General features: G+C 31.9%; 1 protein-coding gene and 1 long non-coding RNA gene across 2 annotated transcripts; both read left to right on the forward strand.

The window, feature by feature from the left end:
- Positions 1–1,099: 1,099 nt before the first annotated feature.
- Positions 1,100–38,229, forward strand: LOC143053991 (glutamate--cysteine ligase catalytic subunit-like). Its single transcript, XM_076226827.1, has 16 exons — positions 1,100–1,388; positions 6,552–6,661; positions 10,622–10,741; positions 11,582–11,647; positions 13,912–14,025; positions 14,434–14,492; positions 15,062–15,279; positions 15,684–15,800; positions 16,571–16,709; positions 17,537–17,649; positions 18,425–18,517; positions 18,914–19,018; positions 35,672–35,753; positions 36,254–36,372; positions 36,833–36,950; positions 37,634–38,229. Exons 1-16 carry the CDS (start codon positions 1,239–1,241, stop codon positions 37,897–37,899), a joined length of 1,989 nt encoding a protein of 662 aa, XP_076082942.1. The 5' UTR covers positions 1,100–1,238; the 3' UTR covers positions 37,900–38,229.
- A 25,252-nt stretch (positions 38,230–63,481) lies between these two features.
- LOC143055384 (uncharacterized) lies at positions 63,482–68,671 on the forward strand. Its single transcript, XR_012972012.1, has 2 exons — positions 63,482–63,612; positions 67,280–68,671. It is a non-coding gene; the product is annotated as an uncharacterized LOC143055384 (long non-coding RNA).
- Positions 68,672–72,089: the final 3,418 nt, after the last annotated feature.

Genomic DNA, 72,089 nt, shown 5'->3' on the forward strand with positions numbered 1-72,089 from the left:
TATCTTTAAATACAGATAATAATTGTTTGCATAAAAATTGCTTCTAGGATCAAGCATTACTGGTGAGTCTTAAAGTAAGGAAATCGAAGGAAAACGGCGGGTAATTTTTAGCCACTGATTTATTGAGAAAAAATCCGCGGTCACAATGTATTTAATGTTAATAATTATAGGTCAAAGTACGGCCTTCAAGACGGAGCCTTGGCTCACCCAAACAGCACTGTGATCTCTGCTTGTTTTTGCATAAAAATTGCTTCATGCAGGTATAAGCAATACTGATGTTTCTTTAAGTGAGGAAATCGAAGATAAACCGGTTATTTTTTGCCATTTTTTGAGAGATCGGCGACCCCGAAACCCCTGCCTCCCCTGAATTCGAACCCTAGTTACGGCCCTGCTTTTTCTATAAATATTCAAGAAATTCTTTAACCGAATAACAAAATATTGCACCATTCATCTTGTTCATAAAACCGCAGTGTTTGTTTTAATTTGCTTATAAAGAGAGTGTTTTCACTAGTATCATATATAAGTAACTTTATTTCAATTTTTAAATTATATCAAAATTCGATATTTCATTTTCTAAAAGGATCCATATTGACACGTATTATCGTATAATAGTATACTTATATCGGACCGCGGATTTTAAAGTTTGGTATATAACTATTATGCTCAAAATCTATAATAACTCTCTATATTCTCTATTGATGATTCTTTATTTTTTGTCTGTTTTCTCATATAGACTATATTAACTAGTTAGATCAAGGATTTGTATATCTCACTATACAAATCCTTGGTTAGATATATACTATTCCCAGGTTTTCTCTATTCATTATTACCGGATATTGTTGACAATATACCCGTATCTTTCCCCAGACCAATAAGGCCCCATAATTTCTGATATTTTGCGACTATTTCAAACTTTACTTCAGGACACACTTAAAGTAGACTAACAACGATTGTTAAGAGAAAGATTTTTGCATTTCCGAATTTTCTAGCTACTTCTAATGACTTGCGATTTTCAGATTGTTCTGACAACGTCCTAAATATTCACTTATTTGCCGAAGTACGCATGCGTGATTGACATTCTGAATGTAAACATATATATATATATATATATAAGAAATGTGTTGGTAAATCGAAAATATATATGTTCTGCAATTTTGACATTTAAAAAACTCAAAACCATTTAAGCGTTAATTCTCCATTTAAAAGACGAGCCATTGGACTAGGTTCCATACTCAAAAATGGGATTACTATCAGAAGGATCGCCTCTCAGTTGGGAAGAAACGAAAAAACATGGGGACCACGTTAGGAAACATGGAATCCAACAGTTCATTAATCAGTACAAAAAGTTAAAGAGCAGAAGCCGTGATATACTGTACTGGGGAGATGAGGTAAACTTTTATAGCAGACTCGTTTGAAATAAATGTTAATAAGTATATGTATTCAGAACATGTTGACATGCAGGTCAATGTTCCAGTTACTCAACTGTTTAACAGATTCCAACAATCACAATAGTTAAAAGGGAAATTATAGGTCTAAATGGACATTTCCAATGTATTAGCAAAGTTTCTTTCTCATTTGCATGCATGTGTGTAGGTATAAAAGCTTTAAGTGGGAATGGAAAAAGGGGGGGGGGGGTGATTTCTACTGTTTGTCAGATAGTGTTTGTGTAGAGACTTGGGCAAAAGATTTGATAATTTCTCCAGACAAACATAATTTCTTTCAACCGGATACCAAATGACATCTTGTTTAGTCATAAAAACTACTTCTACTAAGAAAGAAGTACAGAAGTGCTTATGGTCAAATATTTATTCTTTCAAAGGCTCATTATGGATCAGAATCAACTGCCCACACAACTAACAACATCAACCATAGTTAATGGATACTGTGCAGTCTTGAAGGCATGCACTGAAACAAACTAAAAAATAAGGTCATTTACATACTAGTAGTTTTAATTGTATGTTGAATGATTTGTATTCAGGATTGCATAGCTAGAAGAAGAGAAAGTACATGTATTTCCATGTACATTGTACCTTCTCGTGAACAGTTCTGCTTAAAAATTTAAAAGCTCTCCTTCCAACACAATTTCAATCTCATGATTTTTTCTCTCACTTGAAATCAACATGTGTTGAACAGGAGCATATTAAAATAGATGTTTCAATTTTTTTGAAAAAGGTTGAAGGTGAGAGCTAGGAACAGTATAACTCTGTTTCTGTATCGTATCTTTATTAACTATGACCCGACGATAAAATCGACTACAATTAGGTAGTGTCAAGTCCCGCCAATATATATGTTCTTAGTGAGAGTAACATGGTTTTTTTTTTCTAATTAAAGATCCTTTAAAGCAATGATTGATGATGTAGTGTCCCCAATCACCTGTGTTCCCACTGGGCACTTTATTTTGAAAAATGCATGAAGTTTTTCTGTCTTATTCTGATAAAAAAAACAGAGCTGTTTGTTGCACATTAAGTAAGATACATGTATAAGATACATTTGTAATTGTAAAGTTCTGGTCCTGAATTAGTAGAAGCATCTGTTTCATTTACACCTGAGTGACTAGTATTTGTTCACCATTACAGAACATCACAGACACATGACAGATTGTAAAATTGATATAAATTTCTGTAAAACTTGGTGCGACATAAAAAAAAATCTCAAATAGATAAAAGGAGATGTACAAAAAAAAACTACAAATGTAGCTTAGGGTGACAGTGTACTCAGTTTAGTGAGACATCAACCATGACAACACACATTTCATAAAAATGTTTCAAATTGATTGTTGTATTATGACAGTAGGTCAATAAAGTAAAGTCATGTACAATGATGTAATTATAGCAGAACAGGTCTGTACATGCATGTTAAGCATGACAAAAAAAAAAATAACACTGAATACAGTATATATATAAATGTGTATGTATCATGTTTTAATAAAATTAACGGTACCAATTTTTTTGCACCAGATGCGCATTTCGACAATACATGTCTCTTCAGTGATGCTCGTGGCCAAAATATTTGAAATCCAAAGCATAAATAAAAGATGAAGAGCTATAATCCAAAAGGTCCAAAAAGTATAGCCAAATCCGTGAAAGGAATCAGAGCTTTGCATGAGGGAGATACATTCCTTAATTTATAATAATTTCTATTATTTTGTAACAGTAAATTTTAATAACACAAAAAATCCGTATTTTCATGCATATGATGTACATGTACATCACACTGTAATTTAAGAATTTTTGCAACTGGAGGTCAAACATGCAACAATTCAATCAATCATGTAATTGGGGCTAACTGCATTTTTTTTACCATAATTTAGTGTTCTTGTACATGTTGTACATTTAAAATTTTCATGGTGGGATTCTAAAATAGGCATAATAAACTGACTACTAAAAAAAGACTAGACAACCAAAAAGAAAAGGCAAGCCTTACGATCATACAGATTTAAAGCATGATTATCATACTCTTTAATACCCAGAATTCAACCAATCAAAATACTGGATTTGGTGTTTCGAGTCAGTATTTGTGCTTTGAGTACTAAGTAAAGTTTTATGACTGCTGAGAGCCCAGGTAAAATGGTCTGTACACAGACAAAACAAGGATTCTTCTATGGTGTGCCCATTATTTGGAGGAAGGAATTAGTGGTACCACAAAAAATTCATGTACAATTAAGTTGTGCATCTATTTTCACCATTGACCAATGCTTATGATTAGGCTTAGTAATGAATTATTGTGTTACATCATGTTTTGTTTATGACACCTTAGATTACCTCTTTATCATCTCAGCTTAAAAACGTTGGTACAATCAAAAACAGGATCTATCATTTCACTTTTATGAGAAAAATTGCCTTTATTGTACTCACTTATATCTCTTACATGTATGTAACTTAGAGTTGTTTGTTTCCTGATGACCTCCTTAAATAATGTGAAACATATACTTACAATGACTTACATGTGAAAGTATAATGAATTGGAAAAAAATCTCTTTTACTTTATATTTGAATATATATAACTAATTAGATTTTCTTGAGAAAAAAACAATTTTGTAAGTAACCATGGAAGGAGCCATGAAAGGAGTTGGACTGTACATGTGTGCCATACAGGCCATTTAAACTAAAATCGGCTATAACGGGAGCTTTTGGTGAATGTTGACACAATCTTCTTGGTATTTTCAACATTTAGGCCAAACAAAACATATAGTGCGATAGGTTATTAATATTTGTTTTAACCAACATAATGTTATAAGTTTTTTTTGTTACTAAATGTACATGTACATTGTATTATTCATTTAACTCATAATTTTATTTTTATCCTTATTGGTGGAAAATTGGAATTTTTCATTGTTTTTATGTAATACAAAGAGCTCTGACAAATTGTTGATGTAATAATTCAATTTCAACACCCTGAAACGTCAAACCAATGGAAATCCAGGTTATTTTTTCATTTAGTTTTAGTTTGAGCAAGCTCCTGTTAATCCTTTTCAAATAGAATGCCTTGTTTATATAATGATATATATTAAAGTTACATATTATTTAAGTTGTTATTTTTAGTTCTGTCAAATTTACTAGAACAATAAAACTTATACTTTTGTGTCAATTTTAGTATCATTCATGCAATATTTAAACCTCATTCATGGTTAATTGTTCCAACATATGAATTATATTTAATAATGGACACATTTATATCTGAAATTCATGCCCTTTGTCATAAATCATTGAAAAAAATAATGACACCCTTAAAATTAGTTCAAGTTTAAGTTGAAAACAGTTACCAAAAAAAAAAACCAATCATATTTTAGTACTAATGTTAACCAATTTCAGAAAAATAACTATAAACGTGAGCAAAATGGTGCCAAAAAGAATTTTTACACAACCATATACATGATATATATTTAAAATGTTGAATTAATTTAAAAATGTTGAATAAATTAGAAAATATGTTGAATAAATTAAAAAAAATGTTGAATAAATTAAAAAAAATGTTGAATAAATTTAAAATTTATTGCATTTCGCTCAAAATATCAAATAAATTCATTGATTGTAAATGTTTTAAGTTTAGCCTGTATGTCATACATGTACATTCATTTATCATGCTCATTAATAAATGAACTTGACAGCACATCTAATGTATTGTCATGTTTAAAACTGTCACTAAATGAACATAAACAACGACTGGCCCTTGCACTTGTGATCATTTCTCCAAAACCACAAATTTGGTTTAACTCCTCAATACACAAATTGCTTATTCAGGAGATATACCACTTCGGAGTCTATGGTTTCACCAGCCTGGCTTTAGTGTTTGAAAACAAGTCTAATACCTTAGAAGTTCCAAACTGTGACTTGGCTCTCTTATTTAGTTACCATGTCACCTACATGTATGAAATAATCAATATATTAAGTGAATCACCCTCCTGCCTCAGCATTTGTTTAAAAATTCATTTCCAAGTGTGAACTCTGCACTTCCCATAATGAGGTGGATAAATATAACATGTATAAAGTATTGGTTTTGCTCTATGTTGAAGGCTGCACAATTACTTATAGTTGTTCACATCCTCTTTATTAGTTCTCCAACTCTGTGGTGGAAAGGAGCTTCATTTGCAATTTTAGCAAGGTCTCCTTATTTTTAAACAAGCAAACTTTGTTCTTTAAAACTTTTACTATTTAAATTTTGTTTAGCCAGGTCTTGAGGAACGTTAAACCTGCAGACTTTAGATAAACCTATTTTTATTTCGCTCTGATTTTGGATGGCCATGGCATTACATTTGTGTAGTTAAGTCATATTAGTGATATATTTAAATACCAGAATTTAATTGATTAAAATGTGTATGGTACATATAATTAAACGTTTAAATTGGAACATCACAGTAATTCATAGAAAGTGCTTTATCATTCAAAAATGTAAACAAGATCTTGAAAAATGTAAGTTGCAAAAACTAAATTTAGATTTGTCTTAGTCATGATCAGGATTTTCTAGTTAGCCTCTAGATGTTATATAAGTATATTCTGCTTAATCATTTTAAAAGTTAACAAAATCTTCATACAAGTATAAATAAATTGAGAAAAAAGGAGGATTGATTGGTGATTGATTTATGTTGCATCAGCACAAATAGGCTATATCACAGGGAAAAGAAAGTGATGATTATTTCTTTGTTCATTTATAGCTTCATTAAAATGTGTATGTATTTTGCATGAGCTAATTATTGCTCCAAGGCTTACGACTTTAGACCTAGGGTAATGAACCACTTAGACGCTGACCCCTAGCGTGGTTTATGGGGGCTTATACATGTACATCTAGATAGAAAAAAGTATAAAAATTACACTTTATTCCAATATTTCTCCTAGATGAAATGCAGCATTGAAAAAGTTAGAAATTTATGTCATTGTTCATGTGTTTCATGTATTGTTGAAATGTGCATCTGGTGCAGAAAAATTGGTATTGTTAATGTTATAATATTATATATCAAAAAATTATTGATGTATTTATAAACACACCAATGAACCTACATCTTGCTTTTAAACTTTAAATTGAAATAAAATATCATTGTTGTTTTATTTTTTCAGGTGGAATACATGCTTGTTAAGTTTGATGATGAAAAGAAAACTGCCAAGCTGAGTCTAAATGCTGGAGAGGTGTTAGACAATTTACAGCAGTGTGAGAAGTTATGTCCTCAGTAGGTATTATATGACAACTGAAAAATAAACAATAAATCATTATCTGATTAAGAAAAATAGTCCTCAATGGCAAGACTTCCTTTTGATCCCCTTCTTGCATGTCAATGCTTTAATATTCTGTGAATAAAGGGGGGGGAGTCTTTTTGTCTATTTACCAAGTAACAAGATAGACAAGGTGATACAAAAAAAGCTTTAATAACAGTGCCTGATGATGATAAAGCATAACCAATTTTGGTCCTTTAATCATGGACCTTCTTCAGAGGGTGATTCAGTGGGTACATGTTGGTCCATAATTGCCAGATTTGTAAATCAAAGTGTGATCACTTTCATTCACTAGCAATCATCAGGTTCACATATAAGTAGTGCACATAAACATTTGTATATGTGAATTCATTTATTTGTACCTTCTTTTCATGAATTTTATTTTTAAAGACCTGTTTCGTTAGATAAAAGGCCATTTGAGTCTTGTTTTGTTTAGTTAATTAATTCAATAATGCAGGATAAATAGTAGAGAAGATGACATACTTATCTGATTTTAAAATAATTAATTTTATACACTGATTTTTATACGACCGCAAAATTTGAAAAAATTTTCGTCGTATATTGCTATCACGTTGGCGTCGTCGTCGTCGTCGTCGTCGTCCGAATACTTTTAGTTTTCGCACTCTAACTTTAGTAAAAGTGAATAGAAATCTATGAAATTTTAACACAAGGTTTATGACCACAAAAGGAAGGTTGGGATTGATTTTGGGAGTTTTAGTCCCAACATTTTAGGAATAAGGGGCCAAAAAGGGCCCAAATAAGCATTTTCTTGGTTTTCGCACTATAACTTTAGTTTAAGTAAATAGAAATCTATGAAATTTTGACATAAGGTTTATGACCACAAAAGAAAGGTTGGGATTGATTTTGGGAGTTTTGGTTCCAACAGTTTAGGAATTAGGGGCCAAAAAAGGGCCCAAATAAGCATTATTCTTGGTTTTCGCACAATAACTTTAGTTTAAGTAAATAGAAATCAATGAAATTTTAACACAAGGTTTATGACCACAAAAGGAAGGTTGGGATTGATTTTTGGAGTTGAGGTCTCAACAGTTTATGAACTAGGGGCCAAAAAGGGGCCCAAATAAGCATTATTTTTGGTTTTTGCACCATAACTTTAGTATAAGTAAATAGAAATCTATGAAATTTAAACACAAGGTTTATGACCATAAAAGGAAGGTTGGGTTTGATTTTGGGAGTTTTGGTCCTTACAGTTTAGGAATAAGGGGCCCAAACGGTCCAAAATTGAACTTTGTGTGATTTCATCAAAAAATGAATAATTGGGGTTCTTTGATATGCCGAATCTAACTATGTATGTAGATTCTTAAATTTTGGTCCCTTTTTCAAATTGGTCTACATTTAGATCCAAAGGGTCCAAAATTAAACTTAGTTTGATTTTAACAAAAATTGAATCCTTGGGGTTCTTTGATATGCTGAATTTAAAAATGTACTTAGATTTTTAATTATTGGCCTAGTTTTCAAGTTGGTCCAAATGGGGGTCCAAAATTAAACTTTGTTTGATTTCATCAAAAATTGAATAAATGGGTTCTTTGATATGCCAAATCTAACTGTGTATGTAGATTCTTAATTTTTGGTCCAGTTTTCAAATTGGTCTACATTAAGGTCCAAAGGGTCCAAAATTAAACTAAGTTTGATTTTAACAAAAATTAAATTCTTGGGCTTATTTGATATGCTTTATCTAAATATGTACTTTGATTTTTGATTATGGGCCCAGTTTTCAAGTTGGTCCAAATCAGGATTCCATATCAAGTATTATGCAATAGCAAGAAATTTTCAATTGCACAGTATTGCACAATAGCAAGAAATATCTAATTGCACAATATTGTGCAATAGCAATTAATTTTCAATTGGAGTTATCTTTCTTTGTATAGAATAGTAGTTGATAATATATGTTGGAAATTTGCCAGACATGACTATGATGTCATTTTCTATTTTTATTTGCCAATAACTTTATGTAAATAACTTCATTGGAAATTTGCCAATATAAAATGTTGCTGATGAAGCTGTTTTTCCTTATCTTATCTAAAATGTTTTTAGATAATGTATGTTGGACATTTGCCAGACATGACTATGATGTCATTTTCTATTTTTATTTGCCAATAACTTTATGTAAATAACTTCATTGGAAATTTGCCAATATAAAATGTTGCTGATGAAGTTTTTTTTATTGTTTTATACAATAAACAATGTATATTCACTTTTACTACCAACCAATCTTTACCATTCAGTGATAACAAGCACTTTATTTTACATTTTAATATTTTATGATGTATTTAAAAGAGTAGTTATTGTTGCAAACTCCAATAGAAATTTGACTTGATATCAGTTTTGGAAAAAAGGGAAACGGGGATGTGAAAAAAGGGGGTGGGGGTAAATTTTCTCATTTCAGATTTCATAAATAAAAAGAAAATTTCTTCAAACATTTTTTTGAGAGGATTAATATTCAACAGCATAGTGAATTGCTAAAAGGCAAAAACAAACTTTTAAGTTCATTAGACCACATTCATTCTGTGTCAGAAACCTATGCTGTGTCAACTATTTAATTTTAGATTTAAAAAGTTTGAAGAAGAAATCTTTAATTGTAAAATTTGTAAAATCTTGACATTTGTTTTGTGTGAAAAAACACCATGTAATGTCAAAAATTTGATCACAATCCAAATTCAGACCTGTATCACGCTTGAATGTTTTGTCCATACTTGCCCCAACTGTTCAGGGTTCGACCTCTGCGGTCGTATAAAGCTGCGCCCTGCGGAGCACCGGGTTACCTATAGATCTATTTCATTGGTCAGTTAAAAATAAAATTTGACTAGCAGATAAAAGATGAGTAGGTGTTAGATATAATTAGATATAATTTGTAAAAGTGAATGAAGAAATTTTTCATATAGATTTATATCTGTAAAAGTCCATTAAAATTTTTGCTATTATCTGAATAAGTTTAAAGTTTTATACATAATGTAGAATTTTGAATAATGATTTTAGTCTTGGTTTTGGGTGTAGGTTTTGATCATTTATAACAATGCATGTTAAAACCCTACAATAACAATACCCATTTTGACAGAAAATTATACTAGAAAAAAAGACATGGCCTATAATGGTTTACTTTTACAAATTGTGACTTGGATGGAGAGTTGTCTCATTGGCACTCATACCACATCTTCTTATATCTATAATAAAATTTTTGAAATATAATAGTTACATAATATAATAATACATGGTATTTGAAAAGGATATAAATAAAATGTATATATGTTTCTTTATAAATAAATTTTTGAAGTAAACTTAGCAGAACCTAGCATTTTATATACAGTGCAATTTTTAAAATGTAGATAGGTTCGAAATGATAATAGACTAAATTTATAACAAATTGGTCACTTTTGTATTTATCAAATATACTAACATCCATGTTGCCTTTATAGCCATATGGCCTTCAACAATGAGGTAAAAACATAAAGAAAGCTATAAAAAAAAATATGAAACAATTCAATTAGGAAAACCAACAGCAAATTGTGACAATTTACAAAATTCACATGTAAAAAATATAAAAATCACAGATATCTTAATTTTTCTTGTTTCATAAATTTTCAGCAATAATATTTTGATATTTTTGATGCCTGACTATTAAAAAAGAAAGGCATGTAACAACAAACAATATAAATTGTAAATCTAGTACATTGGTACAAGCACAACATATGGTGGCAATAACCAATTGTATATGACCACAAACCTTCCACTACACTACATGTATAATATTTAAAGTTTAAACCACATGCATATATGTAATAAATGAAAAACACATTAAAAAAACAACTCCTGAACAGTCCAGTTAGCAACAGGATAACCACTAACTTGATCAAGTAAATGTTTCAATCATTACTTTGTTTAAAAGTACTGTATATTTTCAGGGACCATCCTTCTACATGGAGACCAGAGTATGCAGGGTACATGGTGGAAGGGACTCCAGGAAAACCTTATGGGGGTTTGTTGGCCCACTTCAATGTAGTAGAATCAAATATGAGGCTTAGGTAAGGGACCAATTGCAACAGGTGTATTTTTTCTATATTTTTTTAAGGGTTTATATACAGGTATAAATTGATCAAAGTAAACTGTTTGTAGTCTGAAGTGCAAACTGGGTTGAAATGTGGCATGCTGGGATATTTTGCTAGGAAAAGAGCGTTTATTATTTATTGAGAAATCCATTCCACTCGCAATTCTCAATCAAAGAATCCTTCTGTCTTTCTTAAATGTTTCATATATACACTAAAGATGTGCACCTGACCTTTTGATACACTTATATACATTAAAGATGTGCACCTGACCTTTTGATACTCATTTGGAGATGTTATCTACTACTGTACTCAGTAGTCACATTTTCAAATAATTTTGCATACTATTCAGATGGTGAAACTAACACAATTTTCAGACACATTCTGAATAGATTTACCATCTTTTTTCTATATAACGACCAACAGTTTTAAACCCAGAACCTTCAAACTAGAGTGTTTCTTTATCAAATGAAAATATCACCTGAACTTTTTTTCCCTATTTGGAGACACTTTTCAGATTTTCTAGACTAAGTAAATATCTACCACTATTTTGAATGTCCATTTATTGTCTGTTTTAGCTAATATATACATGTAGGACTGTAGTGGTCTTTAGCCTACCTTATTTTTAAAATATTTTTTTTATTGTACCATGCATATGTAACTTGTCATTGACCCACTTTTAAAGTTTTAGTTTATTTACTTTTGTTCTTAATATTTGAAGATCATATCAACACAAATATTAGAAAAAACTATTTCAAACCAAGGACCTTGTGAAAATCTAAAATGTTTGTTTACTTTATTTATTTAATTTTTTAACAGGAGAAAAGAAATCCAACAAGCTTTAGGACCAAATGAAGTGCCACTTAGTCTAACATCATACCCAAGGTAAGAACACAGGAAACAAGAATGTGTCCCAAGTACACGGATCCACACAATCATTTTCTGTGTTCGGTGGACTGTGAAAATGGGGCAAAATTTCTAATTTGGCATTTAAATTAGAAATATCATATCTTAGGGAACATGTTTGATAAGTTTCATGTTGATTGGACTTCAACTTCATAAAAAACTACCTTGACCAATAACTAACCTGAATGGGGACAGACGGACGAACCGACAGAAGGATGAACAGACAGACGAACAAACGGACCCACAGACCAGAGAACATAATATCCATAAATGTATGGGGCATAAAAATATTGGTGCACATACAGGAATTTAAAAAAAAATAGTTGATAAGATTGTGTATTTAATACTGTCAATTTCTTAATTTTCAGTGGTAATGAAGAAAGCATGAAGCTATTTATAATCTCTTTCTTGGTTCAATATGTGGTGAAGTTGTCTTGTACAATATCTCCTTACTTATAAACCATGACCATTTTCCCTGAACTAGTACATATTTTTATTTTTGGGGCCAGCTGAGGCCCAGCTGTGGGTGTGGGAATTTCTTGCTTCGTTGAAGACCCTTTTGGTGGCCTTCGGCTGTTATCTGCTTTTTGGTAGAGTTGTTGTGTCTTTGACATATTCCCCATTTCCATTCTCAATTTTACCTGATATTCCATCTTGATTTCCACGAATTTAATGAAATTGCACAATTCATTTCATTGTCTATTTGAAAGATCTGTATTTATAAATCTCAATTATAAATGCTTGCACATTGAAGATTGGAAATACATGAATAAAGGAAGAACTCATTCTTTAACTTGAAATAATGTTTCTTAGTTTATTATTTTATTTCAACATACGGTAGTTTCCTTAAATTGCATGTGATTTCTTAATGAGAGAAAATTAAGTATGATAACTGATATATAGTATTATATATCTTTAATACTCTCTATCTCATTTTTTCTCTTAATCTCTCTCTCCCACTTCTCTGCAAAAGTTAAAGAAAAAATCTTCTTTTTAAACTTTGTGTTTGTACACTTAAGATGCAGGTCGATCCTGGTTTATTAGAGTACAATATAGTAAAATTTGTTGGGGAGGTATTATTTTTCATGTTGATGTTTTTAAAGATTAAAATAGAAATTTATTTCAAAGGCAACATGCCATTAAAAGGAGATTAATAGTATTTTTATACAACATTTTGTTAGTACTATCTAATGTAAAAGTTTTAATCCTGGTGGAAATGAAATTGTACTAATATCATTATGTTTATGTTTGCTTTAAAGATCTAAATATACAGTCATATATATATATATATATATAACATTTTTAATTGTATGAAGCAACATTTGATAATAATGGATACACATTAGTTTGATATCAGTAAATACACGTAATTATGTTATGTGGGCTGGTTTTGTTTTTCTTTTATCATGTTTATAAGAGTTTAAAATTTAAAAATAGTAGTAATTTTAAAAGTTGTAAAGGTATATATGAAAACAGATAGAGACGAACCCATATAAGACCTATTTTATATCTTATATATTTTAGAAATGTAAAGTGCAAAAATATTTTGAGATTTATCTTTTAATTCTGATGCAACTTGTTAGAAACAATAATTTTCATTTGACGCTTGACACATATCTTGAGGGTATGATTAAGCGTTCTACCAGTCTCTAACTAGGGAAAGCTACCATTTTGAATTATGATATTTATTGGTAATATTTCAAAAAAATAAATGAAAAAGTCACAATTTGTGCTGTAAAATTTTCTTTTTTGATTCAATATTTAAACCTCTCAAAAGTGAATGAAAAGTGTAAATATGTTTAGAGTTTATGTTTGACATGGGGAGTATGCATATGAGATAACAGTCATGTTGAGATGCCAAAGACAATGCAACAGTTTGGTGGACCTTTTCATTTGAGGAATTTTAAGCCAAAATATTTCCTAAAAATTTGCCTATGAACACAACCTTAGGGTTGTAAACATAGTTGTAAGGTATGAGCACTTTTCTGATTTGTCAGACACCCACTCCTGATTGCCAATTCCTTTTTCAATAATAAATGAATACATTTTTCAATATGTTTAATGAATTGCAATATTTTGTCACACTATTCTTAGAAATGCGTAGAAGAATGGCTTTATATTTAGTCTGCAGCTTGCTATTAATGTCAACAACAAGAAATCATGAAAGTAAAGCAAGCAAGACATTTCAGTGTGTGCTCTCTTGTTATAAGATTAAAAATCATACTCTTATGAATATTTTTCAGGTTGGGTGTAGGAAATTTTTCAGACCCAGAGACAAAGACAACACCAGAAACAGGAGCCTCAAAGTCAATCTTTTTTCCTGATGAAGTCATTTTTCAAGGCCATCCTAGATTTAGGTCAGTAGGTCAAAAATACATAGGAATCTCAAAATTTTTTTTTAACTATTGCATATGTACATATTGAATGACAGAGTATATTAGTTCATTGATTATAATTATCAGAAAGACAGAAACAAAGAAAAATTCCAGCTAATTTAAGAAGCTTTTAATTAAAACTAAACCATGACATATATCACAGCCAGACAATTGAAAACATTGAACCAAAATCAGTTTAGAAGAATTAAGAGGAGTCATTTTTTGTTTGTTTATCTTAGCTGCAGTAATAGTAGCTTTTTGGCCTTATGATGATTGGATCAGATATTACCAAAAAAAAAAAGCCAAGAACCATTAAATGTACTGGTTAATAGGTTTTTATAACCCCAGGTTCATGGACTTTTTTGTCTAATGTTTTGTTTTATATTGCAGGACTTTATCTAGAAACATTAGACAAAGAAAGGGTGGTAAAGTAGAAATCCAAATACCAAGTAAGTCAAACCAAATAGAATAAATTTTACATTATTATATTCCTGTCACCTGAATTAGGAGGTAAAGATAAACTCATTATAGATACAAGGATTGAAATTTTGTATTTGTGTCAGACGCACATTTTGTCTACAAAAGACTCATCAGTGAACTCAAATAAAAAAAAAAGTTAAAACGGCCAAATAATAGAGTGAGTATTCTTTATTGTTGGATGATTTTTACAAAAAAATGCTTAGAATTTAGAAAACTTGTAGATTTCAATTGCTCTGAAACTATACCACAATGGTTAAAACCACAAGTAGAAGGTTTGAATTCATTTTAGGGGTTATGGGGCCAAAGTTTAGAAATTAAGGGCCAAAAAGGGGCCAAAAACAAGCATTTTTCTAGTTTCAGCCAATAACTTGTGTGTAATTTTATGGATCTCTCTTAAATTGTACCACAATGTACCATATATCAAAGGGGAGGCTGGGATTAAGTTTTGGGTTATAAGTATAAATAAAAGTAAACTATTTTAAGATTGAACTAGTATATCTTACTGTAAATGATTATTGATATTTATTCTTAATTCCAGTATTCAAAGATAAGAAGACTCCATCCCCATTTATCGAGGACTTCAGTGCCCTTGGTGATGATGGGGAGGCAGCTAGAACAGCCAAACCAGACCATATATACATGGATTGTATGGGCTTTGGAATGGGGTGTAGTTGTCTGCAGGTCACATTCCAAGCTTGTAATATAGATGAATCCAGGCTTTTATATGATCAATTGGCACCCCTCTGTCCAATCATGGTATGAACTTTGTAAACATTTGACTATTGTTAACCTAAATTTCATGTACTGCGGACTTATTAATCTAATTAAAACCAATTTTTTAGAATTTTGTGGATAAAGTAAAATTGGCAAAATGAAATGTTCACCAAATTATATTTTGTTGATAAAAATGTATGCAAGCTTTTTCAAATCCAAAAAGTCAAATACCCCTGTAAATAATTTTTTTCTTTAATCCACACAAATAAATGAATCATACCTAATCGTAAGCAAGCTTGTCTATAAATTATCCCTCTTGTAAATGGACTGTGGTGAATTTTCTACTTTCATACTACTACTATATAATATCATATCTTGTTTATAAAAATTCAGTTCTGATCTTCGTATGACCCTTTGACTTTTGACAATGTATTGTCTACTTATAGTTAGCTTTAAGTGCTGCTTCACCTGTCTATAGAGGATACCTGTCTGACATAGATGCTCGATGGACCGTGATTTCACAATCAGTAGACGATAGAACAGATGAGGAAAGAGGCAAAAAGGTAAGGATCTCTCAAACATTGTATTATCACTGATATCTTTAAAATCCTTCAAAAAAGTAGTTGCTTTTAACCTACTTTTAAAAAAAATGCTGTTAGTTTAAACAATTACAGATGGCTGACCAATAAAGATGGGATGGAAGAATTCTAATAGAAGTATTTTCTTTTTATTACTTAAATGTGGTATAAGTGCCAATGAGACAACTCTCCATCTGAGACACAATGTGTAAAAAGTTCACAATTATAGGTCAAAATATGGCCTCCAACACTGAGCCTTGACTCACATTGAACTAGGACAGTGGTGTAACAGCACAACAGAAGAACAAACTAAACAAAGCAAAAAAAGAATAACAAACATGATATACAGCAAAAAAAGACCACTGAATTAAAGGCTGCCAACTTGGGACAGATATCTATATAATGAAGCAGGGTTAAATATCTTTGTGGGCTCCTAACCCTCTCCTAACCTGGGATAGTTGTAAATCAGAACAACTTAAGAACAAACGATAATTATCGGTAGAAAATGATATTAAAACGATACAAAACCAAAAAACAACTAACAACAACAGAAAAGACGCAAAGTCATTGAAAGCTAGTTCAAAGCCAAAATCATCTTAAAAAAGATCATGTATATGAGACCAAAATACCAATGAATACACATCCAATGGATCAAGTGTAAAGATGTCATAAACATTCTGTTCAGTAAGAGCGAAAGATTTTAAAAAAGTTTCAATACAGCAAAATATTGTATTATTACTGTTTGTCTATTTCAGGAATTAAAGAATGATAGATTTCAAATTCACAAGTCCAGATACGATTCTATAGACAGTTATTTATCACCAATCTATAAATGTTACAATGATATAGAGCTTGTATTGGACCAAGATCTGTGTGATGAATTACAAAAGGGAGGTAAGTAAGCTTTGATTCTAAAGACAGTTATTTATCACCAATCTATAAATGTTACAATGATATAGAGCTTGTATTGGACCAAGATCTGTGTGATGAATTACAAAAGGGAGGTAAGTAAGCTTTGATTCTATAGACGGTTATTTATCACCAATCTATAAATGTTACAATGATATAGAGCTTGTATTGGACCAAGATCTGTGTGATGAATTACAAAAGGGAGGTAAGTAGGCTTTGATTCTATAGACAGTTATTTATCACCAATCTATAAATGTTACAATGATATAGAGCTTGTATTGGACCAAGATCTGTGTGATGAATTACAAAAGGGAGGTAAGTAGGCTTTGATTAAGTACAAGATAGGTAAAAATAGATCAGAGTTTTGAATTTTTTCCCCCAGTTCTATATGTTGCTAAGCTTGGAATATTTTGCAGCATTAATAAGAGGATAAACCACTGTAAGCTAACAAAGACAGTTATCATCTAATGTAACATATTACAGCAGTGTTAACTTATGTTAATGATTAAAATTGAATTATACTATAAGTTATCTCCCTTAATCAAAATGGCAATGTAATGTAAATAGTTTTCCTATTAAATCATACCATGAAAATTTTAGTTCTTGGACAAATGGATTAGTTCATAGATGATTTTAATATTAAAAAAATTTCATGTTATCTTTTGTAGCCTGTTATAATTCCCATAAGGCTATATAATTTTGTAAGTGCCCACTAATATTTATCCTTTAACTGTATATATACAATGATAGTTACAAATAGTATGAATATACCATTGAACAATAGAAGTCAAATTATTTTAATTTTATTGTAGGTATAGATGAGACAATGGCTAGACACATAGCACATTTATTTATACGAGACCCGATATCATTATTTAGTGAAAAACTCAATCAGAATGATGAAGAAGATACAGACCATTTTGAGGTATGTCTGTTTTACATCATGTCAAATCATTTACATCTGTTTGTATCCAGTTTAACTGTTTGATTTTGTTTCTGTAGGAATCTGAATCATTATCATGACACATTTGGTCACTTAAAGGGCAGGAATATAAAACTCTTTTTACAAGATATCATACTTTTATTGAAATAAATCTTTAGATATTATACAATCTCAGTCTTTTGATGAGTTAGATATATATGTGGTTTTATTGACTTTTGAAAAACTGATATTCACTGAGGTCAAAACCGAAAGAAAAGACAGTAATTGTTTTGTTCGATTATGGCATATTCTAAGAGAAATGTATGTATTGGCAATTATTTATCAAAACAAATTGTACATCAAACCTTTCAAAAATAATGCATGTAAAAGCATGCAACCCTTTGGCAGTGAACATACTTTTTCAACAGATGAATATTCTTATCTATTTAAATTCCATTTGTATATATAGATTAAGCTACCAAAGTTCTATCAATATAGAATGAAATGTTTAATATAACTTGCAAGTATTATTAACTAAAAAAAGTTCTCACAGAATAAAGGGTATAGAATATTTATTCCAACAGCAATAGACATTATTGCATATGAACTTCTGCTGGGGAACAAATATACGTTGACACTGTAGGATACTACAAAAGTGCATTTTCAAAACAATATGGGATATAATTCTAAGTTCTTTATGACTTTGATATCTTCCCAAGTATTAAAATTCACTTAGGTTCAGATGCCTCTGTAATGTTTATGTTGTTTGTCATTTTAGAACATCCAGTCAACCAACTGGCAGACTATGAGGTTTAAACCACCTCCACCAAACAGTAGTATAGGCTGGAGGGTGGAGTTCAGACCTATGGAGGTATGTGTTATTTGCTTCTTTTCCATGAAGCAATTCTTCTGTTTTGGGAATAAAAAAAACCTGAATTATTGGTAACAGTAAAGTGTTTTTTTTTTTTATTTAATGAAAATAATTGTATATCCAATATCTTGAAGAAAATTGTAGCAGAAACTTCAATACTTTTACAACTACAGTTGAAAATATGATTTACTCCTTAAATAATTTGATGTGAAAGGTAATTATAGGTGATAACTTGCTGTCATATAACTATAAAGAAAATTCACTATCACCACCATTCACAGGAAATTCATTACCTAGGATGATAAATAACTCAATCATTGTATATCTAGATTCTGATTTACATTTAATAAATTAATTCTTTTTCAAAATAGTTACAAATATTTATAATTGTTCTAGGTCCAGTTATCTAGTTTTGAGAATGCTGCCTATGTAACTTTTATAGTGTTGCTAACTCGAGCAGTGCTGTCATATGGACTAAACTTTGTTATTCCTATCTCTAAGGTAGGCCATAGTGTAACATATAAACACAATAAGATTTAAGAATGGATTAGAGTCCTGTATTTCTATGGAATGTTTGCATTTTTTCACTTTCATGACTTCATCAATTTTTAGCTCACCTGGCCTAAAAGGCCATGTGAGCTTTTCTCATCACTTGGCGTCCGTCGTCGTCGTCGTCGTTAACAATTTTTCAAACATCTTCTCCTCTGAAACTACTGAATCGATTTGAATGAAACTTAGCATGATTGTTCCTTAGATTATCCTGCACAAAGTGTGTGCTTCGATTTTTGATCCATCAAAAAACATGGCCGCCGTTACTTAAAATAGAACATAGGGGTCAAATGCAGTTTTTGGCTTATATCTCAAAAACGAAAGCATTTAGAGCAAATCTGACAAGGGGTTAAAATGTTCATTAGGTCAATATTTATCAGCCCTGAAATTGTCAGATGAATCAAACAAAACCATTGTTGGGTTGCTGCCACTTAATTGGTAATTTTAAGGAAGTTTTGCAGTTTTTGGTCATTATCTTGAATATTATTATAGATAAAGATAAACTGTAAACAGCAAAAATGATCAGCAAAGTAAGATCTACAAATAAGTTAATATGACCAAAATTGTCAATTGACCTCTTAAGGGGTTATTGTCCTTTGAATGACAATTTTTCACAATTTGTTCATCATATTTGCTAACTTTAAAAAATCTTCTCCTCTAAAACTACTTAACCAAATTCAACCAAACTTCAACTGAATGATCAGTAGGGTGTATAAAATAAAGTTTGTGCTTTTTTTTTATTTCGTCAAAAAACATGGCCGTCATGGCTAAAAATAGAACACAGGGTAAAATGCAGTTTTTGGCTTATATCTCAAAAACTCCAGCATTTAGAGCAAATAAGACAAGTAGTTAAAGTATTTATTAGGTCAAGGTCTACCTGTCCTGAAATTTTCAGCCGAATTGGGTTACTGGTTTTTCAGGTATAATGCCCCTGAATTGATGATTTTAAAGAAATTTTGCAGTTTTTATACGACCGCAAATTTTGAAAAAATTTTCGTCGTATATTGCTATCACGTTGGCGTCGGCGTCGTTGTCGTCGTCGTCGTCGTCGTCGTCGTCATCGTCGTCGTCGTCCGGCGTCCGAATACTTTTAGTTTTCGCACTCTAACTTTAGTAAAAGTGAATGGAAATCTATGAAATTTTAACACAAGGTTTATGACCACAAAAGGAAGGTTGGTATTGATTTTGGGAGTTTTGGTCCCAACATTTTAGGAATTAGGGGCCAAAAAGGGCCCAAATAAGCATTTTCTTGGTTTTCGCACTATAACTTTAGTTTAAGTTAATAGAAATCTATGAAATTTTGACACAAGGTTTATGACCACAAAAGAACGGTTGGGATTGATTTTGGGAGTTTTGGTCTCAACAGTTTAGGAATTAGGGGCCAAAAAAGGGCCCAAATAAGCATTATTCTTGGTTTTCGCACAATAACATTAGTTTAAGTAAATAGAAATCAATGAAATTTAAACACAATGTTAATGACTACAAAAGGAAGGTTGGTATTGATTTTGGGAGTTTAGGTCCCAACAGTTTAGGAATTAGGGGCCAAAAAGGGACCCAAATAAGCATTTTTCTTGGTTTTCGCACCATAACGTTAGTATAAGTAAATAGAAATCTATGAAATTTAAACACAAGGTTTATGACCATAAAAGAAAGGTTGGGTTTGATTTTGGGAGTTTTGGTCCCAACATAATAAGGGGCCCAAAGGGTCCAAAATTAAACTTTTGTTTGATTTCATCAAAATTGAATAATTGGGGTTCTTTGATATGCTGAATCTAACTGTCATGACTGTGTATGTAGATTCTTAACTTTTGGTCCCGTTTTCAAATTGGTCTACATTAAGGTCCAAAGGGTCCAAAATTAAACTTAGTTTGATTTTGACAAAAAATGAATCAGTTAGGTTCTTTGATATGCTGAATCTAAAAATGTACTTAGATTCTTGATTATTGGCCCAGTTTTCAAGTTGGTCCAAATCGGGGTCCAAAATTAAACTTTGTTTGATTTCATCAAAAATTGAATAAATGGGGTTCTTTGATATACCAAATCTAACTGTGTATGTAGATTCTTCATTTTTAAAGCAATTGCTTTTATGTCGTCGCGTATGGCCATCTTTGTGACCCAGATCAGAGACTCCGCCCAGATCAAGCCATAGTATTTTGTTAAACAGGCTCCTGGTCAGTCATTCTTTAACACCTATGTATGTTTTCTAATGCAATACATAGCTTGAAACTTTAAAAAAAAGTTAGTGGATTTAAGAAGTTTCAGAATATGTTCTTGTAGATGTATTTTTGTATTTAAAGGGTCAACCGTTTGACTATCAAATAACATAGAAGTCCGAGTGAAAAAAAGTACATTTTTAGCTCACCTGGCCCGAAGGGCCAAGTGAGCTTTTCTCATCACTTGGCGTCCGTCGTCCGTCGTCTGTCGTCCGTCGTCCGTCGTCCGTCGTCGTCCGTCGTTAACTTTTACAAAAATCTTCTCCTCTGAAACTACTGGACCAAATTAAACCAAACTTGGCCACAATCATCATTGGGGTATCTAGTTTAAAAATTGTGTCCGGTGACCCGCCCAACCAACCAAGATGGCCACCATGGCTAAAAATAGAACATAGGGGTAAAATGCAGTTTTTGGCTTATAACTCAAAAACCAAAGCATTTAGAGCAAATCTGACATGGGGTAAAATTGTTTATCAGGTCAAGATCTATCTGCCCTGAACTTTTCGGATGAATCGGACAACCCGTTGATAGGTTGCTGGCCCTGAATTGGTAATTTTGAGAAAATTTTGCTGTTTTTGGTTATTATCTTGAATATTATTATAGATAGAGATAAACTGTGAACAACAAAAATGTTCAACAAAGTAAGATCTACAAATAAGTCAACATGACCAAAATGGACTGTTGACCCCTTTAGAAGTTATTGCCCTTTATAGTCAATTTTTAACCATTTTTCGTAAATCTTAATTATCTTTTACAAAAATCTTCTCCTCTGAAACTACTGGACCAAATTAAACCAAACTTGGCCACAATCATCATTGGGGTATCTAGTTTAAAAATTGTGTCCGGTGATCATGCCAACCAACCAAGATGGCCGCCATGGCTAAAAATAGAACATAGGGGTAAAATGCAGTTTTTGGCTTATCACTCAAAAACCGAAGCATTTAGAGCAAATCTGACATGTAGTAAAATTGTTTATCAGGTCAAGATCTATCTGCCCTGAAATTTTGAGATGAATCGGACAACTCGTTGATAGGTTGCTGCCCCTGAATTGGTAATTTTAAGGAAATTTTGCTGTTTTTGATTATTATCTTGAATATTATTATAGATAGAGATAAACTGTAAACAGCAAAAATGTTCAGCTAAGTAAGATCTACAAATAAGTCAACATGACCAAAATGGTCTGTTGACCCCTTTAGGAGTTATTGCCCTTTATAGTCAATTTTTAACCATTTTTCGTAAATCTTAGTTATCTTTTACAAAAATCTTCTCCTCTGAAACTACTGGACCAAATTAAACCAAACTTGGCCACAATCATCATTGGGGTATCTAGTTTAAAAATTGTGTCCGGTGACCCGGCCAACCAATCAAGATGGCCGCCATGGCTAAAAATAGAACATAGGGGTAAAATGCAGTTTTTGGCTTATCACTCAAAAACCAAAGCATTTAGAGCAAATCTGACGTGGTAGAATTGCTTATCAGGTCAAGATCTATCTGCAGCAACAAAAGAAAGAGAGTTTTTAACGACCTCAGCTGGCTATACAACCCTTGCACAATCAACTGAATTTTGCAGAAATCATTAATAGGATAGATTGCCCTTATATGATAATTTTTTATTACCTTTTTGTTTTTTTTGGCAAAGTGTGGGGGGGGGGGGTTGCACAACAACAAAACTACTTCACAACTTTCTCATTACTTTGCATTTCTTGTTAGATAAATTTTACAAAAATTCTCCCCTGAAACAACTGTTGAATTTAAACAAACTTGGTTTAAATCACCACTAGGATATCCAGGGACCACTGTGTATGATGACCCTGCCTGCCCACATGGCTGAAATTAAACATAGGTTTCAAATGCACTTTTTAGTATTATATCTCTGAAACTAAACGACAGTACAACAGTTGCATTTATCATGCAACAATTGTAAATAAAAATATCAGGTGAGCGACACAGGGTCCTTGGACCCTCTAGTTCATTTTCAAACTTACTATGAGTGTTATCCAGTGGCGAATCCAGAATTTTTCATAAGTGGGGGCCCACTGACTGACATAAGAGGGGGCCCGCTCCAGTCACGCTTCAGTGATTCCCTATTTAAGCAACCAATTTTTTTCCCTAAAAGGGGGGGCCGGGTCCCCTGCCCCCCCCTAAATCCGCCTCTGTTATCAAGTAATGACTTCACCCAAAACATAAACAAATATATGTTCATAATAAATTTACTGGGGTTCCCTCCCCTTTTTTAGCTCACCTGACCTGAAAGGTCAAGTGAGCTTTTCTCATCACTTGGCGTCCGTCATCTTGCGTCCGTCGTACGTAAACTTTTACAAAAATCTTCTCCTCTGAAACTACTGGGCCAAATTTAACCAAACTTGGCCACAATCATCCTTGGGGTATCTAGTTTAAAAAATGTGTCTGATGACCTGGCCATCAAACTAAGATGGCCGCCATGGCTAAAAATAGAACGCAGGGGTAAAATGTATATTTTAGCTTATATCTTTAAAACCAAAGCATTTAGAGCAAATCTGACATTGGGTAAAATTGTTGATCAGGTCAAGATCTATCTGCCCTGAAATTTTCAGACGAATTGGACAACCCTTTGTTGGGTTGCTGCCCCTAAATTGGTAATTTTAAGGAAATGTTGCAGTTTTTGGTTATTATCTTGAATACTAATATAGATAGAAATAAACTGTAAACAGCAATAATGTTCAGCAAAGTAAGATCTACAAATAAGTCAACATGACCAAAATTGTCAGAGAACTCCTTAAGGAGTTATTGTCGTTTACAGTCAATATTGAACAACTTTTTTTCATTTTTGTAACTTGTACAAAAATCTTCTTTTCTAAAACTATGGACCAAATTTAACCAAACTTGGCCACAATCATTACTAGGGTATCTATTTTAAAAAAGTGTCTAATGACCCGCCTATCAACCAAGATGGCCGACATCAGTAACTACAGTAACAGGTGAGTGACACAGGCTCTTGAGAGCCTCTAGTTATAAATGCGATTCCGTTTTCCGCCGTTCGTACGATGTTTCAACAAAATATGGATTCATTTCAGTTGTTGATTTAGTATTGAAAATTTAACTGAATTATCTCCTAATAAATACGGTTTTATATGTTTAATTTGTGTTTCTTTAAGAGGTCAGGTGCTCTTATTCATTCATAAAATTATCGTTCATTCATACATTTATCGTAAAATCAAAATCACTACACAGGTTAATGCGTAGTGTCAAATTATTACCTGTAATCTAAAAATAGACAAACTTTATTTGCGCAAATAATTTAGCGGAACGAAACCCTTGTTGAAAACACATAACAATAAGTTCGTTTTCCTTTTCTGTCAAAACTCCGTAATATTTATCGATCACCTTACTAATGAAATGGACCCGTCCAAACGTAGTAGATGCCAAGTCGGTCCAGATGAAGAGATATTTACAATTTGGAATTTTCTAGTTTATTAATACATAGATTGAAAAAAGTACGTCTTTTTAAATATCATGATCAAAACTGGGTTTGCATAACAAATGTCAGATGAAACCATTATCCTCGTCTTTTCAGTGAACAAGTCTACTACGTTTGTTGACACTCGACGGTCCACCGTGTTAGCAATTTTATTTCACATGTTTTCGAAATATTGAAGATCATTTTTCGCAATGTTTCCTGAAAATTGATAAATATCAAAGCAACGTAGAGCTGTTTGTTCTTGTTCGTATAATAAAATTGCGAAATGGGGAATGTGTCAAAGAGACAACAACCCGACCATAGAAAAACATACAACAGCAGAATTAATGTCACCAACAGGTCTTCAATGCAGCGAAAAATTCCCGCACCCGGAGGCGTCCTTCAGCTGGCCCTATACAATATATATACTAGTTTAGTGATAACGATTTAATGTCATGTTTGTCTGTGATGACCCCCCTTTTCGGGATTGCATGAGAATTGTAGTTATCTCGTACCCACATGCACTTGTTTCTATCCATAGGAAGGTCGACTATCTTCCTATGGATAGAAACAAGTGCCAGTGCTCGTACCGCATCAGAAGGACACATATCAACTGAGCAATTATGTTTGGAACTTAGTTTTAAAAATGATGACAAAGTAACATTATGAAAATATTTTTATTAAGCTGAAATATACATTTATTCTTTACATGTTTATGTCTTGTAAGATATTTTATTTCTTTCCCGTTTTTTAACATTTGCGTCTGGAAAGTTGAAATGTTTTAACTTAATCATTTGTGTTAATGGTTAAATATAAATTAATAATGAAAATTGTTAAAATTAAATCAATAAAGGAAATTATTGCCCAGTTACAAACACTATCAGGGGATAATCCATGATGATTTCTTTTTGAGTTATATGTTTCAGCACATGTATATTTGACCCCAACCTTAGCCTGGTAAACGTGGTGTCTCCTTGTGAAATATAAAATATATTAAAAATGACTTTCTGCTAAAGTCTTTTATTTATATAAAGTTAAAACCTTCTTACTTCTAACTAGACAACACTCATGTCAGGTTTAATTCTTGTATATATGTGGATGAAAAATAAAAGTCCCCAAACATTAACATGACAGCAATTGCTTTTACAGCCTTTAAGGCTTTGATTGGTCCTGTTTTCAAATTGGTCTACACTAAAGTCCAAAGGGTCCAAAATTAAACTTAGTCTGATTTTAACAAAAATTGAAATCTTGAAGTTCTTTGATATGCTGAATCCAAAAATGTACTTAGATTTTTTATTATGGGCCCAGTTTTCAAGTTGGTCCAAATCAGGATCTAAAATTATTATATTAAGTATTGTGCAATAGCAAGTCTTTTCAATTGCACAGTATTGCGCAATGGCAAGAAATATCTAATTGCACAATATTGTGAAATATCAAATTTTTTTTTAATTAGAGTTATCTTTCTTTGTCCAGAATCAACTTAAATCTTTGTTATATACAATATACAATGTATATTCACTTTTTACTACCAACTGATAAATTAAAATAATCTTTACCATTCAGTGATAACAAGCAGTTTTTTTACATCTTAATATTTTATGATGTATTTAAAAGAGTAGTTATTGTTGCAAACTCCATTAGAAATTTTAATTGAGATTAGTTTTGGAATAAGGGAAAGGGGGATGTGATTAAAAAAATTGGGTTCAATTTTTCTCATTTGAAATTTCATAAATAAAAAAGAAAATTTCTTCAAACATTTTTTTGAGAGGATTAATATTCAACAGCATAGTGAATTGCTCTAAGAGAAACAAAAATTTTAAGTTCATTAGAACACATTCATTCTGTGTCAGAAACCTATGCTGTGTCAACTATTTAATCACAATCCAAATTTAGAGCTGAATCCAGCTTGAATGTTGTGTCCATACTTGCCCTAACCGTTCAGGGTTCAACCTCTGCGGTCGTATAAAGCTACGCCCTGCGGAGCATCTGGTTGGTTATTATCTTGAATATTATTATAGATACAGATAAACTGTTTATAGCAAAAATGTTAAGCAAAGTAAGATCTACAAATAAGTCAATTTGACCAAAATTGTCAATTGACCCCTTAAGGAGTTATTGCCCTTTAAAGACTTTTTTCCCAATTTGTTCATCATGTTGACTTACTTTAAAAAATCTTCTCCTTTGAAACTGCCGTATCAATTTCAGCCAAACTTAGGCTAAATGAGATTCAGAGTATCTAGTATAAATTTTATATTTTATTTCCTTGTATGTCAAGAAACATAGCTCCTATGGCTAAAATAGAACATAGGAGAAAATGATTTTTTTTTTGCTTTTGAAGAAAATAGGACGATTCAAGAACATTTAAATAAATTGAAAAGCCAAAATAATCATTGATGAGAGATTTAACCAAAAAAATTAAGGTGAGCGATTCAGGCTCTTGAGAGCCTCTTGTTGTTAATATCATCACAATTAATTAACACAAGCTTGAAAGAAAAAGAAAATTAAGATACACAAAAAAAATAGATTCTGATATGAACATTTGACATTAACAATCTTTGGTTGGGTTGTTGTCTCTTTGACATACTCCCCATTTCCATTCTCAATTTAAATGTTCCATTTCAACAAGCTAGCTTACAATGTTCATGATAGCTTACAATATTCATGATTTTTAACCGGATTTTTGTGACAAAAATGTCGGTTATTGATTTGGAGATGTACGTCGGGCGGCCGGTCGGGCTGGTGGGCGGGCGGCAATCAAATGTTGTCCGTGCATTAACTCATGAACTGTTCAACCAAAGCTTTTAAAATTTTAATATGTTGTTACTGACAACTAAATGAAGGTCAAGTTCAATAATGGCGATTTTGACTTTTACCGTTCAGGAGTTATGGTTCTTGAAAGATTGAAAAATGGAGTTTCAAGCCGTGTCCGTGCATTTACGCATGAACTGTTCTACCAAAGCCTCCAAATTTTAATATGTTGTTACTGATGACAAAATGGAGGTCAAGTTCAATAATGACGATTTTGACTTTTACCGTTCAGGAGTTATGGTTCTTGAAAGATTGAAAAATGGAGTTTCCAGTCGTGTCCGTGCTTTTACGCATGAACTGTTCTACCAAAGCTTCCCAAATTTTAATATGTTGTTACTGATGACAAAATAGAGGTCAAGTTCAATAATGACGATTTTGACTTTTACTGTTCAGGAGTTATGGTTCTTGAAAGATTGAAAAATGGTGTTTCCAGTCGTGTCTGTGCATTTTCTCATGAACCATTCAACCAAAGCTTTTGAAATTTTTTTTGTGTTGTTACTGATGGCAAAATAGAGGTCAAGTTCAATAATGACGATTTTGACTTTTACCGTTCAGGAGTTATGGTTCTTGAAAGATTGTAAAATGGCGTTTCCATTCACGTTGTTGCATTTACTCATGAACCATTCAATCTAAGCTTTTCAAATTTTAATATGTTGATACTGATGACAAAATGGAGGTCAAATTTGATATTGACGATTTTCACTTTCACCATTCATCAGTAATGGTTCTTGTGATATTGCCAGGACACAAATAAATATTAATAAATCCGGTTTGCTGTCGTTGTGACAGCCTCTTGTGTTTCTTTTTTTTTTGCTTTGAAAATAAATTTTTCAAATTTCATACACATTATTAACAATACCACAAAGTTTGATTAATTAAGATCTACTATTGTAAATTCATTTATTTTTGTGGGTACCAATTTTCCTGGATTGAGGAAAAAAATCATTTTCATGGATATTTGATATAGTTGATATGTCAAAGTGTTCATACATGCTTGTAGAAAATTTGAAATTTGTTTAACAATTAAATTCATGGTACACCTGTACCCATGAAACCCACAAAAATTGGTATCCCACAAATAAAAATGATTCCAAAGTATAATGAGTTTTGTAAACAATGTTTTAATGGAAACAAGTTCCCTTTTTTTAGGGACTTTTTTCACTTAATATTAACAGTGGACTGTTATTCTCATAAATATCTCAATTTTGCAGTGACCAGTCTATACTGAATTTCTACAAAATTCCTGGCTTGATGAGAAAAGCCTCTTTTGAATTTCTGTGAATAACATGTTTGACTGTCAATTGCAAGAGTCAAATATCTCATTAATAAACGGACTACTGGCGCTTAAAAACAGACAATACAAATTGTAGAAAGAATATAGAATATTTATTACTAATAATACAACAAGTATATGTACAAAATATGTATGTGTGGATATTTGATAGGCCGCAGATAAAATGTTTAACCAGTTCCAGGGAGACAAACAAACCGATAGCCAAAGGATTGAAAAGAGCATATCGGTGACCCTATGATAACATAAGTGTCAAAACATCCCTCCTACGTGCAAGAGTGGACTGGACGGAGAACCCCCCTCTGTTTACACAGACCTCTGAAAACAACAGTCTCTCCGATTTTTTAAATGCAAACAACCTGAATTACGTGTACTGCGGAGATGACACCTCCCTTCTGATACCAGAAGTGGAGGGGATTCCTCTTGATGACAAGAGTGAACCCTAGGAAATTATTTGATACCCTCCACTAAAGAGCCGGTAGGGTAGAGATATGTGCCAGAGGGGGACAGTTCCAAGTCCGTTTATTGTCTCCCTGAACCGCCCCCTAAAGGATCTGCGACATCCAAGATTTTGTATAACCAAAATATAATCTTTGAATTTAAAGTTAGATTCATAAACAAAAATTAAGTGTAAATTTCTACTACGCTAAAGTAATAAGTCAATTATAAACTGATAGTGTCTAATCAACGCAGACAAATTAAAAGTCAATCATACACTGCTTATGTCTTATCAGCATTCAAAGGAATAAAAATGTCTTTTTATCAATTAATCTACACTTTTCTCCATATCTTCTCAGTAAACAAAGTCCATCGAGACATCAACATCTGTCACACAGCGTGAAGCTGAAAAATACAACAAACTGGCACAGCAATATCGTTCAAATAAATGCATTCACTACAAAAAGATATAATAGATAAGTAGTAATTAAAATATTTAAAAATAGATTTATTTGGAGGCGTGGGTGGGATTTTTTGTTATAACAAAATGTTTGTATAAAGCTAAACAGATGCTATGTGAGAAAGTTATAACGTGCTTTACACTCTTAAGAACAAAATTCACGTGATAGTAATCATTCTTAACAAGAGGCGTTCCCAAAATGTAAGACAGTGTAAACGGACACTTTTAAATTACAATACAAACACGTGTACAAATCCAAAAACAACATACGCCAGTAGCCTCATTAAATTCAATTATCTGATAAACAATAATTGCTATTAATAAACGGACTACTGGCGCTTAAAAACAGACAATACAAATTGTAGAAAGAATATAGAATATTTATTACTAATAATACAACAAGTATATGTACAAAATATGTATGTGTGGATATTTGATAGGCCGCAGATAAAATGTTTAACCAGTTCCAGGGAGACAAACAAACCGATAGCCAAAGGATTGAAAAGAGCATATCGGTGACCCTATGATAACATAAGTGTCAAAACATCCCTCCTACGTGCAAGAGTGGACTGGACGGAGAACCCCCCTCTGTTTACACAGACCTCTGAAAACAACAGTCTCTCCGATTTTTTAAATGCAAACAACCTGAATTACGTGTACTGCGGAGATGACACCTCCCTTCTGATACCAGAAGTGGAGGGGATTCCTCTTGATGACAAGAGTGAACCCTAGGAAATTATTTGATACCCTCCACTAAAGAGCCGGTAGGGTAGAGATATGTGCCAGAGGGGGACAGTTCCAAGTCCGTTTATTGTCTCCCTGAACCGCCAAATGAATGGGGGTCTTATAAATCCCCATTCACCGCCAAACATTCTCTGCGCTCATTTATCTGGTGGGAAAACCTTAGCAACACCGAGTACGAAAGTTTCAATGGCAGCCTGAATTTTATTTAGGAAAATGCCAATACCGACTTGTGACAGGTGGCAGCCGTCATGTCTAAATAAATTGTGCTCAGAGGCTTTGATAGCTGGATACCTCGAAATATATTGGCCTTCGGTCTTTATAAATGATCTTAAGGCACAATTGACTCTTTTTCTAGCTATTTCCACTAACTTTGGCCTTAATGTTCCATGCCAATAGGGCCTTGGTAAAATGTCTGACCAAATTATTCTAATGTCAGGTGCAAAAACCTTTATTCTCAAAATTGAACATTTGATGTTCTCTATTAGCTCTTTTGATTTCATAGAAACTAAATCATTTGCACCTAGATGTATAAAAATATAATTAGGGGCTGGCCACTTTTTGATTTCACTTTCAAAAGATGAATCCAGATCTTTCCATTTCATTCCTGATTTAGTTATCCATTTAACTTGTACTCCAAGCCTATCCAAATTAAGGTTTTTCCCACCAGATCGGCTAGCAGCTGTTATGCCAGCCCAATGGGGAATAGAAGATCCCATTATCCAAATAGTTGACTGCAGCTCATGACCTACAAACCGAAAACTATTTAAGGAGTTTGTTATAATGTTGTATACTTCTGTTCTATATGTACATATAAAGAAATTGAAAAATTTTGAAATTATTTTCACCACGGAATCCTGATGTAACGCTCAAATGCACCTGACGACCACCTTCCCCATTTTTTAATAGTTTCGTCATTAATACCACGTTTGCTCGCCTCTGTGGCGGCTCCAATTCTAAATGAATGAGATTTCAAAAGGTTAGGGTTTGGAATGTTACAAAAATTAACTGACTTTCTTAGCATGGCTGACAGTTGATAACGGGTAAGCGGTGATCCGTCAAAATGCATGAATAAATGATAACAGCCTGAAACCGCAGGACGTGCAGCTAAATATTTCTTCAAGGTTAACACAGGGCAAATGTTCGCGTTATCTCTGTATTTATTTATCACAATGAACGTTGAATAACCTCTCTGATCCGTTTTACTTTTCTTAATGTTAATTTTTAATTGACAATCTGACACGACCACATCCGACAATTGCAGTGCCTCGGTACTAGAATCAGATTTATTTTTTGTCGTAAATTCACTTACACGTAACATAGCGAAAAATGCCAAAATAAATGAAGATTTAAATAATAAAGATTCATAAGTAGATGAACAAATACTAGGGAGAGCGTCTGTAATCTGTCATAATAATGGTAATGTTACCGGGGCCCTATTGTCTCTCTGTGGGTGATTTCGGTGTAAACCTTCAAGCATTTTTGATACCACAAAATTCTTAGTAGTATCCTCTAAATTACGTTCCTTGTGAGAGAAAGAAATGCCACTTATATATAATCGAACTGTAGCTGGAGAAAAATGCTTCAATGATAAATAAGCGATGAATTGTACTAACTGTTCAACAGGAACTGGCCATACTTTATCCAGTGTATATAGAAGTTGGAATGAATAAAGAACAGATCTCGCTCTTGAATAGCTTTTCCATGTATTTCCGGCTAACGAATCAGAAAAAAGTCTAGCTGATTCCTCTGTTATAGAATCCATACTTGGTTCGGAATTGGAGTTGGTGTCAGAGATGCATTTGGTGCTAGGTTCTGGAAACGGGACCACTGGCAACGAGAAATAGCATCAGCTATAGTATTGACCTTACCTGGGACGTGATCTGCTTTAATTAATATGTTATGATGTAATGTTTCTAGAACTAAACGTCTAACTAAAACCATGACATCTGATGATTTTGATGATTTCTTATTAATAATGTGCACTGCTCCTTCGTTGTCAATATGAAACAACACCTTTTTATTTCTAAGTTCAGACCCCCACAGAATGATCGCTACCATGACTGGAAATAGTTCTAAAAATGTAATGTTAGACAATAAACCGCGCTTATGCCACGTTCTCGGCCATAACCCGTGAGCCCATCTACCCTTAAAATATATGCCGAAACCAAGTGTGGACCCCCCGGCACTGTCTGTGTAAAATTTGAGCGCCTCGTTAGAGGTCCATAGTCTATCTGGCATAATAGTAAGACCGTTAAAATTTTTCAAAAATGATTTCCACATCAAAAGATCAGCTTTTATGTTCGAAGTTATTCTTATTCTGTAATGTGGTTTATTCAAACCAATCGTTGAATCAATCAATCTTCTGCAAAAAGCTCTCCCCGGCACGACAACACGACATGCAAAGTTTAATGAACCCAAAAGGGATTGCATTTCTCTTAGCGTGACCTTCTTGCTTTTTAAAACAAAGGAAATTTTTTGAAGCAATTCATCAAGCTTATCTGAAGGTAAGCGGAGAGTCATGTCGGAAGTGTCAATTTCTACACCCAAGAATGTAAGCCGAGTCGTGGGAGAGATTGTTTTCTCATCCGCTAAAGGAATTCCCAGATCATTGCAAATAACCTTGAAAGTATGAAGCAGGTCAGCACATTGACAAGTTCCGCCCCTTCCCAAAAATAGAAAGTCGTCAAGATAGTGTACAATGGCGCCCTCAGATTGTCTTACAGAAACCGCCCAGTGTAGAAATGACGCAAACTTGTTAAATAAAGCACAGCTAATTGAGGCTCCAAAAGGGAGGGATTTATCAAAATAAAATTCTTGATTAATTTTGAAACCAAGAAGATCAAAATCAATCGGCGAGATAGGGAGTAATCTAAATGCTGAGCGGACATCGGACTTGCTGGCTAATGTCTTATTTCCGTATAATTTTATAACATCGACAGCGTCATCAATATTTGAGTAGACAACTGAACATTTCTTTGGATCAATAAAATCGTTGACGGAGGAATTTTCGGGATAAGATAAGTGGTGAATAACTCTAAACTGACCGTCCTTTCCCTTTGGAACTAATCCCAATGGCGAGATTCGTAAAGTAGGAATAGGCCTAAACTTAAAGGGACCAGCAACACGCCCTGCATCTATTTCTTTCTTAATTTTTTGAAGAAGTATGTCTGGTCTCTCAATAGCACTTTTTAAATTTTTGGAATCTGTAGGTAAACGAGGCCCTGAGTAATGTAAAGAAAAACCAAATTTGAAACCGGACAATAAATACGAGGCATGTTCTAAAAGGGGGTAATCATGTAAATATATTTCTAAATTTTCAACCTTAACTGGGGAAAAACCAAGTGAAAATGTGTCTCTCTGTTTTGCCATTTTAATGTCTCTTACAAAAATAAGCTGGGTGTTGACCTCCGCATGCTGAGCATCCATGTTTGAATCTGCAGGGGTTAAAATTACACCGCTTCCCTTTTGTGTTGTATGCATTGCATGTTCTAGGTTGCTGAACATTTTGTTGGCCTGATGACTGACGAAAGGAATGAAGAGGCTCACTTTGAGAACTGAAACCTACTTTACTTTTATTACTTTGACCTTGATCTCTCATAGCTGTTGTTATATAAAATGACCATAAGTCTTGGTTTATGACAGCCCAAGATGACTGAGGTCTTTGTGCTTTGCGGAGTCTGAATTGCTCATCGTATGTTCCCCAACCGTGTGATTTATTTGCTGCAAAACGAATATCTCTCATGTACTTTAGCAATTCTTGAGCCAAAGAACTCTGTTTCTCTAGCAAAATACTCATATAAATCATGAAAGCGCTTGTCCATGTGTGTATATTTGGTATAGCGCGACATGGTAAAGATTCAATCCGCATGTGACCCCCTTTTACAACTAAATCACCTTCATGGTCAGGAAAATTTGCCAGTTCTCTAGGAGATTTAATCAACAAATTTAGGTCGATAAATTCATGTTTCCAAATTTTATCTTTTAGTTTCATGGGTACATAACACCCGATTTGGTCAAACAAACTTTCCTCAAGACAGGGAAGGCTTTGTGAAAACTGAATGTTTTCGTTAAATATGTTAGATTCTGTCCCAGTTGACGTTTGGGAGGGCCCTGGGTCACTACTAAAATCTATAACCGACTCACCAGATGATCTTGGATTAACTACACTAGCTATAGGTTGTTCCTTCTCCTTAGGGTCGGCCATTCATCGTCGTTTGACCCCCTGCCCTCTAGCTGGAGTCCCTTTCTTTGAATTTCCTCTTGGCATGGTATATTAGAAAACTGGTCAGCAAATGAAAAACTAGGATGGCACTAAATCTGGAAACTGGCAGCAAACAAACAGCTAGGATAGTTCGTAATTAAGACAAAGAACGTCACACTTATATACGGCTAATGTTTCTTCGTTATAAAAACTCTTAAGTCAACAAAATGTTTGTTTGCGATGATACTCCGAAAATAACTACACAAAAACTAAGAATATAGACTAAGTCGAAATTATTTTTTGTTATAACAAAATGTTTGTATAAAGCTAAACAGATGCTATGTGAGAAAGTTATAACGTGCTTAACACTCTTAAGAACAAAATTCACGTGATAGTAATCATTCTTAACAAGAGGCGTTCCCAAAATGTAAGACAGTGTAAACGGACACTTTTGATTTACAATACAAACATGTGTACAAATCCAAAAACAACATACGCCAGTAGCCTCATTAAATTCAATTATCTGATAAACAATAATTGCTATTATCACTGTAATTTATCAACGGTCAGTTTAGAATTCATTTGTTTCCCTTTAACCGTATGTGTAGTCATGTAACATTTTAAGGGTTCTTATTAACAGTAAAAATCTAATGACCCAAATCTCGTCTTGTGCTATACTTCTCGTCCATATAAATCATTAGAATGTTACATGAGTTCAAGCATATTCAAGCATTTTTCCCATTTCAATTCTCAATTTTATTTTGAATCGCTTAAACTAGAACTATATCTATAAAATTATACATTGCATTATTGTCAGAGGTTTTATGTAAGTGCAATAATAAGTTCATACAAAATTTTCTGGATTTACAGCATTAATTACAAAATGCGCCTGAAAAATGACAAATTGGAAAGATTGTTGAAAATGGGAATAAAAAGGAACACCAGTCTACATTGTTTGCAGATATTTTTTTTATTTTTTTGGTCTGCAAGTGATATATTTATTTTTATTTCCAGGTGGATGAGAACATGAGAACTGCTCACAAGAGAGATGCTGTAAACAAAGACATGTTTTATTTTAGGAAGGATGTTTTTACTGGTAATGTGAAAGTTTTTAAACTGGTTATAATGAAAAATGCATGCAAGGAATGATTTGAAAAATAATTTCAACACTTAATTATTAGCATGTAACTCATTTAACAATCAAAATGTGTTTTTTTTTTAGACTGATCGATAAAATTCAAATATGAAATAAAACATGAATTGTTTTTTTTTGTATGTTTCCTTATAACAGCTCAATTTTCAAACAGTTACAGACTTTTCATAGAGATTTTTTCAACCTGAAATGTTATTTATGGTTGAAAGATGTCTTTCATATATTGATAATAAACTCATCATAGGTACCGGGATTAAATTTTGTATTAACGCCAGATGCACGTTTCGTCTACAAAAGACGCATCAGTAATGCTTGAATCCAAATAAGTCAATTACATAAGGTTGATTTCTATTTGATGCAACTCATGTAACATGTGTAAAGCTGTATCGATATTTGTGTTATGGTTATACTTTGTGTTACAAATTTGATATTTTTGTTTCCAGATTGTTCTCCAGCAGACGTAGCCAAGTGTATGGCCTCAGGGAAATGTGAAAGGATTAAATGTTCTAACATTCAAGATGAATATACACAGATGACAATGAACGAGATATTTAATGGCAGTGTAAGGATTCTCTCATTTAAAGATGAAGCTATTATGAAACCTTTCTTGTTTTTCTAAGAATATTGTCATAATTTTAGGTAGAGGTCTTTTTTACCAAATTGATTTTTATTGGATGAGAACGTGTATATTTCTTACACAGATAAAGCTTTTTTTTAAAGATCAGATTTTCAGTTAACAAAAGCTGCAAAATAATACTTTATTTGCCTTTTTAATTGTAAAATTAACTTGTGATATAAAATAGAAGATGTGGTATGATTGCCAACGATACAACTCTTCGCAAGAGACCAAATGACACAGAAATTAACAATTATGGTCAATGACGGCCTTCAACAATGAGCAAAGCCTATTCCGCATAATCAGCTATAAAAGGCCCTGAAATGACAATGTAAAACATGACACTTCTTTACAATTTAGTCAGTGATGATAAACAAAATATTTAAGAAGTATATTATTTCTACAGGATGACTTTCCAGGTTTGATACCTCTGGTTAAACAGTACCTTAACAGTGTTGACATTGATATAGATACTAGCTGTACAATACAAAACTACCTCAAACTGATATCCAAGAGGGCCTCAGGTGAGTAAAACAAAGAAATAGGTACTAGCTGTACAATACAAAACTACCTCAAACTGATATCCAAAAGGGCCTCAGGTGAGTAAAACATAGATATAGGTACCAGTTATATCTATTGTAGAATACAAACATTTATAAATGCAGAATATATATGATATTTTGCTATTAACAGTCATCTAGGTTCAATTATTATATAGGTTTATATGACCTTTGGCTGTCTTCATCTGGATTGATAATTAGATGGTGTCTAGTCAAAAATATACACAAGCCCATGCATTGTTAATTGCCTTGTTTGTAATTTGGACATAGGTTTTAGTGTGTTATAAATCAAATATAAGAATTTTAGTCATATTGTTGACCGTGAACTTTACAACTAGTGCTATTTAAGCACAACTTTCAATCAACCTTACAGTATAATAAACTCCAAGGCCTGGTAGCTTTTTAATGTTTTTTAAGGTTTTAAAATACAAATTGGGGATATATGTGAAAAATGAAGCAACCCAATGATCAAAATAGTGTTACAGCTAAAAGTTAACATATGATCTTCTACAATAGACACTTTTAGCTTTAAATCAATTGGTATCAATATCTGCCATCTCTGGCAAATTTTCTGTAGATTCAGTTGAGATGTAAATGTTGATATTACAACTTCTTCTGAGCTAAAAGATATTTTTCATTTATTTTAGGAGCTGAACCAACAATAGCAAAATGTATCAGGAACTTTGTGACCAACCATCCTGACTACAAGCAAGACTCTGTGGTGTCTGAAGAGATAAATTATGATCTTCTCAAGTTAATACATGAAAAGACTGATAATTGTGAGACTCTCTCAACTGATACTAAGTTTAGTTCAAAGACAAAAGATGATATTCCTACTGCATTATCAAAAGCAGAAAAATATCTCGCCCAGAAAAATCCACAGAAAAATATGACGAATGGACATAAATCATAAAAATGTTTGTAACCATTTATAACCTTGGGAGGAATGTAGTAGCTATTAGTTTTATAACTTACTGTGGATTCATTTATTTTCATTGGTACCAATTTTCATGTATCAAGGACGAGATGTATTTTCGTGGATATTTAAACTCATGGTTTTACAAAAGTCCTCATACATACAATCCTATAAAAAATTTGAAATTAGTTGAAGATTTAAATTTGTTGTGCACCTGTAGCCACGAAATTCACGAAACATTGGTATCCAAGGAATAATAATGAATTCACAGTACATGTCACAAATTTTTATAATAATTCTTTAACTGTAAATTCTAAAAGTTTGTGTCGTCCTGAATATGCATGAAATATTTGCCACTGGACATTAAGCAACCAACCATCAATCATCAATCTAAAAGTTTGTGTAAAAAATTAGGACAATACAAATAACAGTAAAAATTTAAACTTGTATGCTGTATTTTACTGGAACGCAAACAACCATGTTTGCCTGTTAGATAACAATTGTAACAATAAATGCACCCTATAAGTTCTAAATTTACAGTATATATGACATGCAATAAAAATACATAGTAATTCTCTTTACCAGTTAAATTATGTTTTAGTAGTTGTAGTGTGGACTCTTTTAAGTATTTGAAAAACATGATTAGATTCACTGAACCATAGGACTGGCCAGAACTTTAGAAATAGATAAAATAATTTACCCTGAATTCATCATTTTTATCTTATTGAAAAACGTGATTAGATTCACTGAACCTCGGGACTGGCCAAAACTTTAGAAATAGATAAAATTATTTACTCTGAATTCATCATGTTTATCTTATTGAATTCAGGTTTGGTATTAATTATCATGGATAGTTGAATATTGATAAACCATTTAGTGTGCATCATTATGCAACCATTTTATAGGCTTGTATGCAGAATATGTCAACAAGTAAATGTATTTTCTCTAATTCTTCGTCAATTTATCCCTTTCTGCACCCATTGTATAAAAAAAATTTAATCAACGTGTGGTTTGTTTGATCTCAGTACATGTACTTCATTGGTTAAAATCCAATTATGACATCGAATTTTCTTGCTTTCCTCTGAATTTCCTATTGTGACGGCATGAAAAAAGGCGACCATGCATGATGACGTCACATAGAAAGAACACAACTGTTTGCAGATCATTCGAAAAGAAGGAATAAGTTTGCCTGCATAATGTTAGAAAATCATTAGAGAAACAGATTCCACCACCAAATCTTGTGTAATACAATATTTATCCACTCTAGACAGTTGAATTTTAAATATTTAAAACGCTCGGGCAAGCCTCGCGTTTTAAATTTGAAAATTTAACTGTCTCGAGTGGATAAATATCATATTACACTCGATGCAGTGGTAGAATCTATATGTAAATTCTTATATTTTTGCATGCAGCTGTTGAAAAAGGGACAAGAATGCGAGAATAATGATTGTGATTTCATAACATTCTGCCTACAAATAATGCTAGCAAAATTTAAATGCAAATTTTTTTTTTGTCAAAGCTATCCCGTTTCAATTTTCTCAACAAACATGCAAAACTTCAGAAAAAATTCTGAATTTACAATTTCCACAAAAATCTTTTGTCTTAAGGATGTTTACTGCTCAGTTTCAAAATAAATAACTTTCCATAATACTAGTATATATTGATAGGGAATTAATTGAGGAATCAAAAAAGCCAAAAAAAATATAAGGGTCAATGTGCTTGTTTTCGAGATATTAGCCATTGGAATTTTGGTGGGAAAATGTTCTCTCTTGACTTTTCATAGCTTTATCATTGCTCAGTTAAAGTTCTCAAAAACTATTAAAAAATAAATAAGATTTTATAAGACTTTTACAAATGGCTTACAATTATACATGTAAAAGATTTATAAAAAGAAAAATGAGGTTTCATGGGCAATTTTTTTTAAGGCATTCAAATGGATAAAACCAGAGGATTTAAAAAATCTAACAAAAAATCCAAATATGACAAACAAACATCCTTAATTAATATAAAAAGACATCCACAACAAATAGAGAGTATTACATTTTGCATTATTTTTGAAGGTCACTTGACAATATTTTTTCACTGATAATCAATAAATTGAGACAATCATTGAAAATGATAGGTAGTTTTTTGTCTAGTCTAAAAATTCATAGTGTTATGAGTTGTCCAAATTGTTAGGCTTGATATTACCAGGCATATTGTTATGAAATATAATTTTTTTCAAACCTGTTTTTTAATACCACTTCTCTCTTTGTTATTTTTTAAGCCTAACAGTGGCTAGAGAGTAAGGATACTATTGCATTTGAGGTTACTACATGTAAGGTCAATAACAAAATTACTAAATAGACAGTGTATGGAAGAAGTTTTTTCAAAAGATAACTGTAGAACCAAACTGAAAAGAATTCTGATATAAGGAGGAACATATTCGCACAAAACGATTCACCCTTAACACAGCATTTTTTATTGCTCCTAAATGTCACAAGTTCTGAATATTTCATCAAATTAAGATCCAAAACTGAATTTAAAATACATTTAATGGTGAAAATTTCAAACCCTCTCTCACTTTTTGTGTTGGATTCAAAAATTACTTACACTTAGAAAAATTTTAATGAAAATAAACCTTTTATTAAAGCATTTAATTATTGACAGAAACTTACCAGAAAATTGATTTGTATCTAAATGTTCCTAACAGTTGACCTAACTTGAATGTTAGCGATAAGGCACCTAAATATGAAGTAAAAAAACCAAAAACAGTCAAACATGGCTGTAAAGAAATATGACCAAAAGACAACAATAAAAACAAAACACTACACAGCAAATGAAAAGCCGCGTAGCACTGATTATATCAAAAATTGGGTGGGAACTGGTATTTCTGTGCCTTCTAATTCAAAACTTGATAAGAGACGAATGGTCTTTAGATAACCCTGGAAACCCTGTATTTTGTTGTTGTAAAAAGAGTTGGAACCTTAGCACCTTCATGGGGGTCATTGGATTTGGTATAACGCCTGTTGTAAGCCATTCTTAAAAAGAGTAATTTCTGATATTTGTCAACAGACCCCAAAAATAAAAGGATAACCACTACAAAAAACTATTTTAAGAAGGCTAAAACTCATCAAATATACCAGGCTTATAAATTTATAAGACTTATCTGTGAGACTCAAATCAAAATGTATACTGCAAAGGTAATTAAAGAATTACAATATCCAGGATTCTGGACTTGCACACAGGTGGAGTTTAATAAGCACTTGTCCCTTATCTAAAGAAAAATTGGAATTAAACTTAACAAGGACTCATTCAGACCTTTAACTGTGCAATTATCACTCATGTGAAAACGAGGACAGATATTAACAGGATTATGATAGTATTGAAAATAGCACAGACATCTAGAATTGCATCTGGTACAGTAAAATTGTACCTTTTATGATGTAACATAATGTATTGCAGAGGTAAATTATTTGTGCATAGCAAATTTTAATAACAGATGAGTTAGAATGGTTTGGTCAATTTCTCAGATACTATAAACAATAAAGCCACTGTGTTTGGTGTGAACAATGATTGTACAGATTCATTTGACCTTGACCGCAAATTCATGGTTCATTATTGACTTAAATATTGAATAATTTCTTCGAATGCATGTTGTTTGGAATGGTTCATCCGACATTGTTTATTGGTCAATAGAAAATCTTTGTCATAGATTATATGATCATTTGGCTAAATGCATTTGGTGTATGGTATGATTAATATTGTAAGGTGTTCAAATCTGTCTGTCAGGGTCCATCTGACATTAACCTCATTTACATTGATCATTGATAATGTGGTACGTTTAGTCTGACCTTTATTTCGAATTTGCAGGTGCACTCTTTTTCATATAAAAACCTGTATTGCATAGATACAACTACATATACATATAAATAGATGATTTTATAAATTCCAGATGTACTATTTTTAACCGGATTTTTGTGACAAAAATGTCGATTATTGATTTGGGGATGTACGGTGGGCGGCAGCCAAATGTTGTCCATGTATTTACTCATGAACTGTTCAAACAAAGCTTTTAAAATTTTAATATGTTTGTTACTGACAACAAAATGGAGGTCAAGTTCAATAATGACGACTTTGATTTTTACAGTTCTGGAGTTTTGGTTCTTGAAAGATTGAAAAATGGCGTTTCCAGTCCTGTCCGTGCTTTAATTCATGAACCGTTTATCCAAATATTTTAAATATATTTTAAATATTTTATTTTAATATGTTTGTTACTGACAACAAAACAGAGGTCAAGTTCAATAATTACGATTTTGACTTTTACGGTTCTGGAGTTATGGTTCTTGAAAGATTAAAAAATTGTATTACCAGTCATGTTGTTGCATTTACTCATGAACCATTCAGGCAAAGATTTTAATTTTAAAATTTTAATATGTCAAAATGGAAGTCAAGGTCTGATATTGATGATTTTCACTTTCACCGTTTATCAGTTTTGCTTCTTGTGATATTGAAAAATGCCAGGGCACGAATAAATATTAAGTAATCCGGTTTGCTGTCGCTCTGACAGCCTCTTGTTAAAGACCTTTTGCAATTCTGAAGTTTTGTAGAATTTATAGACACCTTCAAAATTTGAGAGCAGAAATTGCATTGGCTGATGTAATAATTACCAGTCTGAGAACAGAATTAAAAAGTTAGTATTGTCAGATCCTTGTAAGCAAAGTTCGGACACATGATCTATATTTTAATCAGTATGAGAATTTTCCTATCATAAGAATGTACAATAGATCAATGTTGCGTAAAACAACAATATAATGACCATATTCAACATACAAGCAAAGCGAAAATAGAACTTGATTAAAATGTTGAATGATCATTATTGTAAGGTTAGTCACAGCTTTACAATAATTTGATCTCACATTTAATCGATTGTAGTCTGTTCATCTTGGTCAACATATGGTTGTAGCAGACAGATAATACTATCTATTGTGACCCCACCAGAAGTTTTAAGGTAACCTATAAATATCAACAGTATATGCGAAAATGGTGAGTCTATTAATAGTACTAGTAATTCTGCCTTGTTGAAAACAGAAATACATAAACGTTTTTTATGGCCCCGCAACGAAGTTGTCGATGCTATATAGTTTTACCCTTGTCCGAAATTCCGTAATTCTGTCATTCCATCATTCCACAACAAAGCATTATATGGAGTTTTTTTTTCTAAACGCCATCAGATATTGGGCTGATGATTGACCATGTTGAGTTACAGATCAAGTTTATGTTTTGTTCCGCTCCGCTAATTTTTGCTGAAATTACGGGCTTTGGACTTAGATAAATATTGAAAATCACAGTTATACATATTTTTTTTCTAAAGGCCTCCACATTTTGAGCCGATTTTTGATATGGGAGATTACCATCATGCTTGTGTCCACATGTGTTATTGAAATTTCAGATTTTTCAACTTTTTGGAACGAGACCATTCGCTTTGACACATCCAGTTTATATTATCATTTCTCTTATAACAAATATTTTACGTTTTTGTCATTTGATTGTTTTATTGAAAAAAAAAGAAGATCTAAGCTTGTTACAAAAACCTTTCAATAGAGTCATGATGAAGAAAGACTTGAAGTCGACTAAACATATAAAGTTTTACTGTCCCTCTCACTAATTAGTTGACACTTACGATATGTCTGTGTCTCAGCCGACACACGACTAATTTTTTTCTTCGGATACCAGAAAATCGTCTGTAAACTCACGCGCTGTGTCCTATTTCTGATTGTGATATTTTGACTCAGAATAGCGGTGAGGCATGCATGCAAATTACGTGACGCTTATCTAGTTGAAACACCGGATCTCGTTAATCCCATGCAAGATATATGAGATTCCTCTGTTACCTTCAACTTATACCACGATTAAGCCTCATACTAGCAAAATGTCAGTTAAGTCAAGCATGGAGACAACATTATCTTGTACTTTCTGATAGTTAATTTTAGTTACCGTTGTTAATCAACGAAGGCAAACTATTGCTAAAACAGGGCGATACATATATGTTAACAGCATATTCCTATTAATATCTTTTCATAAAAAATATACTTCTCGAGATCTGTATTATAATACTTCGAATTTGGTTCTGATTCTGACCAACATTTTTGTATGTTTTTAGGCAATAAATAAAAGTTAATTAACTTATCATTATAACCATTTGCAGGTTTCCGTTAAACGGATGCAAATCTGTTTCATTGACTGATATATTCACGTTTTTTAACGTTTGTTGAGAAATGTCTTGGTAACTTGATTTATTGAAAAAAATAATTTCAGTGATTTTTTATGTAAAAGGTGGTTGTCGTGCATTTTCTAGTAGAACAAACGCAAAATTATGGCTATCTCGTATCCAATCTATTCTACAAGTATTTCTTCCTTTATCGATATTTTTCCGACGTAGTCGGTATAGTTTCGGTTTGTGCCCTTTGAACTTAACTTAAGGACGCTTAACTATGGCAACACAATACGCATGCTCGAAAATCCTTTCTGTGATTGGACAAAATGCTGTCATGGTGGGTGATTTGGTAGCCTGGGATCCGGCCCAATCTAGCTGCGCGTCGTAAGGGCCAGGTGGGGAACAAATACCATGTGATCGATTCAGGGCCAGTTGACTCTGAATCTAAAGTGAGGCTGAATAAATATTTGCATAAATTTTGATGTTTGATGTAAACCAGCACAATTGGAATCCAATTGACACCTTGGACATGTGAAATCTTAAACTTTTAACTTTCTCACCAGGCGATTGCTGATAAGAATTAACCCTTTTCTGCTTACTAATTATCATCATACTACTAATTAGATATGATAACACTATACATCAATTCATAAAGAAAAATAATTACAGTCTAATTTTTACTAATTGATGTTAAACAAGAATTGATTGGATACAGATGTAAAACAAACATTGAGGACAAAATTAGTATTAACCAATCATTGACAGGCAGTACATTGATACACGCCTGGCTATACTGACAAGATTAGCCAGGACCCCAGGCTAAGTGATTTGGTTGTGTTTGATAAAACGTCTCGTTAATTATATGGTGATGGAAAGCAAATGAAAAACTATAAATATTTGAACTAGATGTTACAAAGATTTATATTTTTATTAAAATAATCGTTTCTCCAATAGCTCTTTGCATCCGTGACAGCTGTTTATTTGGGACAATTATATAATTTTTAATGTAAACTTTGTTGTACGAACGTAGATAACTTTTAGAACGCACCTACGCATGTGAGATTTCCGCGGGGTTTTGGTGAATGTAAACAGAAAGATACGAGGACCGAGAATACTGAATACAAACAGAGAAAACGTTATTTAAATGGTATCTTTGTGCTTCTGGTGGTTATCGAAATGATAGTTTTAAACATATACTCAAATTTAAATACGTCGGATATCTTTTTTAAAGATAGTTCTTGTTTATGATACACTTTTATTTAATTCTTTGATGAAACTGTTTTTATAGATGTCCAAAGTAAAGCTAGAAACCAGACTTAATTTATTGAATGGTGATACATAAAGGAAAAGGGAATATTGACATGTTTTGATCTTCATTTTTTAAAATATATTATTCATTAAAATCATTCATTCTTTTGTAAAGGTTAATTTGAATGAGGTTTTAAAGTTGAATCATTAGTAAGCCTTCAGAGTTTAAACATTCACTCAACATTAATTCACATAGTTCCAATAAAATACAATACAAAGCATGTCCGTGACATAGATGTCATCAACATTTACAGAGTCATTTAACCTGTTTACAAATTTCATGCTCGTGGCGTCATACGGATCTATACATGAGTATTTGTGTTGGTTGCCATGAAACTTAATGATTAACTAACAATGGAAAAACAATATTCGAAATATTACATCATATTTGCAGATTTAGTATTTTTCATTGACGTGTTTTCTTAAGACTAGTTCAAATTATCATTGGGAGCAGCAATCCGTGTGTATGACATTATTAAATGATAACCTGTCAGTATTAGCTTATCAGGGAAAGTAAACAGTGACACACCACACACAGTATCATTTACGACATCTTCTTACTGTTGTAAGTTTAAAAGCAAATACAATGCTTAGAAACCATTTGAAAATACTCAAGACGATTTCATTTATTTTATGAGTATCGAATGATTGGTATTTGTTCTTTGCAATGAGCAAATATTGGTAATAAAAAAACAAAGATACCAGGATTAATTTTTTTTTATTTACGCCAGACGCGTGTTTCGTCTACAAAAGACTCATCAGTGACACTCGATTCCAAAAAAGTAAAAAAAAAATTAATAATAAAAAAACCGGATCGCAAAAGAAGGTGTAGAATGTAACATATAGCAGTGACAATCAGACCGTTTAGGAAAACGATAGAGTGCAACTCTTTTATCTTTATGTTTATGCCAAAGAAGATATTAAACTTTTAGAAAAACAACAATGAAACATTCCCCATGAATATTTGTAGAAATGGAATGATTGAATATAACATCCGTCAATCAATAGTCGTTAGGACGTCTGACGAAATTCTATAAAGCCTGTTCATTTCTTTGGTGAAAAAGAAAACTCACAAAATATCATCAAAAGGAGTAATATGCTGTGTTTTCCAAAAGAAACAATAATAGATAATCAATTAAATACCACGGGTTGAATCATTCTTCCAAAAGTTCTATGACTATAGCATAGTTTGTTATGAAAGTACAAGCTTTTATTTCGCATACACAAACATATTAAAAATAATTACTTTTTTTCTTCAATTTTTATATTCAGCTAATGACGTTTTAGACAAATGATGCACTTATAGAAAGTGAGATAGTCGTTAGTACTTTTAAAAATGTTTTAATATATAGACAAAAATCTTATCTTATCAGTCTGACGCCGAATATCATTTATATATCTGCTTTAGCAACGTTTGGCATTCACAAGTTACTAAAGCAGATATCATGTCTTACATATTTGTTTTTCGTTATTTTTTTTACATAAATAAGGCCATTAGTTTTCTCGTTTGAATTGTTTTACATTATCTTATCGTGGCCTTTTATAGCTCACTATGCGGCATGGGCTTTGCTCATTGTCGAAGGCCGTACGGTGACCTATTGTTGTTAATGTCTGTGTCATTTTGGTCTTTTGTGGATAGTTGTCTCATTGGCAATCATACCACATCTTTTTTATATCATGTATGTATCAATTCACAAACTAATCATACAAATAATTTTGTAAATAATTATTGGTGGTATCTATCAAGTAAACGCATACACTAATTTAGACCTCTAACACAAATTGTCAGTTGATGCCTACGATAAATAAAAAAAAAAAAAAAGAGAATTAAAAACCAATTCTTCAGAGAACAATTGTAGGTCTTTCCACCTCGATAATAAGAATGAAATTTAAAAAAAAACAATGTTAGAAAATGTCACTCCTGGTTGATATAATTTGGTTCTTCAAATTGATATAAAAAATAAGATTAATAAGTATATGCAGAAGACTTAATTGTTTTCTGAACAAAGGTCAAAATCTAGAACATCAAATTGACCTTTGACCTTGACCTCAATATCAAGGTCATAAGTCAATGATCTCAAATCAAAAGACCCCAGGTCAATCATTTGTATGGTTGTGGAGAAATACTGATTTCAAATACATCAGGGGAGAAAACTCTTATAAGGGTTAACCAAAACACTTCGATTGAAATAGGTTGAAGTTGCGCCTTTTTGTAAACAGTAATTTGGCAAACAAATCATATAATTAACTGTAACAGTTTCTTTTGAATAACGATAACAAGCAAAATTCAAAAATTTATAACATGACCTTGACCTTCGACTTTGATCTCAATTTCAAGGTCATAGGTCAGTGAACTCAAAACGGAAGACAGGAGGTCAATCACTTGTATGGTTGTGGAGAAATACTGATTTGAAATACATGAGGGGAGAAAACTCCTATAAGGTTAACCAAAACACTTTGACTGAAATAGGTTGAAGTTGCGCTTTATTGTAAACAGTTATTTGGCAAACACATCAAATCATTTACTGTCACAGTTTCTGTTGAATAACGATAACAAGCAAAATTCAAAATTTAGAACATGACCTTGACCTTTAACCTTGACCTCAATTTACTTCAAATGGACCAAGGACTTCATATCAAAAGACTGTAGGCCTCTACGACTTATAACGTATGAATTTATCCAACAAATCGCCTATCTTAAATTTTCAAAGGGAAATAACTCCCATAAGATGTCTTCCGATTACTCAAGTCAAATAAACCAAATCATTCTCAAGAGTAGACGAACAATTTGATGAAAAAAGTTTGCTAAAATCTTTTACGGTTATAGAGATACAGCGATAACAAGAAAAAGAGGGCGCGGGGAGATAACTCCTATAAGAGTAAGTGTTCGGTGACACAGGGTGTGTTTTGAAACCCTCATTACTGTACAACATCATTGGCCAAAAAATCCATTTGATATGTTGTAAGACAAAAAAGCATCTCAGACGGCAGAAGAAGAAGAAGAAAAAATAATAATCAGAAGAAAAACAAAAGGTCTTTCCACGAAAAGTGGAAAGACCTAAGTATTAGAACAAAAACGTTGCACTTATGAAAATCAATAAATCAAGAATACTATAAGCTGGTAGAGCATTTTTTAAGGATAAAATAAGCTAAAAATATTGATAGGTCATGGACCTTCTTTTCGAGATATTTGAGATTTAACATATGGCGGGAAAAGGCTGACTCGGACTTTTACCTTATGTTTGCAATGGTATTATTTGGGTCACAAAACAAAAAAGAAAATCAAAAATCTTCTAAAATTTTGGTAAATAACCTTTCAGGATCTATCAAATCTTATATGAAAAAATAAAAGGTGTTATTGGGCAAAATATTTTACCTTGTTTTGTATGGAAAAATACCAAGGAGTCCGAAAATTTGACACAAATTCCAAAACCTCACCTAAGTACATCCTTAACATACATTATTAACTCTGTATTTACATTACTGTTTATGTGGTTCATAAGTGTTACTCGCTTCTCGTTGTTTATATAGATTAGACCGTTGGTTTTCCCGTTTAATAGTTTTACACTAGTAATTTTTGGGGCTCTTTATAGCTTGCTGTTTGGTGTGAGCCTAGGCTCCGTGTTTGAGACCTACCTTGACCTATAATGGTTTACCTTTATAAATTGCGACTTGGATGGAGAGTTGTATCATTTGCACTTATACCACATCTTCCTATATCTATTGTTTGCATGTATGGGCAGATTTAAGGAAAAGCCAATATGGTATATACAGTGTATTAAGCGATTGTTTAAACTGAATGACAACTTAGTCGCAATTTATTTTTTATTTGTTGTATAACTATCCATCTCATTCAAACCATAACAAGCAGATAAAAATCCGACATAGTAGGCAATCATATCATATAAAATCTGTGATTCTCTCAAATGCTATGAGGTCGATAGGTATTAACTAATAAAATTACGGATACTAAGTATTTTATTTTTTAAAATGTGTTTAACTTATTATTAAATATTTTAGGGTACACATTTAAAGTTAGTGTATGTTGCGATAGCAGCAACACGGGTATTTTGTTTAACCCTCTATAAACTAATAAGCGATATATCATGTACAAAAGACTATGTTCACCGCATCTCCTACACTCGAGTTTATTACTTTTCCACACTTTGTTTAAACAAATTTTGAAGATCATTGATGTTACGGACAGTGAAAGCCAAAACATTTATAACATATGCATGATATGCAAAAACAAATGAACTAAACATCATTAGATTATTATGTCCATGCCAACACTAAAACTTTACTTTTAATTTGTTCATTTTATTTCGTATTCTTCAAGTGTAGAAAGTGTACGCTTTATACCATTATTACGCATCATACTACAAAATTATCAGCTAACTTATGTCAAGCATTTACACAACACCATCTTGTACTCTGATACAGTTATTTTTAGTAATAAATATTAGTTATTGAAAGAGAAACTATAACTACGTTTGTGTGATTGATTAAGGCGACATATATGTTTACATCTTATAAACTATTAATTTCCTTTTAATTAAAATATACATCTGGTGATCAATGAACTGATAAATTTAATTTGATTTAACAGCTGACCAACATTTTTGTATGATTTCCAGCAACACATATAAATTCATTTTATTAATAGTACAAAATATATTTAATCAGTTTCGGAGAAGACGTTGTAATATTTTATCGTATTTTCTAACATATACCAAGAATTGAAATAGCTGATTGATTTATTGTAAAATTAAATTCAACGAGATTAACGCGAAGCTTGTAGTCATATTTCCAACAGTTATATACCCCGAACTTCCAAGAGTAAACCTATACGGAAATGCTGTACTACCCATCCCTTCATGTTGGGTTTTCCTTAAATCCAATTTCACCGCGACAATATTATTACAGTTTTTGTTAAATTGCCATGCTGTTCATGGTGTGTAAAGTTTGTAAATTTTACTGAATATCTGTTTTCTTAATAGAGATATGCAGTGTTTTGACATTCGGTACATACTTCCAGTCAAATTGGTGGTTGCTTAAGGCGACAGTAGTTTATCGATGTTAAAATTTCGTAAATCGACCAGGTATCATGGTATCAACCTGAAACTATGCTAATTCACACGATTTAAAATGTTACAAGGGGTTACATTATAGACCAGACAACAACACTAATATCAACAGACATTAAACTGCTATAAGGTGAGATTCTGATACATTTCATCAGTCAACAATTCGTGTTGATGACCATATGCTATGTAGTGTCGATTACCATCGTTCTTCCTTGTGTTGTAGTTTGATTTGCAACGAGCAAATGCCTGTTAATGAAGTCCAAATTGTCGTCTGAACCTGTTGGAGCGTGACATATAAACCTAGATTAGTAAATGATATACGATTGACCAGATACTGTTACTGCTCATAAATGAGAAGTTGATAATTGGAAAATTGAAATAATCATGTTTGTTATAGATTCTTATTGGAAGTCGTCAATCGTTGTCAATATTGAGGAAAAGTCAAAATATGAAGCAAACCTTCTACTTTTGATAGTATCCTAAATATATCAAGTCCAACATTGTAAAATAGAGTCTAGCTACCGTTCAGACCACTCCATTGTGGTTCTAGAACTAGAATTTAACCCTTTTATACGTGGTAAAGGACTGTGGAAGTTCAACAATTCTCTACTGCATGTCAAAGAATATATTGATATTGTTAAAGAAAAGATTTTAGAAGTAAAAAAAAACAATATGGTGCATTGGTCTATAATTTTGAAAGTATACAGGAAATTTGTAATGATGATCTCCATTTAACTATTGATAACCAATTATTTCTTGAGATATTATTATTAGAAATTAGAGGTAAAACTATCTCGTATTCGAGTTACAAGAGAAAACAAAGGGATATAAAGGAAAAAAACTTTTACAAGAAATTGAATTTTTAGAAGCTGCTTTGAATGAAAAATCATGGCAAATTTTAGAAAGTAAGAATCAAGAGTTAGAAATGATAAGACAAGAAAAATTGAGGGGTAGAATTATACGGTCTAGAGTTAAGTGGGTCGAGGAAGGAGAAAAACCATCAAAATATTTTTGTGGGCTTGAATCAAAAAATTTTACAAACAAACTTATCCCAAGAGTAGAGTTAGAAGATGGGAAAGTTGTTGTTAACCAGTTTGATATCTTGAAGGAGGTTAAAACATTTTATGAAAATTTATACAAGAAAAGGGAGGTTAATTGTTGTAAAGCCAGTGATTTGGAAAGGGATCTAAAAGATTGTAATTTTAATAAATTATCTGTAGAGGAACAGATGAGTCTAGAAGGGGAGATGACTATTGATGAAGCAAGTTGTGTTTTACAAAAGATGAAAAATGATAAATCACCTGGATCTGATGGTTTTTCAACTGAATTTTTAAAGTTTTTCTGGAGAGATTTAAAGTCATTTGTTGTAAAAGCATTAAACTTTGGATATATTATTGGGGAATTATCAGTTACTCAAAAACAAGGGATTATAACATGTCTGCCAAAAGATAATAAACCAAGACATTTTCTTAAAAATTGGCGACCTATATCATTATTAAATACTGTTTACAAAATTGGTTCAGGAGTTATAGCTAGTAGATTTAAAAAAGTGTTATGTAAACTGATTGATCTTGATCAGACTGGTTTTATTAGTGGGCGTTATATTGGGGATAATATTAGATTAATCTATGACATTTTACAATTTACTGAAGAAAATGACATACCTGGTTTAATACTTTTGATTGACTTTGAAAAAGCTTTTGATACTATTTCTTGGGATTTTCTTTATAGTGTTTTAGAATGTTTTAATTTTGGAGAATACATTATAAACTGGGTTAAAGTGTTCTACAAAAATATTTCATCTGCTGTTAATCAAGGAGGTAACCTTTCAGATTTTTTTAAGGTAGGACGTGGTTGCCGTCAAGGTGATCCTTTATCACCTTATCTATTTATACTGTGTGCAGAAATTTTAGCAATCAGAATTCGGGGAAATAAAAAAATATGTGGAATAAATGTGACGAGAGTAGAACATAAGTTATCACAATTTGCCGATGATACATCATTAATTTTAGACGGAAGTGAATAGTCTCTTAATGAAGCATTAATTGAATTAGATTGGTATGCTAAACTTTCTGGGCTTAATATCAATTTCACAAAAACACAAGTAGTTTGGATTGGGAACAAAAAATATAGTAATGATGTCTTATGTCCTGAAAGAAAGTTATCATGGGGTAAAACAGATTTTACTTTACTGGGAATTCATTTTGATGTAGATTTAGATAAAATTGTTGATATAAATTATGAACAGAGACTTCTGGTCATAAAGAAATTAATTAAATCTGGGTCTAGGAGAAATCTTACTGTTATTGGTAAAATAACTGTGGTAAAAACTTTAATTCTACCTGTCTTGAATCATTTAATTATCTCATTACCAAATCCTAGGGATGCGATTATAAAAAAGATTAATGAAATTTGCTACACCTTTATTTGGGATTCACCTGTGCACAGGATAAAGAAAGAAATATTACAAAAAAAAAAGTCCAACATTCTATATAAAACGTCATATATCATGTGATATAATATCATCAATAAATTTGAAAATGAAATTAAAGAACTTTGCAAGATGCCTTTTCTATTTGTTTTTTTAACGGTGACGGAATAGTCTGGAGCCTGCAGTTTGGGTTAGCTTTAATCCCGTTTGAAAAGCCTTTTAGTGACTTATCTTAATTTCCTGATAATATAATATTTATAAAGAACCACTGTTATATCCATACACATTAAATTGGTTCACATGAATGTGAGACGGAAGTTTAAAAAGGTTATCTAATTACAAAAGGTCGTGTAAAAAGCTCTTTCAACATTTGTAGTGTTTCTCAAAGTTCTTTGCATATAACAGATTTCTAGGTTTTCGAACACGCCGGGTTATAACATATTGAAGCGCTCTTTGCATGATATTAAAAGTTGTATGATGAGTTTTTCTATATCTATAAAAAAAAAATTGTAGTTTTATATATATTTCTTTTACAGGAATGAAATATGGCTATTGGTTACATGCCGCCGTTGTCAGTCAATCAAAATAACGGAAACTAATGAAACACAAATGCATTGTAATGATTAAAAAAATGGAATAACAATATTGCAGTGTTCAGTTCTACATTCTGAAGTTATTGCATATTCAGATAAAATTGTATTTCTAAATTATTCAAAACACCCTATCAAAATGTATTGTAATCTATAGTGTATCATTTTCATTTTGTTATAATCATATGGCGTTATATAGATTGGAAGCTTTCACATAAATGGAAAAAAGCTGGAAAAGAAAATTTTCTACACTAACATTCCCTCAAAGTCAATCAGATATGCACCTACTCAAAATGTTATCGTCAGTTATATTCTTGTAATCTTGAAATTATAATAACTGTTAAATTAATCAGCAATTACTTGATATGATTGCATGCTGCATATAGTACAGAAAAAATATTTGTATTACAATCAACTTTTATGCTTTAAGTGTTCTTGATGATGGTAATGCGAAAAATACTTGGTTTTTGATACCCCTGCTGAATTAAAGAGTTATTGCAACGTTTACATGGTTTATTTTACGAACAGAGAGCGTATCATTTTAAAAAAGGACGTCCTTTGCATAATGATGCGATATTAATCATCCTACACGCCTCAAAGTATGATGAAAAGTTTTTTATAATTGGGGGATGTGTTTTTTTTTTATTTGAATTAACTTTAGTAAACCTAATAATGATATAATGACATCGCTTGACATCTTTATGAAAGACAAACGCATTATTCAGAACTCAAACTGTATGACTATAAAAATAACTTAATCCTCTGTTATGTGTATTGATCCTCCTTTTTTGTGTCAATTAAACAGTAAATTAACGACCGCTGTTTCTACAATAACCTATCATAATAACAATTATTGTATGTGTATTTGGTCATGAACCAAATTAGAAACATGTCAATAAAAACATAAATATATGCAATTCTGAGCGAATACCACAGTATACTCGAGTACTCGTTGTCATTCCTAATTACAACACTATGTTGTACCCCTTTTTTTGACGTTTTTAACTTTTATGTCTATTTGTTTTGTTAACACATCGTTGTCAATATAATGGAATTTTATGCGACTGTCATATTACTTTCAGTGACAAGATTAATTAACTATAAAACCAGGTTTACTTTACCATTTTCTACATAAGAACATGCCTGTACCAAGTCAGGATGTAACAGTTATTATACATTCTTTTGATGTCTTTGAGCTTTTGATTTGACCATTTGATCACGGACTTTCCGTTTTGAACTTTTTTCGGAGTTCAGTATTTTGTTATCCTTCTTTTCATATATTATATATTTTTTTCCTCTCAGTTTGTCGACATTTCACATTCCCTTTATTTTGTCGCCTAATTCTATTCAGTTATTGATTTGGGAATTTTGATTCAACCTATTGATGAAAAATACATAACTTATGGCGGAATTTACGTTCATCGGATTTCGAATATGGTATGAATGCAATGTTAACTTCATATTCCAAAAGGTCTGTAATATGTCAACATCCCTATACTTCGTCTGTGATATTCTAAACCTGTTATTTGGACATTTGTTATAAGTGTTTATGTCTACCCTTGTGTAATATTCCGTTTCCAGGAAAACAATCTTAATTGATCTGTACAATTTCAAGGGAATGTCATTCTACATGTATTTTTGATTTATTAAATACATGATATTATTTATATATGGTTTATGATCTTTTTGTGTAATTGACTGTGAGATACATTGGTTAATGCTATTGATCTAAAGGATGTTTATGACACATCGGAATAAAATAATTATAGTACCTAGTTTTATATTCTGACGGCATTGCTTAATTAGTAGATGGTTTCTTTTATTTACTATAAAAATAATGATTTAAACATTTAATTAAAATTGATTTCAAGTTATATACAGATTCTTACATTGATACCAGGAGATTATAGGATTTATCCAATGGAGATAGTTATATCATCCATTTAAAGGTTCATTTCGAGCCTCGGCGAGGACTTCAAATTTCATAATTTTTTTAATCGAGCTTGGATAAATCTGATAATTCACGAATAACTATGTAAGAATCGGTTTTTCTTATGATTAAAGAACATTTTTTAGTTTTTTTGTAATAAGCAATCTTTCGAGTGTCTTCTACATTCAACAAATTTGTCGATTTCATTAACCCCTGTTCGCATATTCTTATTCATCAAGTGATCTGATAAGGTTATGCCCCCTAACACTCAGCCTTTGAGATAACCGGCAAACACACGTTGGTGAAATTTTTTATACAGTGGTTTTGAAAAGGGTTAAACTGCTAAAGAAGAAGAGAAAAGGTGTTATCTTCACTTTTTACATGAAGTTATATAAATATATACTACCAATTACTTGTTAAAAAGCGATCATTTGGTTATGTGGGGAGGCTAGCGGGATTCTGGAAATTAATATTCTAATCTCAATATTGTTGGAATAAATAATCGTGCCGCATCACACGTAAAAATAAATATTCTTGTCCTATTTTATTCAAAACGTAAAAAAACCCATATACTTTTACAAATTTGGGTTAGAATTTCAAAAGTTCTAATCGTTGCTTCATATCAATCGATTCTTTTGGTAACTTTTCCTGAGCTTCTCTGGCCTAAAATAGAAAAAAATGAATTAATACTCTAGCAATTTATTCGTATAGCAACATTTAAAACCAATTTAACGAAGGGGATTATAGCTTGATGTACTTGTCGTTCGTTATTTAGGATTTGAATAAAGGCAACAGTAATATACCGGTGTTCAAAAGTCATAAATCGATTGAGAAAAACAAACTGTAACTAAGGGAAATACATAAACTGTAAGAGGAAACAAAGGAACAACAGGACCACTGAAGTACAACAAACACAAACGCCAACACATTTAGAAACAAACTGTTAAAATAATATGAAGAACCTTATATTTTTCATTTTATTCTTTAACAATTTCCCATTTGGCATGTGAGTTTATAGTTAATAGCTTCCTTGCTAAATCGGGAGAAACATATAACGATTAAGTTTACAGTGTTTGCAGAGATTAAATTTTACAGCGGAATTCCAATCATTAAAATTCGTAACAACAAAGTCGTCCCCTTATATGAATGAATGAATGAATAAATAGTTTATTCGAGTGCAACCTGAATATATACAATATAATGTACATTGAGTATTGACATAATGATTCAGCCAGCCAAATAGGCTTATGATGCACTTTCTTGTTTTAACTTTAAATACTACAGCTATAAGAAAATGAGGTCAAAATTATAACATTTAAAAAAAGTAGACATGCGTATACTTCGTCGATATTTACTATAGAAAGATTAAACAGTTATATAAATTCACGTCTTATATTGGAACATTCTAAAAAAAAGTTTGCTACAAGTTTGGTATTAGCATTTAAGAGTACTGTAATGGCTTCGTTAGGATGTAGCTCATCAATGTGAATAGAAGGTAACTCCCGTAACAGTCTGTTTCGTGCATCAGTATAACGGTCACAATAGATGAGGAAATGTGTTTCATCTTCAATCGAACCTGAATTACACAATTTACATATACGTATATATGGATCTTCGGTTCAACTGGCTAAAAGCAGAACAACGGTAGGTATAGTTTTTGGCTAGGATTGTGTTTTTTCTATTGATTTGATCAAGCTTTTTTCGAGTGTGACCATTTTTTTCTAGTGAATATTATCAAAAATGAAAACAAACAGACTTCTTTTCTGACAAGACGTGATATAGAAGCTTGAGTTTGATAAACAAACATATACATTTTTTTTTGTACTTATATTCTAATTCGCCAAGTCAAACGAATATAAATTATTTAATAAATAAAACAACACATAAATAGGATAAGTGTGCCTTCAGCTGTAGCAGCCTTTATATTAACTTTACATTCAATATGATTCTCAAACTAAAGTCTTCACTTTAAATTCAGGCACACTACCAATCCAATCATACAATAGCACAATAATATACAGTAACACAATCAAAAACTATCTACAAAAGAGGAAACATTCATATTTATATAATGTAATATATGCATACACTCCCATTGACGATAACCATTTTATAAAAGGGGGTGGGGTGTTTAAACATAATAACGAATGGTGCTACGTTGAACTATAGGCAAACTTCGAATAACTAAATTTTCTTACACTAACCCCTTAAGTAATACTTAATCTTGCTTTTCCCGAAAATCATGAGGGCATATACCCGTAAAACCGGCAATACGGGTATATGCCATCCAATCAAATTGAACGTAAACACACACCATGTGCTTGATATAAACAAACACACGTGTTTATAATAAACAATCACTTGACCGTTACAACGTCATGTGACTTAATACCTTTAATAAATATATAAGGTGTGTTAGTATTTGAGATAAAAAGATATTACCAATCCGACATTATTTTTTGTTAAAACAGATGAATTAAGCCTTACAATGCTTTTATTCCAAAAAACAGAATAACGCCTTTTTTATGCACATACCAATGCAAATGTCGATGGAAATGCATACATGGAATCAGTAAATCTTTAAATATACAGACACTTTACAAAAATTCTTATTGTTGCATTGATAACGACATTTTGAGAATAAATTCATTTCTATGTGTTCAGGTTTTTTCGAGAGCAGTCCGGGCTTTTCCAAGTGCGTTCATGTTTTATCGAGTGATTATACAATTTTCTATAGCTTAGAATTTTATAAGTCAGCGTATTTACGTTGAAAAACAATACAAAAAGGTTCCTATTATGTACTTTTTAAGGCACGAACCCAATGCATTCATCAGTTTGATAAAGGTGTACTAATACTTACACTTTATAAAAAAAGTGCCAGTCATTTGTATATATTTTCGATTGTCACATCTTATAAATTACATGAAAAGAATATATTCATGATAACAACAATATAATGTAAGCAAAGACAATTTGGATTGAGACGTACGTACAAATAGTGAATTGAGCTGATGAATATATATGAAATTTAATTCAGATTTTATTATCATTGGGAATAAAAACTGGTCGGATTTAGTGTGTGAATGATTTTTTATTTGTAATTAATAAAAATTTTCTTGTGGGGGCAAGGGGCACACCTCTTGTAGTAGAATATTCTTTATTACATATAAATAAAGGAGATTTAGTATGATTGCCAATGAGACAACTCCAAGAAACCAAATGACACTTAACAACTATAGGTCACCGTACGGCCTTCAACAATGAGCAAAGCCCATACTGAAAAGTAAGCTATAAAAGGCCCCGAAATGACAAAAGTAACTAAATTCAAACGAGAAAACTAGTGGCCTAATTTATGCACAAAAAATAAAACGAAAAAACAAAGGTGTTACACATCAACACATGACAACCACTATATTACAGACTCCTGACTTGGGATAGACACGCAACATACATAATGTGGCGGGGTTGAACATGTTAGCGGGAACACTTTCATAACCTGGGACAGATGTGTAACAGTTCAACATAAGAACGAACCACCAAAATCAGTTGAAAAAGGCTTTACACATCAGATGGATACAAATAGAGATACATCTAACAAAAACAATACATTTTTCTGATTCTTCACTGCTGTCCAGTAGGTTTCCTACTCTGTATTGTGATAAACAGTGCGCCATGGGCGCATGAAACGTCCGTCGAGTTTTGAAATAATAAAGTTTATTCTATTATGGTTGTGGCTTATCATATACATTTCTTGCACGAATAACCATTTCTCATATCGCACTGCACGGAGTGTGATACGAAAATCTGCGTAAATTTGATTTGCTTATCCAGCATGACAAGACGATATTACGACATTTACATTGACTATTCTTTACGTCAATGATGACCATCAAAGGTTACGACGGTGTACATTTCATCTGCAAAATACTAGACCAATGATTTGCGGATTTTTTAGTTGACACAATGAGAGTGTTGAAAATAAGACATGTGCAACGCAAACAATTTTAGTAAAAAATCTTTTCCTCTGAAACCTATGGAACAAGTACATTATAGATAGAAATAACTGTAAGCAGCACGAATGTTCAGTAAAGTGAGATCTAGAAACAAGTAATCATCACCAAAACCGAATATTTTTTCATGAATTCTATTATTGTCTTTAATGTAGAAGAGTGTCATTTGTTTAATATGCACTGCAGCACATAGACCAAGTTGAGCGACACAAGCTCTTTATAGCCTCTTGTTTGTTTAATAAAATCCCATAACTCGGAAATATAAAATCTAAAATTTATAAAACTCGAAAAGGAGGATACCTCTATAGATATAAACAATTCATCGAAGTTTCATGTAAATTGGCTACAGCGTTTTTAAGTTATTGTCCGACATGCTGACGGCGACGGGCAACGGTATATCTTAATACGTATCGTATAAAAACACCGAAGTTTACTACAAAAAATATTATTAACTATGACAACAAAAATACCATAAAATGAAGTTGAAAAGATTATGAGTCGCCTGCACTATGTTATAAAGACCTTTTTGTTTTATAAAGGATCCAATGATTTCTAATTTAATATTGGAAAGTTTTCTTAGAACGTTTTCTGAAGAGAAAATTTGCATCAAATTGACAACGGTTAATTTTTATCAACGTAGTAATATGTTTTTGCGATTTGTTGAGAATATATGATATTTTCATTAATTAAATTACATTTATAAACTAGAAAAGTCATTTTTTAAATTCAAAAATACCTTTTTTCTTAATAAAATTTTCGTTAAATAAACCGGACCTTTTGTTTAAAAAACCGGAATTTTTCACAGTTCCTCTCGAAACAGCCCGGACAAAAACAAACACTGAATTTTGAAATTGAGTTTCTTTGTTACTCAAAACATTTTAGTATTCCAAATAAGATGGGAAGTCAAGTAAAAAACTATTATAGCTACGAATTAGAATCTGGTACGAATTCAATGTAAATTCCATATTCAGAAAGGTCTAATAGTTATCAAAAGTACCAGGATTATAATTTTATACGCCAGACGCGCGTTTCGTCTACAGAAAATTTATAAAAATGACCATATAATTGATATTCATGTCAACACCGAAGTGCTGACTACTGAGCTGGTGATACCCTCGGGGACGAAACGTCCACCAGCAGTGGCATCGACCCAGTGGTGTAAATAGTTATCAAAAGTACCAGGATTATAATTTTATACGCCAGACGCGCGTTTCGTCTACAGAAAATTTATAAAAATGACCATATAATTGATATTCATGTCAACACCGAAGTGCTGACTACTGAGCTGGTGATACCCTCGGGGACGAAACGTCCACCAGCAGTGGCATCGACCCAGTGGTGTAAATAGTTATCAAAAGTACCAGGATTATAATTTTATACGCCAGACGCGCGTTTCGTCTACAGAAAATTTATAAAAATGACCATATAATTGATATTCATGTCAACACCGAAGTGCTGACTACTGAGCTGGTGATACCCTCGGGGACGAAACGTCCACCAGCAGTGGCATCGACCCAGTGGTGTAAATAGTTATCAAAAGTACCAGGATTATAATTTTATACGCCAGACGCGCGTTTCGTCTACAGAAAATTTATAAAAATGACCATGTCTACATGTGTTGGCCTATTGTAAATGGTATTCAATAGCTATTGAAGTGGAAAATGAAGGAATTTTGTTTAACCTTGTGAATCATTTGAGAGTTAAGTTATTTCCACTGAAACATACCGTTTCATGGAAAAATCTTCATTGATCAGCAGATTTTCTAGGAAATGCAATAATACGTTATTACAGATAAGATAGTCCCTAATATGATTAACATGTGGTTCATAATCATTATGTGTAATTGACCGTTGATTAACATGGTAAAATCTATTGATCTACAGGATATTTATTACACAATGGAATACCACGATTGCAGTATCTAGTTCTACATTCTGACGTTATTGCTTATTCAGACTTTTTTTTTCATTCAAAAATTATTGAAATACTCTACCAAATGTATTTCAATTTTTAAAGTGACTTATGAATTCAATTGACCCTTTTGTGTCTTTCGCCTCTCTGTTTTAATTTTTTTTATCTATTTTGATTGCATGACGTTATATTTCTTGGACGGAAATAGGAAATGCTGAAATAAAACCGTCCCTAAGCTAACATTAACGGAAAATCAATCGATAATGTGCCTACTACTCCAAATATAGTGTTATTCATCAGCTAAATATGAAAAATAATGTTTCATTAATAAATGTTGAATTCATTATAAATAACTAAAATTTGATATAGAATTAAGCCTAAAATACATCACAAATACCTGAGTTACGTATAAATAGATTCACAAAAGGCCCCCGAATCAACACAGATGGATACCAATAACAAATACATGAAATAGGAAAGTAAAATTGTACACTTGTATGTATATCAATCAAAGACTGCAACAGTCATAATTTTAAATAGATAAAATGCCTCTACAGAACTTTCCTCAAGTTTGGTTAGATCAATTCAGCCTGACAAGAAGTCATGAGTTAATCAAAAATTGATAATTAGATTTTGTAATCAGTATGTTTTAATCACTTTGTATTTTAATTTACATGTGCTCTATGTTGTTTGTTCTTAATTTTCGTATGTTCAAACTTTTTGGTCTCGAATATGAATAATCGGTAATTGTCGAAATGCACATTACAAATGGTACCATTTAATGTTATTTGAACTATCTGACAAGTTTTTTTTGGCCGACAAAATCTTAGCAACAGTCAAGTGGATTAACGTCCAAAGCGACTCATTGGAGTCATAGTAGGACATATGTGTCCATGCTTATTTGTTTTCTAATATGATTAAATCGAATAAAATTCTCATTTGGCATTTTTTAAATCTTTATCAATGGCAAAATTTAGGAAGTGATGAAGATCGGAAACAATTTTGTTTGTTTGGAATTTTTCTTTATCGAAATATTTTTATAATCTTATGCCTTGTGTAGAGAACGCGTCACGCGTTCTATCTATTAAAAGTCACAAAACGCGTCCTGCTTGTGCTCTATCCAGCATGACCCCCTTTTTTTAAAAGTGGTACTACAATTTTCCCGCCATTATTTCAGTCAATGAATTGTTCTGAACCTTTCTAATAGGTTTCATTTTTAATTAGTCCACAACCCGAATATAAGGTGAAATGTATGAACATGAACATTACGAAAAACACAACCAATCAATATATAGATATTGTCAACCTACACGACACCGTATTAAAACAAGAAACTATAAGGATGCAACCAAGTTAGTTCAAAACGGTCCCGTTAGTTCAAATAAAAAGTTTGAAAAGGTTAATGACAACATTGAAAATGATTAATAGTTCTATCCGCGATGGAAATCTAGCTGACTAATATAGCTCTATCTCTGTTCCATCCAATCACTGATAACGCCTTCTAAAAACTCATTAAACTTCTGTTTTTAAATTTTCATGCAATTAGACTTGCGTACTTAACATTTTATAACTAGAAATAAAACTGGAAGTTACTCTCCTGACTACGGAAAACCATCCATATTTATGATGTTTGCATTACAATATAATTAGTAATTTGCACTGTCGTAAATATGTTGTGATTGCATATGTACCAAGAGGAAACAAAATGAACCAATATAGTTAAAAGATAATCATGTTTGTTCACTTTTTCCAACTTGTTACTTGGGCCATCTTTACAAGATTTTGAATTTGAAGAACATCCGCCATTAACTTAAAAACAGATTCTACTGCAAACCTAAAGTTTGAAAATTTCATTTATCTAAGATTGTTATTTCTTTTCTAAATTTTGTTTTTGTTTTTGTCGCTACTAATTATGTTGATATTACAATAAAGATCATATCATTGATTTATTGTGATATAAATGTTACCCAACATTACAGTACAAAATTAACCTTGAAAACTTTATCTGCAAACTGCTTTGATATCGACACATTATATAGCACAATTGTATAACAACATCTTATCACAGCACGATAATTTAATTTTCAATTTACTATCGAGGAATTGCATGGTCACGTTAAGGACAGCGTTATCCCATTGGCTAACAGGAATATATAAGTTAATAGTGCAATTGTTTTCAATGCATTTATAATCAACCTGTGAAACGATTTAGGAGTTAATTTAAACAGACAGTTTGGAATAATTAAGGTAATTTTTAACTGTTGTTTGCATGCAATCCTATATTTCAACTATCCTACTTTTAATTATTATTTACCGATTACCATTTGAATCTGAAATTATATTCAGTATAATGTATTGAAATAGGTCTTCATATTTCACAAATAATTTAGTATTTAGAAAGTCAATACACAAAATGCATATGTATTTAAAATTATAGCTTATCAGTATTTGTATTGTATCGTCGATATCTTCATTTATTAACATCGCGTTAAATAAAAAAAATTAGAAAACTTTAACCTAATGTCAACAGAAAAGTTAAAAAAAACAAACAGATTTCATTTCAATATTTCACTGACCCAGACAATGTTAACAAACATTTTTTCCTTGTATGAATGACTTAATTACTATTCTCTGAACAATGTCGATTTATATTAATATTTCAAGTGGCCCTTCAAAATTATTTTTGAAGTAATTTAACCAGAAAATGGGTCAAAATTGAAATATTATTTATGATCGAATAAGTTCGGTTCCATCTTTTTGAAATGGTGAACAATTCAATGTCACTTATTTTTCATAGCACCAACTATTTAAAGTCTTCAAATCATTTGGAAATTATATTGAAATTTTTTGCATAAATGGCACAGCAAAATTACGGATTTCCATGTCCTTTTCCGGATTCACTTCGGCTTTTGCTATTTGTTATGTCGAACAAGTGTGTTGGTTCAATGCTTTGTTTTACTTAGTCAGTCATGTCCTGTACGTCTTTCCGTCCATCAACATTTGCATGTCGTAATTATAAGTTAAGAATGCATCATATGATACCAAAATTAATTATTAAAAGCATTAATATTTTTAAGAGGAATATACTTGTCGTTTTTAAAAAGAAAAAAATTATCAAAAAAGGGATAAATTGACAAATTTCGAGATTATAGCTTTTGAGCTAGAATTTATACAAAAAATTATAATCATAATAAATTGATTAATTGCTTTCAATTAAAAAATGTCAGTTTGCTGCCAATTTTGAAATGACCGTTAAAATACATGCAATTTTCAAAGAAGAAAGTTTATAGATAAATAGAGCATATCCTAAATTAATTGTTGTGTTTAAAGTTTTTAATGTCACGCAGTGTCTAAATATCTGCAGTGAATGATACGATTAAAAAATATTCTGCCCTTATTGTAAATGCCGAGTCAAACTGTGTGAAAAATGTGTCGTAGGATCACTACATCTGGATATAAGTTTTAACTTTGAGTTGGACCGAGTTATTAACTGTAGTTATAGCTAGTGCTTATTGTTTATCGTAAATGAAATGACTATACCTTCAGATTTAAAAGAAGAATATGTCCGTAATACACAGATGCAACACTCGCGCTATCATTTTTTATGTTCAGTGGACCATGGGAATAGGACAAAACCTTTAATTTGGCATTACATTTACAGGTCATATTATAAGGAACATTTGTACTAAATTTCAAGTTGATTAGACTTCAACTTCCTCAAAAACTACCTTGACCAAAAACTTTAATCTGGAGCGGGACAGACGGACACACATCCCAAAAATATAATACCCCTCTGATATCATACGTAGGGCATGAACATTTAAATATACATATCATGAAAAACCTATTAAGTACTAGTACCAGTATTTTATTATTTCCAAACCAAGCGAGACCGGATATCGACGCCTGCTAAGTGCATGTATCACTAGGCAAAATAACACAGACTTACAATAGGGAAAAAAGGATACCAAGCTATGAAATCGATTCAACCAGAATGTAACGTACGTTGAAACTTTCACCACTTATTTGGATAATATGACGTTACGCACACACATTCAATGTATTTTTAATCAAGACTTTTTTCGCGCTTCGGTCATTCGCGAATGCATTTCACATTAAAGATAGAAAACCACGAAAATGGTCTGGAAGATGTAAGATCGCAGTGGTGTTATCCATGTTACTAATATGATCCATATTTATTCCTCTAAAATTTCCCTTGCAATTTACGTAGGAACTGCAAATTAAAATAATAATCAGGCTTCATGTTAACATGCGTATAAGATTCATGGCTAGTAATGTTCACCTTAACCGAATACTGATATTTTCTTGATATGTGGCCATGTATGAAATGTACTATGGAACTATATATAACATGCATTATGGTGTTAGACGTTTTAGGCATATTTCTCATCAACATCCTTTAACCGAATACTTTAAGCTGAGGTATCATTAAATGAAAACAGCTTACAGTTATAGGATTTTTTTAAAATCATTAAATCGAAACGCCATTCCAACTTGAAAAAAAATCAACATTATTGGTGAAAGTGGAATAACTAAGACCAATCCTTTTCATTGCGCTATTGATAACAAAAAATAGTTATGAAAGTTGAAAATGTACTTTTAATTTTGTTACTACAATTAACCTGAGACAGCAGCTTTCTTAAATTGTTTGATGCTTCCTAACGTCTAATTTTTAATAGATGGGACCGTCCTCATTATTACACTATTGTACTTTCATTCACAACTGAACAAAAAAAAATCATTTATTGATTTTTTTGGGGTTTCTCGTAGCTAATGCCCTTATTATTAATTTACGATGACTTGTTTTGAGTTAAAGACTTCTTTTCATATTTTGAACACACAAATATTTTATTCCCTTTAAAACAAACAGAAAGAGACTTAGTGAGTCGAAACAAAATCCAAAACTGAGAGTTTTGTCTTTCGCGAATATACCATTAAAAGTTTAGTACTTGAAAAATGTAAAAAGAGTTTCACAATCCCTCAAGGCATGCTGGGAAATTAATCAACTGCAAGAAACCTAGAAGAATTCGTTTCAGGACAATACGATAATTATTTATAATAGTTATAAGAAACCAACATCGGAAATTAAAATGATTATTCCTATACAGATTGCTTACCAATTTTAATCAAGAAATATTGCATGTAAAACAATCAAGGCATTCAATTCGAATTCTAAATCAAGAGATCTGAAATTAATATTGTCAAGGGTTGTTTCTCACTCAGTTGATTGGATACAAAGTAAAGTCATGTAACTAGATTCATTTTTAAATGTTTCTAACAAAACACTTTAATCATTTTTTTCTTAAACACAAGGTTGCTATAACCTAGTTTATGGCAAGCCAGGTTCGGTATTTTTCACTATTTTTTCTAACTATTTCAGTGTAATTCTTTGAAAGTAAGAGTAACTATAAAGTTTTCCTTGTTTATTTTTAACAAAAATTTAATACTTAAAAGATGCAAAAATTATAACAAGAGACTTTAAACAGATAGAAACTCTCATCTAATAACTGATAAGTGTATTCGAGGCAAAATTGGTGTGAACTTATCCCTTTTAACAAATTTAACAATGATGTATGTCTGTTGCATGGACATAATGTAAATAATGAAATTAATGTAGTTAAGTCTTTTTCCAATACAGTATTTGGAAAACAAGAGGCCGTATCTGTGGATTGACCAACATCATGAGATGTATTGCAATGGTTCTTTCAAGGTTAATGGTCGCACTTTCATTATCTTATCCTCTATTGTTATATATGATTGTAGATGCACTGAATCGTATTTTAAAACGATTCGACGTCTTTGGAAGGATGATCAAGATAACGCAAATGCATTTTCGAATTTCCAATACGTTTTTGATTGTATTTTAAGTAATTGATTTTGATTATAATTACAGATATTAAAGAATGCAGTCGTCTTCGCACTTGGCATTTATTTCGTCAACTGCATGGATTTCCACATCAGACGATAACATTACTTCAACACTTACCAGTCTAGATAATGCATCAAAGGTTTCAACTACAGCCAAATCTATCACGGTTCTTTCGCGTGAGGTACACGACTTCTATCTAAGGATGATTAATGACAAAGTATACGAGAAAACACTGTTACCATCTTTGATTTATTTAAGCATTTTACTGATTATTGGACTTCCTGGAAACCTCTTAGTAAGTTATATCTATCATACGAAGGAGAGGAATATTGCCGGTAATATAAAATCACGCGAGAAGAAATCCTCCGATATTTTTATTATTACTCTAGCTTGGTTAGATATTCTCAACTGTATATTATCGGTCCCTATGGAGATTTATCTTTTAAGATATTTCGTAGTATTCGACCACCCTTGGATATGCAAATTATCCCGTTATGTTGCTATGGTGTTAAATGCCGCATCATCATTTGTACTCCTAGGGATAGCCGTTGATAGATTTATCGGAATAAAATATAGTCAAAGTAAATACCGATTTACTGCAACTACAGCTACAAAGTTTGTTATCGTCTCAATTTTTCTTGCCACTCTGATCTCGACTCCAGGAATTATTTTATATGGCACGCAAACCCTGCCATTAACACCAGGGATACACGGGAAAACCTGCCTGATTGAAGACAATTTCGTGCACACCAAATATCCATTCATCTTATCAATGTTCTTGACATCATTACATTTACTATTCGACATGTTTTTTATTATCTTATATAGCATACTTGGAAAGAAAGTGGTCGGAAATCGAAATCTTTCGAGTATGCGATTGCCTACAGGTAAACGAAACACTCAGTTTAAACCCAAAAACGTTATCGACATTTCACATATTACATTTAATAATAGCAATTTTTCCTCGTTTGATGCCTTGGATAAAAATAAAAATGTTCAATTAAACGGATTCAAGCACATTGACCAGTATGTTACTACCTCAGATGATTTACCATTTACTAAACAATCAAATATTTCAACAAAGAAGTCTAACATGCCAAAAGATTCCGCGGTACACGGGAAAGTTTATAAAGCAGGAAAAACGACGTTTATGCTATTTGTTGTTACTATAGTTTTCATGTTGACCTTTGCACCTTACTGTGCGATTGCTATACTCCGAAACGTAAGTCCAGATGATTTCTATTCCAAATTGTCAAACACAGAGAAGGCTTTTTATCAACTTTTCCTGAGATCATATTTACTTAGCAGTGCAGCAAATCCTGTCATTTACAGTTTTCTTAGTGACAGGTTTCGGCAACAATGTTTATTTCTTTTAAAAAGAATTTTTCGTCGTCAATAAAGTATATGGTAATTAAATTGTACAAGCTGTTTGTTTTTTTCTATTATGAAGACCAATTGCATACGACAGCTGATATCCATTCGTTTGAGGAGTTTAAGCTTTTGATCTTGCAATTTGTGTAGCAACTTGCCGTTTTGAATATCCTCAGAGTTCGGTAATTTTGTTATTTTACTTTTTGGATGTAACAGTTAAACATGTTATACATTTCTCAATATAAATTAAAGTCTTACAGTTAAATGGTATATTGACGTTTGATTTCTCCATTTATCATTAAAATACTGTTTTCTTTGGTTCTATGCGACTAAGACAAATGCATTACATGCTTCATTATACATCTTTTAAACTGAATGATGTTGAAAGGAAATAGGGAATGTGTCAAAGCAACAACAACCCGACCATAGAGCAGACAACAACCGAAGACCACCAATGGGGTCTCCAATGCAGCGCTGGCCCCTTAAAAACATGTATACCAGTACAGTGATAATGAACGTCATACTAAACTCCGATTTATATACAAGAAACTAAAATTAAAAATCATACAAGACTAACAAAGGTCAGAGGCTCCTGACTTGGGACAGGCGCAAAATTACAGCGGGGTTAAACATGTTTATGAGATCTCAATCCTCCTCATATACCTCTAGCCAATGTAGAAAAGTAAACACATAACAATACGCACATTAAAATTCAGTTCAAGAGACGTCCGAGTCCGATGTCAGAAGATGTAACAAAAGAAAAATAAATAATGACAATAATACATAAATAATAACATGCCAGCTCCAGACCTCAATTAAACTGATTGAAAGATTATGTCTTCATCATATGAATATCAGGCATAATCCCTTCCGTTAGGGGTTTAGTATCATACTATCATAAAATATATGAGAAGAACATAACCCGTGTCATGCCAACAACTGTTTTTTTTTTAAAAATGTGTTTAGTTCCGATGCAAAGACCCTTTAAGTGAATCAATATTGAAGCCAAAATATGCAATCTTTAATGACCTGACAACAGTATCCCTTCTTAACAAGTCTGTTTAAAGGTTTTGTAAGCTTTTGAGGTGAATACTGCCATTTTTGTACTTTGTAAGGAATATTACCATAAAAGATTGGATGTGAAATACCTGAACGTATAAGTATTTAGTATATATATATATATATATATATATTATACATATATATTCATCCTTGGTGAATTAACTCGTAAGTCTATTTTGTTAGACGAAACGTACGTCTGGCGTTGCTAAATTATAATCCTGGTACCTTTGATAACTATTGTTATAGGTTCATTCTATTCAATGTCACCGGTAAAAAAACGTTTCGCATATTTCTATCTTTACTCAATCTAAACTTTAGCATTAAATTTAGCGGATAATGATGTCTGTAGTCGGTGATTCGGCACTGACATGATTTATTGCACACTCTTTCAATATCTTGATGAACTATATGTAATGAAATTAATAAACAGATTGCAAAATTTCGGAATTCATAGGTGAAAATGAATTAAACATAAACATTTTAAATAACACATTAAATGCATGTAATCGCCAATTACTAGTATTCGATTGCATTTGAAAAATGTACAAACCGTATTCGTATGCATATTCTTTATAGTATGTCCATAAAAAACTTAAGCATGCTCAAACGATTCTATATTTTTTTAAGAAAGTGTCTTAAATGAAAATAAAATATGAAAATAGCATTTTATGATTGCAAGCGTCCGAAGCAACAGCCTGGATTAACTTGAAACTGAACAATGTCTTATGAATACATTGAAAATAAAAGGTTGACTAACTGGTCATCAGGTTAAACAATAACAATCAAGAGGTTGTCTGGATGTACGGGATTGAACTCGCATTCATATAATAATTGGGCTTATTAGGAACATTGTTAGATTACATTGAAGCTAACGTCATATCTTATCGAGGCAAAAACTCAATCGGTATTTGTTTAGAAAATCAAGTGACATTATAAAAATTACATAAAAAAAATTACACAAGCACGCCTCGTCAGTTTGTTGTTATGTCTATAAAAAGTCTGATACAACATCATGTAGGACATTTAATTAGTAAATCATTATACTGTTGGAATATCATATTTTTTGGTCCAATTCTCAAAATGACTTAACCAGTATATTACTGATTCACGCTATTCTGATATATTTGTTATTGTGACAAAGTGAACATTTTATTCTCTATGTGTCTGTATGCACACGATTTTCACTCACCAATTGTAAATATTTGTGAAAACAAACTGCATTATTTTTTACTTTTACTTGATGTCGTTTCCATTTTTTTTTATGATTTGGTGATATCAGTTGAAAATTCACAAATAAAAAAAAAAACACACAATTAAAATGATTTGAAATAAACCATAGTTATTACAATATGAATTGCATTTCCGTTTGATATAAATCTAGTTACATTTAAGTATACTTGTATTCGGCTTTGATTAAAGGTTAATCAAAAAAGCGTATCGGACGTTAGAATGGTAAAATGATAAGGAAACTATTGTTTCAACTCCGGAACAATTCACCTTTTATGGATTTGGCTATTTTTAGATATACGTTTTTTACATAAAGCCCCTCAACTGTTCCGGTTTTTATACATCCGATGCTTTCATATATTCGGATTTAAGCGTTACTGATGAAGGTTAACCCAGGAAAGATTTTCGGTCGAATGAAATTATGTATTCATTTCAAGTACGAATTGGATAGTAAGTTGTCGCATGAATGAGATTAAAAATGACAAAATACAATGTAAAACCCTTGATCCGAATAAGAAATACGATTTCCAAACGATTCAGCGCATTTTTATATGTTATTTCAAGTTGATGCTAGTTTGTGAATTATTCAAATTAAATTGATTTAATTGATATGAATAAACTCATCCTATATACAGTTCGACATACAACCTCCCTTCTTGATTACATGATTCAGTGGTAGAATGACGATATGTTTTATCAAATCATTCATGGTATTTGTGATAAAATATTTCATGTTGCGATACTTTGTTCCTTTTCATTTTATTAATTTTTATCTTTTCGTTTCATTTTTGTTTTAAAATTTAGCTCATGTTTTAATGAAAACAAAACGAAACGATCAAATGTTTAAATAAGCCTTTGGTAAAGTAGTAGTTAAGAAGAGTGGTAATTGTAAACCCGTCCGGTTCACCACCATATTTGATGGGATAGTGATGTTCATTATACAGTTTTTGTGTTTTTCGTTATCTTACTGTCATTTTTCTTTGGTGTCATGATGTTTTTTTTTTTTTTTTTTTTTTTATTATTATTGGAAATGATCTTTGAACGCCCTTTAGTATCTCTATTTCCCTTTTTCGACCTGAATACGCCTGCTATATTTTTGCAATACCAATTTGCTTCCCAAAGGAATATATGCGTTGGACGTGAGAATTTATTTAGAAACTATACTATACAGCAA

The sequence above is a fragment of the Mytilus galloprovincialis genome, chromosome 12 (assembly GCF_965363235.1).
Source record: "Mytilus galloprovincialis chromosome 12, xbMytGall1.hap1.1, whole genome shotgun sequence".
Taxonomy (NCBI): Eukaryota; Metazoa; Mollusca; class Bivalvia; order Mytilida; family Mytilidae; genus Mytilus; species Mytilus galloprovincialis.

Excerpts from the sequence above, each read along its gene's own strand:
- LOC143053991 (XM_076226827.1), top strand. The coding sequence starts at position 1,239 with ATGGGATTACTATCAGAAGGATCGCCTCTCAGTTGGGAAGAAACGAAA. Across the intron at positions 1,389-6,551 it reads TACTGTACTGGGGAGATGAG|GTGGAATACATGCTTGTTAA; the intron begins GTAAACTTTTAT and ends TTATTTTTTCAG. Across the intron at positions 36,951-37,633 it reads GATATCCAAGAGGGCCTCAG|GAGCTGAACCAACAATAGCA; the intron begins GTGAGTAAAACA and ends CATTTATTTTAG.